Source organism: Cajanus cajan, chromosome 3, assembly GCF_000230855.2.
Source record: "Cajanus cajan strain Asha chromosome 3, NIPB_CcT2T_4, whole genome shotgun sequence".
In the NCBI taxonomy this organism is placed as follows: domain Eukaryota; kingdom Viridiplantae; phylum Streptophyta; class Magnoliopsida; order Fabales; family Fabaceae; genus Cajanus; species Cajanus cajan.
This window is the reverse complement of record NC_138519.1, coordinates 61765462-61837550: the sequence shown is the minus strand read 5'-3', so window position 1 is coordinate 61837550 and position 72089 is coordinate 61765462. Positions and strand designations below refer to the sequence as shown.

At 35.5% G+C, this 72089-nt stretch overlaps 2 protein-coding genes and 1 long non-coding RNA gene across 3 annotated transcripts; all 3 read right to left on the bottom strand.

Moving 5' to 3' along the window:
* Window positions 1-28870: 28870 nt before the first annotated feature.
* Window positions 28871-29587, bottom strand: LOC145956375 (uncharacterized). The gene has a single exon (XM_083071962.1). The coding sequence runs from the start codon at window positions 29585-29587 to the stop codon at window positions 28871-28873; it is 717 nt and encodes a 238-aa protein (XP_082928088.1).
* An 18242-nt stretch (window positions 29588-47829) lies between these two features.
* LOC145956374 (uncharacterized) lies at window positions 47830-49869 on the bottom strand. Its single transcript, XM_083071961.1, has one exon. The coding sequence runs from the start codon at window positions 49867-49869 to the stop codon at window positions 47830-47832; it is 2040 nt and encodes a 679-aa protein (XP_082928087.1).
* Window positions 49870-50693: 824 nt separating this feature from the next.
* On the bottom strand, window positions 50694-52640 carry LOC145955818 (uncharacterized). Its single transcript, XR_014432527.1, has 2 exons — window positions 51740-52640; window positions 50694-50924 (listed from the first exon to the last, which is right to left on the bottom strand). It is a non-coding gene; the product is annotated as an uncharacterized LOC145955818 (long non-coding RNA).
* Window positions 52641-72089: the final 19449 nt, after the last annotated feature.

Here is a 72089-nt window from a genome sequence, read left to right as displayed (position 1 = left end):
CACAATGCCATTCAATTTAGTTAAAGACCAAAACTTGTAAAGATTATTCACCATGAGATCTCTATTAACAACTTCTCCAAATTCCTTTTGGTCTCTCTCCCCCTTTTCACATGACTACAAACCATAAAATCTACCTCCTCGCTAGTGCATCTAGTGGCTCTTATTAGTGTCCTAACCACTTTAACCAATATTGTCATCTTTTCCTCAATCAATGTCAAGCTAATATCATCTCATATACAATAATTTTACATCCTATCATTTCTTGTGTAGTCATACATGCATCATAACATTCTCATTTCACTACTTTTTCCATTGTATGACAGCCCATTTAATGTATTTTTATGTAATTATATTTGAACAAGAAATATATAAAATACGTAAATATTATTATAATTATAGGTAGAATTTACTAAAATAAATGATCTTAGAATTCGATAAGTAAAATTGTTATTTAAGAGTTACTTGAATTAAATAAAAATATAATATAGTGAATAATATATTTAGTGATAATTTTAAACAATAATTTGATAAATACCTAAAATATATAGATTATTATTTCTCAATTTATAATATGAACGTATTTTGCAAATTTTTCAATCTATTTTTTAAAATAATAAAAATGCATCGAGAATGAAGTGCATTAGTAAACGGTTTAAAACTGTCAGAAAATGTGAGAAAAGTAAAAAAAAATGCAATTTTGTGGCAGTTTAAAACCACAGAAATGTTAAATTAGGAAAAAATTAGATGAATTTTGTAGTGGTTTTAAACCATCAGAAACGGTAAAACAAGTAACATTAAAATGCATTTTCTGGAGGTTTAAAACCACCACAAAGTGATTGAATTTTCTAGCGTCCAAAATCAACGTTTACAACATATGCGCCGCAAACTATTTTTGGCGATTGTGGATCTGACGGTTATTAATGACGCTGGTAGTACAATTTGTGGCGGTTTTTAACCGCTAGAAATTGCCAAAATAACTGCAACAAATCACACATTTTTTTTGTAGTGTCATGTCTTCATAGGATTTGTAGCTTATTCTCTTATCTTTCTTATGAAACAGGTTTGACCTTATTTGAATGAGTATAACTCTGTGTATCATTTTCTTTGATAGTTGCTGAAGGGAGATGTATGCTGTCATGATGTTTTGAGTTATTAGGAAATGCAAGGATAAAAACTAATTTGGTTATGATGTTCTGAGGCATTGTCATGTGGATTGAAAGGTTCTTTAAGGTTGTATGATGCTATGTGGTAAAGTTGGTTCATGTACATGCTATATGAAGTAAATGGTGATTGATTCGTACATGCTTAGGGATGGTATATATGAATGTTTAAAGTAGGTATTCTAATATGATTTGATATGCATGTATGTTGATATGAGGATAAATGACCTTATGGATCAATTAATGGGTGTTTGTGTGCTTAGCAAGATTGACCTTATGGTATCGTCATATTAGAATTGAGGGTGATGATATATTCAAAACAGTTTTATGTTAAGTTATCTAAGTATGACTTTTGATTGTATGAGGTGAGTTTCTAGGTCCTGTAATTTCTAGCAAAGGTTAAACGTAGATCTATCTAAGGTAGAAGTTGTACTTAAGTGGGAGATACCAAAGTCAGTTAGTGAGGTTAGGAGTTTCTTGGGATAGTTTATTATGATAGGAGATATATTGAGGAAATTTCTAAGATAGCATTACCTTTGATTGGATTGACCAGGAAGAGAGTTGTCTTTGTACGGGATAGTAAGTGTGAGAGTAGTTTCCAAACTCTTAAGGAAAGATTGACTAGTGATAATATTACCAGATTTTAGTAAGTCTTTTGTGGTACATAGTGATGCCTCTAAGATGGGTTTGTGTGGAGTGTTGATGCAAGAAGGAAAGGTCGTAGCTTATGTTTCTAGGCAATTGAAAATTCATGAGACGAATTACCTTACCCATGACCTTAAGTTAGCAGTTGTAATATTTATACTAGGATTTGGAGACACTACCTATATGATTCTAAGGTCGAGGTATCTAGTGATCATAAGAGCCTTAAATATTCGTTTGACCTGAAGGTGTAACATAGTAAGTTATTTCAGAAGGCCCAAAAGCTTAATATGGGTGATTTAGTAGCCCAAAACGGGCCGTTCCCAATCTGGAACGGGCCGTTCCCAATCTAGAACGGGCCGTTCCAAACTACTAAATTGACCTGTAAATCATAGTTGAGAATGGGCAGTTCTGGATGGAGTACGAGCCGTTCAGGATGGAGTACGGGTCGTTCTGGAGGGAGTACGGGCCGTTTTGGATGGAGAATGGTCCGTTCTGGATGAGTCCCAGAACGGGTGTTCTGGTTTCAGAGCGGGCCGTTCTGCATGTGATTTTTTTCACATGATGAAGGGGTGCAGAACGGGTCATTCCGGATTCGAAACGAGCCGTGGCCACTCTTGAACATCTATAAATAGGGGCTGTGTGGTTGAGGAGAAAGTGAAGTTTTTAAAGAGAAGTTTTAGAGAGAAGGACTCTGAGTCTGTGAGCTCCTTTCTCTCCCAAATTTCTCTGTATGATTCTTTTTCTCCTCTAGATCACTAATGTCTTCCGTCGTTTCTTGAAATTCATACTAGGAAACTTGCTTTGGGAGGATTGAATTTCTCGGTTAAGTTTCAGAAGGGAATTCTACTTCTTCTCAGTTATTGGGTATTTTGAGCCAATTTTCAGGTGAGGGAAGTTAGAATGTTTGTCATTTAGTTGCATGTGAGTTTAGTGACTCAATTGATGCATGAAAGTCGAGGATCCATGACTGGATCGGAGAATTTGCTAATTTTTCGGGGTTTTGGGAAAAATACGATTTTTGGTGAATTTGATGCATCGGATGGGTGCATGTAGATTTTGAGTTTGTTTTTGTGTTGTATGGAGCCTATGCATTGTGTTTTTGTGTTTGCATGTTGCTGGATTTGTTGGTTTGGATGAGAGTTTTTGAACTCTCTGACTGAGATTAGGTCGGGCGCAGGTTGAGCGCGCCAGGCGTAGAAGAACTTAGAGTTCTTGGGTTGGTGTTAGGTCAGGCGCGAGCTGACTGCGCCGAGCATGAACATGTTTATAAATAATTGATTTAAATCGATGCTTATGCATGTTTAAAGTTGAAGTTTTAGATCATGTATGTATGATATATGATGTATGGTGAGGGGTGATTCATATGTATGCTTTGTGATGATACGTATGAATGTTTGAATATGATATGACCTGTGTATATGTTCATATAAGTATGATTATTGATCATGATGGTGGGTAGACCATGTATGATGTATGATGCATTATTGCATGTGATGCTTTATGGCATGAGTATGTTTATTGATCATGATGGTGGGTAGACCATGTATGATGTATGATGCAATATTGCATGTGATGCTTTATGGCATGAGTATGTATGATTGTTGATCATGATGGTGGGCAGACCATGTATGATGTGTGATGCATAATTGCATGTGATGCCTTATGGCATGAGTCTAGCCTAGGACTTGAGGAGAGGAAAAATATTTTCGAACAGGAAGAGCTCACATAGAGTCTCTTGAGAGTGGTGCTTTGATAGGCCACTGATATATGAGAGTGGTGCTCAGGTAGGCTACTGGATTTGGGAGAGTGGTGCTCAGGTAGGCCACTGGGTTGGGTGAGTCTCCTCTAAGTCCTTAGCTAGTGTTGGAGCAGGGTATGAGGTCGAGGGTTATTCCCTTAACCAAGTACTCGGGAAGGTGCCTGGATCCTTGCGGATAGTCGGTGGGCAAACTCGACAATTGACTTGGTAATGCATGCTAAGGTCGTGGTAAGCTTGTAGCCAGCTGTGTTATACCTGACGGTGGATCTGGACTTCCAATTGTGTAAGTGACATCATCCGAGTAAACCCGAGTGAGGATTATATCCTATTTAGCTGTGACCGAGCGGGCGCATTGGGCGTGAAAACGGTTGGGGTAGTTTCGGTAGGATGGGATGTCACTTATACAACTCTGTTGTTAGGGAGATCTCCTAGGTGTATGTGTGACGACGCATTTGATGATTGATATGCATTGATATCTGTCATGAGATGCATTTATTGCATGATTGTTAATATGATGAAGTGTGTGGTGTTTAGCTTCATGATTGGTGGATTGTATTTTATGCATGAGTAGTATTGGATAGAGTGTATGGTGTGACTCTATGAATATGATTGATAGATGGATGATTGTGTAGTATAGATTATTGTTCTATACTTGTATGGTTGATTTTTGAACTCTAGCTTACCCCTCTATTTTCATGTGGATGGACTGCGATGATCATACCTTGTATGGGAGCAAGTCAGGGTTAGCTTGGAGTTGGGGTGATCGCTGCGAGACGAGGAGTTTGATCCTCGTGTTAGAGTTACCATTTTGCGGAACGGTTTTGTCTGTGCTTGACTGACACTAGGGATCCGGAATATTATTTTTGGGATGACTGTACATATGTGGTGTTCTATTTTATAACCAGAAACTTAGTTATTTTCATTCTTATTTATACCTGTATGTATGAGTTATCCAGCTTAATATTTCTCTTAGTTCACTAGTAGTAGTGCGATTCTACTAAGTGTAGAGACCATGGCGGGTCGTTACACTTTTATGGTATCAGAGCGGTCGTGTCTTTTGGATACTCTGTGGGGAGTGATCCTTCTAAGTTTCTGTTATGTCATATCTCTGATATGTTAGTTTTGGTGAGTTGTAGTGGTAAATTGTTAGTAAAAGAATGTTTGAATTCTTTTAGTATGGTGAGGCCTTGGTATGATCAGATCGTTAGGGTTATGGAGATGATGGCCATGGCGATGCAGCTGTAGAGTGCTTACTTTGCTCAGATGGAGGCAGGTAGAGCTGCAGCTGAGGCAACTAGACTGGTGGTCTCTCAGGATAAGAGATATTTAGTAGAGTTTAAGAGGTGTTAGCCTCCTCAATTCAAGGGGGATTCAAATCCCGATGTGACAGATTAGTGGTTGTGTGAGATGGAGAAGATCTTCAATGTTTTGGGATCTTCTGAGGAGAGAAAGTTGGCCTATGTAGTATATATGCTGGCGGGCAAGGCTGAGTACTGGTGGAGAGGCACTAGGCAGATGATAGAGAGTAGAGGTGTGGTGGTTGATTGGGATTGCTTCAGGAGAGTTTTTCTTGGAGAAGTATTTCTCGGACAATGTTAGACACGTTAAGGAGATTGAGTTCATGAGACTACAACAGGGGAACCTATTTGTTTCTGAGTATGCAATGAAGTTTGAGCAGCTGGCTCGTTTCTACTCTTAGGCCATATCTGAGGCTTGGAGATGTAGGAAGTTTCCAGAGGGTTTGAGGCATGAGTTGAAGAGGGTCATAGTCCCTATGTCCATAGTGGAGTTTCTTGCCTTGGTTGAGAAAGGAAAAAATTGTTGAAAGGCTAGAGTTTAGGAGGGATCATCCAGATCTAGGAGGGGAGGCCAGTAGAGGGGACCTTATGACAGACCTATACAGTCTCAGAGAGGTGTTGTTAGTGGGGGACCTTGTCCTGCTACTCGTCAGGGTGGAGCATAGTCGGTGCGATGCTACAGATGTGGAAGAGCACATGTGGTTAGAGATTGTTCCCATCCGGGGAATGTTTGCTTCAGATGTGGCAGGCCAAGCCACATCTCTAGAGATTGTTAGACGCCACTGACTCCATTTGGGAGTGCCCCGAGGCAAGTCAAGCCTACGGTTGTGGGGAAAGTGTTTGCTTTATCAAGTGTAGAGACTTCCACTTCATCAGATTTGGTGAAGAGGAAGTGGAAAGCAGCAGGTGAGGATGTTTTGTTCCTGTTTGATTTTGGTGCTACACATTCATTTATTTCTGTTGATTGTGTGGGAAGATTGGGTTTTTCGGTGTTTACATTGCACGTTGATTTGTATGTATCTACTCTGACTTCAATTTTTGTGGTGACATCATTGATGTGTGAGAGATGCCCGATAGAGGTGTTTGGTAGGAAGTTCCGAGTGAACTTGATTGTGTTACCCATGGTAGATATCGGCATAATCTTAGGGATGGATTGGTTATCTGCCTATCACATCCTTATAGATTGTGCTCGGAGAGAGTTGGTATTTCCTTAGTTGGAGGATGAGGTGTTATTATCAGCGGGGCAGGCTGAGCAGTTGATGAGAGATGGAGTTGAGTTATTCATGTTGTTTTTTGCCTTGAGTGTTGAGACGGAGAGGGCCATCATTGGGATTGAGATTGTCAGTGAGTTTCCTAAGGTGTTCCTAGATGATGTGCTGGGATTTCCACCTATGCGTGATGTTTTGTTTAGCATTGATCTGGTACCAGGTACAAGACTGATATCAGTGGCTCTTTATAGGATGGTTCTAGCTGAGTTGGTAGAGCTGAAGAAACAGATTGAGGATTTGTTGAAGAAATAGATGGTGAGGCCCAGTGTTTCTCCTTAGGGTGCCCCGGTATGGTGGGGCTCGTTTGTGTGTTGATTATTGGGAACTGAATAAGTTGACGACAAAGAATAAGTATCCACTTTCGAGGATTGATGGATCAGCTGAGGGGAGCTCCGATATTTTCGAAGATTGATTTGAGATCCGGATACCATCAGATCAGGGTAAAGGGAAGTGACATACCGAAGACTACTTTCAGGACTAGGTATGGTCACTATGAGTATGTAGTGATGCCTTTTGGTGTCACTAATGCTTCGACAGTATTCATGGGTTACATGAACAAGATTTTCAGGTCATTCTTGGACAAATTTGTGGTGGTCTTCATTGATGATATTTTGGTGTATTATAGATCTTTGGAGTACCATCGTGAGCATCTAAGGTTGGTTTTGGAGGTGTTGAGGGAGAGACAGTTGTATGCCAAGTTGTCCAAGTGTAGTTTTGGTTGTTTGAGGTGAGGTTTTTGGGGCATGTGATATCGACAGAGGGGATTGTAGTGGATCCAGCCAAGGTGGAGGCTGTGATTCAATGGGAGCTTCCGAGGACTGCTACGGAGATTAGGAGTTTTGTTGGGTTAGCGGGTTACTATCAGAGATTCATAGAGGGTTTCTATCGAATAGTAATGCCTTTGACTCAACTGACTCGAAAGGATCAGCCTTTTGTTTGGATGGACGCTTGTGAGTAGAGTTTTGAGGAATTGAAGGGGCAATTGACTACTTCTCCAATTTTGGTGTTACCTGACACTAGTGAGTATTTTGATGTGTTCTGTGATGCTTCTCACCAGGGGTTGGGCTGTGTTGATGCAGGAAGGGACCCATGAGAGGAACTATCCCACTCACGATTTGGAGCTTGCAGCTGTGGTGTTTACCTTGAAGTCGTGGAGACACTATTTGTATGGTGCGAGATTCAGTGATCACAAGAGTTTGAAGTACCTGTTTGATCAGAAGGAGTTGAATATGAGGCCGAGGAGGTGGATGGAATTCCTAAAGGACTTTGATTTCTAGTTGATATATCATCCTGGGAAGGCGAGTGTGGTAGTAGATGCATTAAGTAGGAAATCCATTCATATGTCAGCAGTGATGATTAGAGAGTTAGAGCTGATTGAGCAGTACAAAGATTTGAGACTAGAGGTGGAGGTTGTTCAAGATCACATTAGTTGTGGTATGATCACCATAACTAATGAGTTCTTGAGATAGGTGAGAACTAAGCAATTACAAGATCCAGAGTTGTTGAGGATTTTGGGATTGCTTGTACTGAGAGGGAAGCTGGTTTTGAGCTTGGTATTGATGGAGATTCCTGAGTGGAAGTGGGATAGTGTCATTATGAACTTTGTAGTGGGGCTTCCTAGGACAGCTAGGAATAATGACACTATCTGGGTGATTGTTGATAGGTTGACCAAGTGTGCCCACTTTCTTCCTGTCAACAAGAGGTGGTCCTTAGAGAGGCTTGCATAGTTGTATATCAAAGAGATAGTACGGTTGCATAGAGTGCCTTCCAGTATTATTTTTGACAGAGATCCAAGGTTTAATTCTAGGTTTTTGTAGACTTTGCATCAGGCGTTGGGGACAAGGTTGAGGTTGAGCTCCACTTATCATCCACAGACAGATGGTCAGTGGGAGAGAACAGTTCAGTCACTAGAGGATCTCTTGAGAGCTTGTCTATTGGATCATCTGGGTAGTTGAGATGAGGTGTTACCATTAGTGGAGTTTACCTACAACAACAGTTATCACTTGAGCATTGGCATGACGCCTTTTGAGGCTTTGTATGGCAGGAGGTGTAGGATTCCAGTATGTTGGTATCAAAAGGGTGAGTCAGTAGTGGTTGGTCCAGAGTTAGTTCTTCAGACTACTGAGATGGTGAGATAGATTCAGGAAATGTTGAGGGCTACCCAGAGTTGACAAAAGTTCTATGCTGATAGGAGGAGACCTCTAGAGTTTGAAGAGGGAGAGCACATGTTTCACGTTTCACAGTTGAGGAAATACATCGGAGACCCGAGTCAAGTGGTAGAGATGGCTGAGGTGCAAGTTAAAGAGAACTTGACCTATGAGAAGAGACTGGTAGCTGTGGTTGATCACAAGTTGAAAGAGCTTCGTGGCAAGTCCATCAGCTTGGTGAATATTCTTTAGGATGCAGCTACTGATGAGGCTACCTGGGAGGTGGAGAGTCAGTTCAAGGAACGATTTCCATTTCTCTTTTCAGGTAAGCTTATTTTCGGGAACGAAAATTCCTGTTTGTTGGGGGGTATTGTAACGTAGTAAGTTATTTCAGAAGGCCCAAAAGCCCAATATGGGTGATTTGGTAGCCTAGAACGGGCCATTCCAAACTACTAAATTGACCTGTAAATCTTAGTCGAGAACGGGCCATTCTGGATGGAGTACGGGGCGTTCTGGAGGGAGTACAAGCCATTCGGGATGGAGAGCGGACCGTTCTGGATGAGTCCCAGAACGGGGTGTTCTGGTTTTAGAACGGGTCGTTCTGCATGTGATTTTTTCACATGATGAAGGGGTGCAGAACGGGCCGTTCCGGATTCGAAACGGGCCGTTCTGGCCACTCCTGAACTTTTATAAATAGGGGTTGTGTGGTTGAGGAGAAAGTAAAATTTTTAGAGAGAAGTTTTAGAGAGAAGGACTCTGGGTCTGTGAGCTCCTTTCTCTCCCAAATTTCTCTATATGATTCTTTTTCTCCTTTAGATCACTAATGTCTTCTGTCATTTCTTGAAATTAAGACTAGGAAGCTTGCTTTAGGAGGATTGAAGTTCTCAGTTAAGCTTCGGAAGGGAATTCTACTTCTTCTCAGTTATTGGCTATTTTGAGCCAATCTTCAGGTGAGGGAAGCTAGAATTTTTGTTGTTTAGTTGCATGTGAGTTTAGTGACTCAATTGATGCATGAAAGTCGAGGATCCATGACTGGATCGGAGAATTCGCTCATTTTTCGGGGTTTTGGGAAAAATGGGGTTTTTGGTGAATTTGATGCATCGGATGGGTGCATGTAGATTTTGAGTTTGTTTTTGTGTTGTATGGAGCCTATGCATTGTGTTTTTGTGTTTGCAAGAAGTTGGATTTGTTGGTTTGGATGAGAGTTTTTGAACTCTCTGATTGGGATTAGGCCGGGCGCAGGTTGAGCGCGCCAGGCGTAGAAGAACTTAGAGCTCTTGGGTTGGTGTTAGGCCAGGCGCGAGCTGACTGCACCGAGCGTGGATATTTTAATAAAAAATTGATTTAAATTGATGCTTATGCATGTTTAAAGTTGAAGTTTAAGATCATGTATGTATGATATAAGATGTATGGTGAGGGGTGATTCATATGTATGCTTTGTGATGATACGTATGAATGTTTGAATATGATATGAAATGTGTATATGTTCATATGAGTATGATTATTGATCATGATGGTGGGTAGACCATGTATGATGTATGATGCATTATTGCATGTGATGCTTTATAGCATGAGTGTGTTTATTGATCATGATGGTGGGTAGACCATGTATGATGTATGATGCAATATTGCATGTGATGCTTTATGGCATGAGTATGTATGATTGTTGATCATGATGGTGGGCAGACCATGTATGATGTGTGATGCATAATTGCATGTGATGCCTTATGGCATGAGTTTAGCCTAGAAGTTGAAGAGAGGAAAAATATTTTTGAACTGAAAGAGCTCACATAGAGTCTCTTGAGAGTGGTGCTTGGATAGGCCACTGATATATGAGAGTGGTGCTCAGGTAGGCCACCGGGTTGGGTGAGTCTCCTCTAAGTCCTTAGCTAGTGTTGGAACGGGGTATGAGGTCGAGGGTTATTCCCTTAACCAAGTACTCGGGAAGGTGCGTGGATCCTTGCGGATAGTCGGTAGGCGAACTCCACAATTGACTTGGTAATGCATGCCAAGGTCGTGGTAAGCCTGTACCCAGCTGTGCTATACCTGATGGTGGATCTGGACTTCCAATTGTGTAAGTGACATCATCCGAGTAAACACGAGTGAGGATTATATCCTGTTTAGCTGTGACCGAGCGGGCGCATTGGGCGTGAAAACGGTTGGGCTGGTTTCAGTAGGATGGGATGTCACCTATACAACTCTGTTGTTAGGGAGATCTCCTAGGTGTATGCGTGACGACGCATTTGATGATTGATATGCATTGATATCTGTCATGAGATGCATATATTGCATGATTGTTAATATGATGAAGTGTGTGGTGTTTGGCTTCATGATTGGTGGATTGTATTTTATGCATGAGTTGTATTGGATAGAGTGTATGGTGTGACTCTATGAATATGATTGATAGTTGGATGATTGTGTAGTATAGATTATTGTTCTATACTTGTATGATTAATTTTTGAACTCTAGCTTACCCTTCTGTTTCCATGTGGATGGACTGGGATGATCATACCTTGTATGGGAGTAGGTTAGGGCTAGCTTGGAGTTGTGGTGATCGCTGTGAGACGGGGAGTTTGATCCTCGTGTTAGAGTTACCATTTTGGGTAACGGTTTTGTCTGTGCTTGACCGACACTAGGGAATATTATTTTTAGGATGACTGTACATATATGGTGTTCTATTTTATAACCAGAAACTTAGTTATTTTCATTCTTATTTATACCTGTATGTATGAGTTATCCAGCTTAATATTTCTCTTAGTTCACTAGTAGTAGTGCAATTCCACTAAGTGTAGAGACCATGGCGGGTCGTTACAGAAGGAGTTAAATATGAGACAAAAGAGATAGTTGGAATTTCTTATGGACTAGGATTTTAATCTTAGTTGTTATTTGGGTAAAGCCAATGTGGTGGTCGATGCTTTGAGTAGAAAACCTCTACATTTAATTTCCCTTAAGATTAGAGAGATGGACCTTTTGGCTTGGTCTAAGGATTTAAGTTTGACTTGTGAGATCACTCCAAGTAATGTGAAATTAGGTATGACTCGAGTAACGAATGGATTGTTGAAAGAAAATGGAGAAACATAATTAGTTGATTCATTTTGGTGAAAAGACTTGGAGACCGAGTACGAGTACGTACTGAACTTACACTTGGAGAACACTAGAAGTTTTTAGGATTTTTACAGCCTTTAAACGTTCCATTTTGGAAGTAAGATGGTGTTTAGATAGACCTTGGTTGTAGGTTTGCCTAAAGATGCTTAAGAAATTTGATTCTTTTTAGGTTATAGTGGATAGACTCTCCAAGTTTGCTTGTCTTACCCTTATTGATAATAGATATTCCTGATGGAATCATGCCTAGGAAGGCAAGGGGTGACACATTCAAGGAGCCAAGAGGAATGGGCTAGACATGAAGATTTGAGCCAGTCAAGGCCCAATGGGCTTGGAAGGCCCAAGTTGAGCTTCTCATTGAACATATCTTGTTTTAGCTATTTCTTTATATCTTGTATATATCATGTTAGTATAGGTTTCCTTTATTTTAGGTCTTGTATTTTGGACCTTTTAGGATAACATTTTAGGCCATAGGCTTATTGGGCCTAGTTTTGGGCTTCATGGGCTTTTGGGCTTTTGGTACCCAATATTGGGCTCATTTTCATTCTTGTAATTTTTCCTTTTATTTGTATATGTTTGGCCATTGTATTTAGGCCATTAGAATAGGACTTTAAAAGGAATAAGGATTAGGCATAAATCATAGAAATCTAATTACATTTAGGAGTAATTAGAGTTGCATTTGAGTCACATGTTTTGTGCCAAAGGGGGTTGCACATGTGATCACTCAAATGAACCCTAAATTACACTTAAATGTAATTAAGGTTTCTAAAAGGAGGGGCTGCACATGGGGAGCCAAAGTGGACGTTCAAAATTTGAATTCAAACTCAAATTTGAATTCAAATTTTGGCGCCACTTTTAGTGCACATGGGTTAGCTCCTTGATCCGTGGCTTTATATGCTTGAATCCTTCACCTTTGTAAACACTTTGAATGCTAATAGAGATTTCTGAATTTTCAGCCAATTCTCTCCCTCTCAAAGTCACCAAAAGATCATACTCTTAGTCTTAGGAAAATCACCTCTCCTAGGCTTAGTCCGTGGGTAATCTTTTGCTTCTCTTGCTAGGATGCTTCCATCTTAGCTTAGGGAAAACCAGAACATCTTCCATTTAACTTGAGTTTTAATCCTTGTTCATCCATCAAAGAAGAAGATCCGTGAGCTTGGAGGAGGCAAGGGAAGAACAAGCTTCACTTCACCTACCTACTTCCATCAATCCCTTAGAGAGGTTGATAGAGTTGCACATTAGTGAGGCAATAAGGTTATATGGGTTTTCCTCGCTTGGGGGTGTGGGAATAATTGTTGGGTAGCAGGATTAGCCCCCAATCCCTTGCTAGATGCATGCTTCTAGGAACAGGCAAAATATGAATGTTTGCATTTTGCTTTATGAATGTTCTGTTGCGTTCCTTGTGTGATGTTGAGTGTATATATGTGTTTGATTCCAAAATTAGATAAGTTTTGATATGAATTAGAGTGCTCTGTGGGTTCTTGTGCGAAACCCTATGAGGAACAATTATAAGTATGACTATGTGAAATGTGAAAAAATGACATGAGACATGATGTGAATGACGTGCTATTGTGAACACTATGACTATGAGAATGTGAAACGTGATGAAATGAGATAAGCTATGATTATGAGAAATGTGAAATGTGAAAAGTGAATATCAGTCATGAGACATGATATGTGACAATGAGACAAGTTATATGAGAAACTATGACAAGTGAAATGATGAGTCAATGAAGTATGATTGTGTGGCATGCATCATGTGCATCTATGTGACGGGTACGATGTGGAGTACACTGTTAGGGAAGGCCCTCCTTATGTAACAACTTGGGGGAATCCTAGGAGATAGTGCAGTTTGGATGTCTCGATTCTGCCCGTTTATGAGCACGAGACGTAACTTGCGCAGCTTCGCTATCCTGACCAGACCTTAGCAGTACTTCCTTATAGTTAAGAGTGTATAGGTAGCTCCCTACATGTACTCCTAGACTGCCTTAGGTGTGTTGTTTAGGCAGCACACCAGTGATATGTGATATGTGACTGGTGCGACATGCATGCATTTATGAGTCGAGTCCATGACATCATTGCATGATAAATGAGTGTGCATGTGATACTGATTGTGTAAGTGTATTTTTTACATGTGATTTGTGCTTGTGACTTGTATTATGTTTGTTGTGTGTGTGTGTGATGTCTAACCTTTATTTTTGCACCTGAACCTGATTGAAATGTTTCTCACTCCCTTGTTGTTCTATGGGTATTTTATTGTGTTGCAGGTGATCATCAACATGAGGATGTTGGTGATGAGACTTAGGTTTCAGTTGGACGTGCTCTGATAGGATATGTGACATTGGGGCGTAGCTAGGCTTAGTTTAGGATTTTATTATTGTTATTTTGTTTTGAAAAAAAAAACTCATGTTTAATTTTCTTATAAATTCCACATTTGACCATGATTTAAGTTTACGAATGTGAATTCTCTACTCGTATGTTAGTGGAACCATTGCTTTAATTCTAAAGATTTTATTTAACCCAAGAATTTTTATAATTATTATATATGTATGTTGGGTAGAAGGTGTCACATTAACAACTAGATACTAGATGACAATGATCTTTGCCTCTTCCTCTATTCCAAAGGTGGTACCTACCGTAGAAATCACCACCAAGTCGTCCTCATGAGGAGGCCTGCTGCCGAAAGCTTCATTTGTGAAAGATATAGTTGGTGTCAAGGGAGATTGGGAACATGCTTGTATTGTCGTGAAAACTCGAGCATATCTCTTCCTAACCAATGATGTAGACCCTCTCCTTGAGAATTCTTTAGCGATAATGTTGAAGTCTCCTCAAACGAGAACATTATGCAGGTGAACCAGTGCTTGCCTTTGAACTTAACTCTTCAAGTTGTGATGGAGGACCATCCTTGGAGCTTCATGTGGGACCTATCAATAGGTCCATGGCTAGGAGTTTGGAAGAGGATAGGGGAGCTAACACCCCTAGAGACATGCTTCTTGTGGTTAAATGCTATTGATCATTCTCCTAAGCCTTATTAGCATAGAATTTATCTTTTATGCCTATTTTTCCATTGTCTTTAATTTTCCCATTTTTACCCTTGTATTTTGGATATCTTAGACATAGGATTTATTTTACTTATATTTTTCATTTTACCCTTGTATTTTGGGGTATTTTAGTCATAGGATTTATTTTCACTTGTATTTTCCATTTTACCCTTGTATTATAGGGTGCCTTAGATTATATGATTTTATTTTTTTGGACTAGGGTATTTATTTAGGGCCTAGACGTATTTGTTTGGTGAGCATTGGATTTATTTTTGGACTTGACAAGGCTTAGGCTCAAGTGGAGGGCACCTAGGTTGCATGGTCTTATCATGCACCTAGTTGTAGCTTAGCCAAACCCATAGATTCCATCCTTGGCCACCAAATAACCTCTAGGGTTAATTTGGGTTTCATTTGAAGTGCATTTGGCCTTGCATTTTCGGCCATGCACTCCCCAAATACAACCCTAAATGCTCCCTCCCCTATAAATACCCTAAACCATGCACCATGTAAATACTTTGGATTATATTGATATTAAGTGAGCATTTTTGCCTCAACATCTGATCCTTAGTCAATTAGGTTAACTTAGGCTAGCCTTCTCCTATATCCACCCTTGGAGAGTGGGAAACCTAGAGTGACCTCTATCTTCATCTTGGAGTGAGCCAACTTGTGAGAGCACCATACCTTCACGCCCCAAAATTCCTTTCACCATAACATCCATCTCTCTCTCTTTCCCTTGAAGACTAATCTCCCTTGGTGTGCCTATATCTTTGGGTAAAGGTGACCCTCTTCAAAGACGTCTATTTCATCCATGGAAGGGAGGGTGCCATCAAGTTGTTTCAGAATACCTAAAAACCGCACATTACTTAGAAATTGAGGCTAATGATAATTTATAAGTACATGTATTCTTAACTCACCAAAATGTGTTTCTAAGGACAAAATCATGACATACTACGTAATTTTTCAAGTTTATAGAGAGTAAAATTAAACTTGACTCAAACTAATTTGTTTCACACATAAAATAAATCAAATTGGTTTGAACTTTTTCAAATTTATGAGTGTCTAGTTCAACTTAACCCATTGAACTGATTTTAACACTTCTACTTTTAAAAGTTAAGAAAATTGTAAAAGAAATTCTAGAATATATAATAAAATTTCAAGCAAATTAAATAATGTAAGCTATGTTTGAAAAAAAAAATGCAAAATTGCAATTGGTAAGTGTTGAATAACGCAATTGGTGAGAGTTGAATAACCGCTACAAGAAATGTTACATATAATGACATACAAAAAATGTCACTATATGTACAATATATGTAATTATATATTTATTTAATATATGATTACATACATTTTTAGTGCTAATTTTAAATGAAATTTAACATATTTTATGTGTCATTATAATTTATACTCACACTTTTTAATAATATATTAATATATACTATATTTATTATACATGTAAAAATATTTTTTAATAACAATTTTTATATCATTATAAAATATATATCACTATATAATAACTTTTTTATAATAAAATAATTGAAAGCTAAAAGTTGAAAATGCAAAGTTAGTTGGAAATCGAAATAGCTGAATAATTAGCGGTTAAAAATTGTTAAAGTTAATTTACTAAATGATAAGTGTTTGGCAAGACCGTTATTTCTTTAGAGGATAAAATTATATGTTGGAATAATTAATAAAAGTAAAATGACATAAATAATATGTTTATTTGATATTTTTATGCAAATTTTAATTTTATTTATAAATCAACTGTTTTAACTATATATATTTTTAGTTTCAATTACTATATTTTATATAATGCATTCTGAATTTTATATTATATCTTAAAATATTTCTAACAAAATTAAAAAAAAAATTAACATAATACTTTAATATAAATTTATATATCTTAAAGTGTTATGCATGTTAAAATAATATCTATAATAATAGATAAATAGAATATCTTTTCTGTTAATTTTCTTTTATATTTTTAATGGGACGATTTTATCTTTTAAATTTTTATAAAAAATAAATCCATTTATTTTTACCTATAGATATGGAAACTTTTATTTTCACATTTTAATCTTTTAACCCCTTTAAAGTAATTAAATGTTACATTTTATTGTAAAATAAAAACTTCTCACAGTTTACATAATTCTCTCTCATCTCTTACTTTCCATTTCACTAGAAAATCATCTTCTCTCACCATTGTTATATACAATTGTCCTCATAATTTTTATTTTTTTTAAAAAAGAAATAGAAGCATAAAGAGTCCATTAATAATAAATAATATAAATAAACTAATGATTAAAAAAACAAAAATAATAACATGCCACATTATATAAGAAACTAAAGGAAGGAAACTTAATAAATCCTCCTATATATTTTCAATAAAATAAAAATAAATTTTAGCTAACTTTACAATTTTTTTTTGTCAAAACACTTCCTTAATTAATAATTAAAATATATGAAATAGAATTATCAACAAGTCATTGCTATGAGTGATATTAAATGGAGTTGAAAAGGAGACCCTATTAAAAATGATCAGCCAAATTCTCTAATAGAGTTTAATTATTAAAGTTGGTGGATATTTCATACCAATAATATGATTATATATATATATATATATATATATATATATGGTTGTGTGTTTGAAATAGGGTTAGTATTTTTTTCATGTTGATATATGGCCCAAATAAGTATTGAATTTAAACCTTTTTTTTTTGGGTTCTACAAAATTAAGGTTTATGTCTCACTTATTATCTATCATAGATTTTTTTTGTAGGTTTGGTCTGACCTGTCCTATTAATCTATTTAAGAGCTTATTTATATTAATAATGTTAATTAGGTTAATAACTTAATTTTTAAAAAGTTAACATATTTATTTTTAAAATATAATTTACTCAATATTAATAAAATTTAAAATTTAAATGAAATATAAGGGAAAAAGAGAATCATTTTCTATTGGAGGGACAATTTATGTTTAGTCATGTATGTTGATATACACTCACGCACAGGTCGTAAGTTTATAAATCTATAATGAAAAAAGACAATTGTATAAAAAAAATATTTTAAATATTGATAATTTGTTTTTTTTATAAATTTATTTATTTATATTTTTAATAATATATATATATATACATTAACTTTTTTTTATTATATTATACAAATAAATTGACTGACTTATCATATCTAATATGCTTTTTTATAAATTAAGCCTAATCTTTTTATACTAATAAATTTTTTTAAAAGCTTAAATTTGGCCTTAATATTAAATAAGTTAAGTTAGACTAGACTTTAAAATATCATGTCACAAGTCTTTTTTTAAAATCTTGTTTCTTCTCATCTCTATTTTACACCATGTTTTTTTATTTTTCACGCTACCATTTTTTCTCTTTTAATTATTTTTATAAAAAATAAAGTGTAATTATTTATATATATAATATTTTATATTATGTAAATTAATTGGTTTCTTTAGTATATTTATTTCACATTACAGAAACAGTTTATGTAGTGTAAATATGAAGAGTATTTTTTATAATGTAAATTTCCATTAGTTTACATTAAGAAATTAGTTTCATTGATGTAAAAGTTTGAAGGATGAGAGATGAGGGTTATGCTAATTCGACAAAGACTAATTTTTGTGAAGGATTTACATAGAAACGTAAGCAGTGTAAAGAGTGTAACGTAGTTAGTAGACTGGAACGGGGTATTCCAGATTTGGAACGGGCCGTTCCAAACTACTAAAAAAAGGGTGATTTAGTAGCCTAGAACGGGTCGTTCCCAAACTGGAACGGGCCGTTCCAAGCTACTAAATAGGCCAATGAAGCTTGGACTGGAACGGGTCGTTCCAAAATGGTCATTGTGAGTTAAATTTCCCTCCAGAACGGGCCGTTCCGATTTTAGAACGGGCCATTCTAGACATGCCAGCACGGGCCGTTCTGGTTTCAGAACGGGCCGTTCTGCATGTGAATTTTACACATAATGAAGGAGCCCAGAATGGGGCGTTCCAGATTTGGAACGGACCGTTCTGGCCAGTGCAGACTTCTATAAATAGAGGTGGTGGACAGTTGAGGAAAATGGAGGGTTTTTAGAGAGAAGTTTTAGAGAGAAGGACTCTGGATTAGGAAGCTTGCTTTGGGTGGATTGAATTCCCCGGTTGAGCTTAAGAAAGGGGATTCCGCTTCTTCTCAGTTCTTGGCTATTTTGAGCCAATCTTCAGGTAGGGAAGCTAGATTGTAAAGTTGTTGGTTGTATGATAGTTGGGAACTCATTTGGGTACTTAGGTTGATTAGTATGAGTTGTGTTATGTGATGAAAATATTGTGTGTTGCTAATATATGATTAAATATTTATTAATGATGTTGTTGGTGATGCTTTCATGATGAAAATGGAATGTAAATGAGATGCATGTTGTAGTTAAGTTGTGAAGTTGTTTACAAGTTGTGTGTTGATCTATGATATTGTTGAAGCTAGTTGAAATTAAGTTGATAAAGTTGCTATATGTTATGTGTGGACATGTATATGTTGTGAAGTGCATGATGATAATATTGTTAAGTTGTTAGAGAGGAGTTGTATGTTGCTATAAAGTTGTATGTTGTGCCATGTGTTGAAAATATATTATTTTATGATGATTGAGTTGATTGTGCTGTTTAAAGTTGAAATGAGATGTTGTGTTGTTAAAATGTGTTGTTAAATAACGTTGATGAGTTGTTGTGCTGATATACCATGTTGTTTAAGTTGAAAGTTGATTAAGATGATGAGTTGAAAAGTTATACGTTGTTTAAGTTGTTGAGTCAAGTTGTAAGTTGATTATGCTGTGATGATAAGTTGTTGATCACTAGGACTAGAGGAGATGTTTTCGAAGTTGCTCATCTCATTGTGCGGATTGAGATAGTTGTGGTGCTCTGAGAGCCCAATTTGTTGAAAACTCTCCTTGGAAAGTTGTCTCTTGGAGTGGACGTTGTGTTGTTCTCCTCTAGGACTTACTTGATCCCGTGTGTGGGCAAAGTCAAGGCACACGTGTATAAAGCGACCACGGTATAGGGGCCAGGCCGAGCCGAGCTATACCGATTACAAGCGGCCAGATGTCTATTGTTGTAAAGTTGGAAAGTTGGGGACATATGGTGAAGATATATGTCCTATGTTGAGATACATAGTACTAAGGTGATAAGTTGAAAGTTGTTTTGAAGTTGAATCCCTTAGTACTGTGTGGGCGACATGGAAATAGTCGATCCATGTCATGGTTGAATAACCAATTTGAGTAAGGTATCTAGTTAGAGATGTAGTCTTTGACTAGGTACTGGAGGGTGCGTGGTACTTGGAGGACAGTGGGTGGGCTAACTCCATATGTGGATTGGTGATACTAGCCAAGGCCGTGGTAGGCTCATACCCAAACCCTTCTGTCCTGACAGTAGTACTAGACCTCCGAGTCTAAGTGGCACACCTGAGAAATCGCCTATTGTTGTCTATACCTGGTTCTCTTTGGAGTTCCTAACGTTGTTCTATACCTGACCTGGTTGAGATAGGTCAAACGTTGGATTCGGTAGGGTTTATGCCACCTAGATTGCTCAAGCCTCAGTTGTTGGAGATCTCCGAGTTGAAATGCGTGATGACGCATAAGTTGTTGATGAGTTGATTTGTTGTTGATATGAGTTGTATATTTGTTGTTGTGTTGTTAAGCTGTGATTGTGTTGTATGTTGACCTTGTTGAGGATGATGATAGTCTTGTTATGTTGTAAGTTGAAATGATGTTAAGATGTATAGTATATATGTTGTTTGTCTCATGTGTCTAATGCGAAGATGATTATATAGTTGCGATGTTGCAAATTAAATTATTATGAGTTGTTTATTATCTCTAGCTTACCCTTGCATGTTTCCATGTGGTTTAGACTGCGATGATCATACGTTGTATGGGAGCAGGGCAGGGATAGACTGGAGATAGCTGCTAGAGGCCACATGTAACATCCCGAATTTTTCTACTAATACTACGAATAATTATTATTTATTTTTGTATTTATGAAGATTATTTCCTTATAATTATTTTAATTAATTAAATGAGTTTGATTGAATTTTGAAAGGTTTTTAATAATAATCATTTATGAAAATTATTTTGTATAATATTATTAATTATGATATTTTTGTTATAATTATTATTTGAAGAAAATCATGTTTTAAATTGTATTGATATTTTATTTTGATATATATATATATATACGTTATTTATTTATTTATTTAATAATCATTAATTTGGATTTTCATAGTTCTGGAACCGTTCCACTTTGGGAACGGGCCGTTCCAAATCAAGCATTTGTGGGTAAAATTTTAACCCAGAACGGGCCGTTCCGGATGTGATTTTAAAAGAACAAAGTTTGACTCAGAACGGGTCGTTCCACATTGAAACGGGTCGTTCCGGAAACCCCAGAACGGGCCGTTCTGGTTTTGGAACGGGCCGTTCTGGGAGAGGCTTTTGTACCTATTCCGTGTGCCCAGAATGGGCCGTTCCGGATTCGGAACGGGCCGTTCTGGCCGCGACCTGATGCCTATAAATAAAGCGTTTTGCACTCTCTAAAACTCATTTTTTTCATTTTCTAATCTTCTTCCTCCTTTCTCTCTGAAGACGAAGGGGAACCTAGAGGGGGCGACCAACAAGATTTGGCTCCTGCTTATCGAGGTAAGGGGGGGAGTGAGAAACATCGCTCTGGGTGTGGGATTGTATGCTGGGTAGTGGGATTGGCCCCCAATCCTGTGTTTGTTGTATGTCATATTTGTGTTGTATGTTTCAATTACTTAATTAATATGCGTGTATGAATAAAAACTTTGTTTAGACTATGATTGTGGAATTTGGTACTTCTATGGGTTCCTACGGGAAACCCTAAGGGAGTGCATTTATGCTTGTATGAGTAAATTAATTGTGATAATAATTATATACGTGAATTGTCTTATTTTAAATGTTTATTGAATAAATTGGAACGCTCTATGGGTTCTTGAGAGAACCCTATGAGCAGCAGGCAAAATATGAATGTTTTCTGTTTTGCTATCTGATTGCTCTATTGTATTTCTTGTTGAATATAATGTATAAATATGTGTTTAATTTATTAAATAAACAAGTTTTGATATGAATTAGAGTGCTCTGTGGGTTCCTGTGGGAACCCTATGAGAAACAGACATATTTCTAATAGTTTCTGTTTTAGCTTCTGGATGTTCTGTTGTATTCATTGTTGTATGAGATGTATGAATATATGTTTACTTTTGAAAATAAATGAGTTCTGATATGAATAAAAGTGCTCTGTGAAAATTGTGAATATGATGTGATAATGCGAATGTGATGATGAAATGTAATGATGAGATGTGATGATGAAATATAATGAGGAGATGTGATGATGAGATATGTTGAGACATGATAATGTGATATGGGAATGAGACATGAAAATGTGATATGTGTTAATGCATAGAGTCTTGTTTGACATGCATCATTTGCATAAATATTTTAAGGGTACGATATGGAATACACCGCCAGAGAAGGCCCCCTAGTGTAAAAGCTTTGGGGATTAGTCCTTGGGGATAGCTCGGTTTGGAAGTCCCAGTCTCGCCCATTGTGTGCATGGGATGTATCTTGCGCGGCTTAGCTATCTCGACGAGACTCTGGTAGTATATCCTTCTAGTGAGAGTGCGCAGAGGGTGTGACCCGGCATGTACTCCTAGACTACTCTTCGTGTATTGCTAGCGGCAATATGCCATGTGATGTTTTACTAGCGCCACATGCATGATAATGTGAAGTCCGTGTCCATGCATGTGCATCTTTATTATTAAATGATGATAAATTACTATTTGTATGACTTGGATGATTGAATAAACTATTGTTGATTGATCTATGAGGTAACTGTATTGTTTGTGTTTGGCTATCCGGGGTGCGTTCCTACACCGTGAGCCAGAGTGAGATGTTTCTCACTCCCTTCTTTTGTGTTGTTTCTCTTGTTTGATATACAGGTGATCATCAGCGTGAGGCTGAGGATGTTGGTGATGAAGCTTAGGCTTCTATGTTGTGTTTTGCTCTGATAGGACATGTGACATCGGGACATAGATATGATTAGTGTTAAGATGTTTTTATTAAATTATTTTGGAAAATTCAGTTTTATTTCTTTGTAATTTTACCGACATGTTATTTGTATTAAGTTTATGAATGTGAACTCTTTACCCTTACGTGGTTGGAAATTTGATTTTTAATGATGAAATATTATTATTTTTTTATAATTACTGTATATGTATGTTGGGGTAGAGGGTGTCACATTAAGTGGTATCAGAGCATGTCGATCCAATCGACCGTGTGTGTTATGTTCTTATCACGACTCTGTTGTGTACTCTGACTGTGTCTTGTTTGTTGTGTACTTTGGTGATGTTTTGTTTTGATGATGATGATGTTCTTCTTGTGTTGATATAGTTATTTTGTAATTAGAGGAATGATAGTCATGATAGTGTTAGCTAATACCATTATGACCGCTCTTCTTCATTCTTATGATTGCTTATTTGTTTGATACTTCTTGCTTACGTAAGAAGTAGTGGTTGAGTGATATCGCTTGTGTTGCAAGCATATGTGCGAGTAGTGATAGACAAGATATTGTGCTAATATTGTAGGAACTATTGAGGTCTTAGATTTGGGTAAGAGATTGATTTTTTTTTAGTGTATTAAGAGTTTACGACTGGTGGAATTTTTTGAAAGCTATAGTTGTAGCGAGTGAATCTAAGGATGATGTATGTTGAGAATTGGAGTTTTGGTATTTTTAAGGAGAGATTGAAGTGTCGATGATTTCTAGAGTTTGATGGTTGCATGTTGACCTTTTATGGTTTAGGTAGCATGTGAATTTTATTTTCTAAGCCTTTTGTATTCAATATGTGAATTGTTTTGGTTTGGGAGTGTAGTGGAAAGCTTGAATATGAAGTTGAGGTGTGAGTTTGGAAGGGTTGATGTATTTTGTGGCCTTAGATATATTGATACACTAATGTTGCTTGGTGTAGAGGATATTTTCGTTGCAGTTTTGTTGTGCCAGTATGAGTACCTTATTGACAGATTTAGATTTTATGGTCTTCACAAAACTTGTAGCCTTAGACGTTATCTTTCCAATGGAACTGGAATCAGGTAAAACGGAGGTCTAGAGCCCTAGTTATAGCTACTTTAGTGATCAAAGGTCTAGCTGTAAGCGCTGAGTATATCTGCTGCGGTTTTTGAGATTTTTAGCTAAGAAGATGATCTTTTTAGAATCTTATGTCTTCATAGGAGTTGTAGCTTATTCTCTTAGCTTTCATTTGAGATAGGTTTGAGATCATTTGGATGAGTAGAACTCTCTGTGTGTTATTTTCTTTGATAGTTGTTGAAAGGAGAAGTAGGCTGTAATAATGTTTTTGGGTTAGTAGGCAATGCAAGGATAATAATTGATTTTGTTAAGATGTTTTGAGGTGTTTTCATGTGGATTGAGAGGTTGTTTAAGATTGTATGATGCTATGTGGTAAGGGTTGTTCATGTACATGCTTATGGATGGTATATTTGAAGGTTTAAAGTAGGTATTCTAATATGATTTAATATGCATGTATGTTGATATGTGGATAGATGACCTTAGGGATCAATTGGTGAATGTCGTGTGGTTAGTGAGATTGACCTTAGGGTGTGGTATGATCATATTGTAGTTGAGGGTGGAGATATATTCAAGACGGTTGTATGTTAAGTTATCTAAGTATTACTATTTTATTTTATCTTATTTTATTTTATTTTATTATTATTTTTTTATTGTATGAGATAAGTTTTCTAGTTCCTGTAAATTCCAGTTGAGGTAAACATGGATCTGTCTCAGGTAGAAGTTATGTTTAAGTGGGGAGATATCTAAGCCAATTAGTGAGGTTAAGAGTTTTCTTAGATAAGCTTATTATTATAGGAGAGTTATTGAGGAAATTTCTAAGATAACATTACTTTTGACTAGGTCAACTAGGGAGAGTGTTGTCTTTGTGTGGTATAGTAAGTGTGAGAGTAGTTTCCAAACTCTTAAGGAAAGATTGATTAATGTTAATACTACTAGATTTAGTAAGTTTTTTGTGGTATATAGTGGTGCTTCTAGGATGAGTTTGGGCAGAGTGCATGTTGATGCAAGAAGGAATGGTAGTAGCTTATGCTTCTAGGAAATTAAGAATTCATGAGAGGAATTACCTTACCCATGACCTTGAGTTAGTAGTTATGATATTTACACTAAGATTTGGAGACACTACCTATATGATTCTAAACTTGAGGTATTTAGTGATCGTTAGAGCCTTAAATATCTTTTGACCAAAGGATATAGTTGGAATTTCTTAAGGACTAGGATTTTAATCTCAGTTGCTATCTAGGTAAAGGCAATGTGGTGATAGATGTCTTGAGTAGGATGATCTTTCATCTATCATTTTGATGATTTAAAGGTTAAATTTGATTGAAGAGTTTAGAGATTTAAGCTTGATTTGTGAGCTTACCCTTAGAAGCATTGAATTGAGTATGTCGAAAGTGACTAGTAAATTAATGGATGAGATTAGAGGAGCCTAAGAGTTAGATCCTTTCTTAGTGAACCAAGTGGATAGAGGATTGGTAAGGCTATAGATAACCCTTTTCGAGTGGAAGTTGATGGTGTTTTGTGGTTTGAGGATAGAATCTATGTGCCTAATAATCCCGAATTAAGGAAGATGATCTTTGAAAAAGAAAATAAGAGTACTCTTAGTATTCACTTAGGAGCTATTAAGATGGATTAGGACCTTAGGAGGATGTATGAGAGTGACGTAGCGGAAGCGTGGTGGTCTAAGGTGAAGAGAGGAACAGGGAAAGTTGTGGACTCGTGTGTAGTATTCCAGAAGTCAAATGCAGGAGACATATCCATTTTTATTTGCTTCAAGTAATTTCGGGGACGAAATTTTTAAAAGGAGGAGAGAATTGTAACATCCCGAATTTTTCTACTAATACTACGAATAATTATTATTTATTTTTGTATTTATGAAGATTATTTCCTTATAATTATTTTGATTAATTAAATGAGTTTGATTGAATTTTTAAAAGTTTTTAATAATAATCATTTATGAAAATTATTTTGTATAATATTATTAATTATGATATTTTTGTTATAATTATTATTTGAAGAAAATCATGTTTTAAATTGTATTGATATTTTATTTTGATATATATATATATACGTTATTTATTTATTTATTTAATAATCAGTAATTTGGATTTTCATAGTTCTGGAACGGGCCGTTCCACTTTGGGAACGGGCCGTTCCAAATCAAGCATTCGTGGGTAAAATTTTAACCCAGAACGGGCCGTTCCACTTTAGGAACGGGCCGTTCCGGATGTGATTTTAAAAGAACAAAGTTTGACTCAGAACGGGCCGTTCCACATTGAAACGGGTCGTTCCGGAAACCCCAGAACGGGCCGTTCTGGTTTTGGAACGGGCCGTTCTGGGAGAGGCTTTTGTACCTATTCCGTGTGCCCAGAACGGGCCGTTCCGGATTCGGAACGGGCCGTTCTAGCCGCGACCTGATGCCTATAAATAAAGCGTTTTGCACTCTCTAAAACTCATTTTTTTCATTTTCTAATCTTCTTCCTCCTTTCTCTCTGAAGACGAAGGGGAACCTAGAGGGGGCGACCAACAAGATTCGGCTCCTGCTTATCGAGGTAAGGGGGGAGTGAGAAATATCGCTCTGGGTGTGGGATTGTATGCTGGGTAGTGGGATTGGCCCCCAATCCTGTGTTTGTTGTATGTCATATTTGTGTTGTATGTTTCAATTACTTAATTAATATGCGTGTATGAATAAAAACTTTGTTTAGACTATGATTGTGGAATTTGGTACTTCTATGGGTTCCTACGGGAAACTCTAAGGGAGTGCATTGATGCTTGTATGAGTAAATTAATTGTGATAATAATTATATACGTGAATTGTCTTATTTTAAATGTTTATTGCATAAATTGGAACGCTCTATGGGTTCTTGAGAGAACCCTATGAGCAGCAGGCAAAATATGAATGTTTTCTGTTTTGCTATCTGATTGCTCTATTGTATTTCTTGTTGAATATAATGTATAAATATGTGTTTAATTTATTAAATAAACAAGTTTTGATATGAATTAGAGTGCTCTGTGGGTTCCTGTGGGAACCCTATGAGAAACAGACATATTTCTAATAGTTTCTGTTTTAGCTTCTGGTTGTTCTGTTGTATTCATTGTTGTATGAGATGTATGAATATATGTTTACTTTTGCAAATAAATGAGTTCTGATATGAATAAAAGTGCTCTGTGAAAATTGTGAATATGATGTGATAATGCGAATGTGATGATGAAATGTAATGATGAGATGTGATGATGAAATATAATGAGGAGATGTGATGATGAGATATGTTGAGACACGATAATGTGATATGGGAATGAGACATGAAAATGTGATATGTGTTAATGCATAGAGTCTTGTTTGACATGCATCATTTGCATAAATATTTTAAGGGTACGATATGGAATACACCGCCAGAGAAGGCCCCCTAGTGTAAAAGCTTTGGGGATTAGTCCTTGGGGATAGCTCGGTTTGGAAGTCCCAGTCTCGCCCATTGTGTGCATGGGATGTATCTTGCGCGGCTTAGCTATCTCGACGAGACTCTGGTAGTATATCCTTCTAGTGAGAGTGCGCAGAGGGTGTGACCCGGCATGTACTCCTAGACTACTCTTCGTGTATTGCTAGCGGCAATATGCCATGTGATGTTTTACTAGCGCCACATGCATGATAATGTGAAGTCCGTGTCCATGCATGTGCATCTTTATTATTAAATGATGATAAATTACTATTTGTATGACTTGGATGATTGAATAAACTATTGTTGATTGATCTATGAGGTAACTGTATTGTTTGTGTTTGGCTATCCGGTGTGCGTTCCTACACCGTGAGCCAGAGTGAGATGTCTCTCACTCCCTTCTTTTGTGTTGTTTCTCTTGTTTGATATACAGGTGATCATCAGCGTGAGGCTGAGGATGTTGGTGATGAAGCTTAGGCTTCTATGTTGGGTTTTGCTCTGATAGGACATGTGACATCGGGACATAGATATGATTAGTGTTAAGATGTTTTTATTAAATTATTTTAGAAAATTCAGTTTTATTTCTTTGTAAATTTACCGACATGTTATTTGTATTAAGTTTATGAATGTGAACTCTTTACCCTTACGTGGTTGGAAATTTGATTTTTAATGATGAAATATTATTATTTTTTATAATTACTGTATATGTATGTTGGGGTAGAGGGGGTCACACCACAGGAGGTGCCTTGAGATGAATTTTTTTTTTGGTAGGCTACCTTATAGTAGTATATTTTTTGTTGTATATAATTGGTTGACGTTGGTTGCTTGATTAATAACTTGTGTTGTAAATATTTTATTATACTATTTTAGTATATATATTTCAGCAGTGTAGTGTTGTTCGTAGTGTGACGACCGGGATGGGTCGTTACAAAGAGAGAAAAAAAAAGTGGTGAGAAAAAGGAAAATAAACATATATTAGAATTAATGGTATTTTTTCGTAAAAAAAATTAACGGTATTCTATAAAATAACCTCTCAATATATATCAAGTATTCTAATTATTAATTATTATATTTTCATTTTTTATTTAATGTATTGTTTTATTTAATTTTATTTTTGTTTGATGTTTATTAAAAATAAAAAGTCAATACTTAGAATTAAAATTAATTTTTTCATAAATTATGATTTATTATTATAGAGAGGAAATTCAGCCCCTACTCAATATCTCATATTCCAAATCAAATTTCAATGGTTTAACTGTTGAATTAAATTTTCTTAATATATAAGTCAAATTTACAAATTTTTAAAGATTTAAAAATTATTTGATATTTCATTTCATTAATCCAACTCTACAACCTCATGTACGAAAGCCGATGCCTTATGCCAAACCACATACTCTACTAAGTTAGAGGCTCCCAAGCCTACCAAGGCATGAGCCTACCAAGGCATGAGCCATCTTATTTATCTATGGAGGAATCCACCTAAGAGAAATTTTCCAATGCTATGATAATAATTCTTTTGGGATTTGAATAATGTCTACATAATCCTTCCACCTCTCAATGCTACCCAAGGACGATTCGCAAGCTTCAATCACCTCAACACAATCCATTTCACAAATAATTTGTCTAAGCCCCACATTCCAACAGAGCGATAATCCTTCTACCATCGCTATTAATTTTGCTTTAAATGGGTTTCCCATACGGCAGAATTTGCAAAGCCAAAAAACCACCTACCCACGCAATCTCTAATTACACTCCCAATGCCCATCAACCTAGTATTAGGTCACCAACTGCCATCTGTGTTTAACACTAGGATGCTTAAGGGCCACCCAAGATGCATGTTCCACCCATAATTTGCATTGTTTTAAGAGCACCGTATTTGTAGCCACATTTGCATTGATCTAACGCACCACGTAAGGAACTGTCCAACGGGTAGTACTCAACACCATCGTGTTTTGGAGTCTCCATACCCACCAAGCCGTCAAAGAAAGTCTCACTGCTCGTGGGTGGAAAATAAGAGACTTGATCCAAGACATGATGCAATTCATAGAAGGGAAATCAGTAGGGGTATCTCCTTCCATCTCCCAAACATTAAACGATATCGAGCAGTCGTAGAGAGCATATAGCCCATCTTCACGAGAATGGTTACAACGAGGACATGATTCTGTCGTATAGATATGGCAGCGAAAACGTTTGCTATTGGTGGGGAGGGCATCATGGAACCCTTGCCACAAGAAGATTTTGATCTTCGTTGAAATTTCGAGACTCCAAAGCTTCTTATAAATGGAGAAGGATCCGAACTGTGAGGGAATAGAAAGTGGAAACCAAAATGCTGTAGAGTAACAACCTGACGCCGTGCCAGCCCATGAAAAAGAGTCTTGGTCGCCATTAAGAATTGAGGGAATCTGGATATGGCAGATTCGTTCCTTCCACATCGGAGGTAACGAAGTAACAAGGATGTCTAAGCACCAAGAACCTTGTGACCAACAATCAGATACCCTTATATGGGAGTCACTTATATGTACGTAAGGCACTACTTGACTCAAGATACCCGTCCCAAGCCAATTGTCAAACCAGAGTGAGGAGTTACCAGCACCAAGATTCACTTTATAACCCATATGAAGGGATTGAAAAGCTCAAATGATGCTTTTCCACACATAGGTGGAACCAGGTTTCTCTACAACTTGCCATAAAGTCTCATGTTGCAGATATTTTGAGCGAAATATCTGCACCCAAGACTTCTCAGGAGAATGCAATAAATCCCAAACTAACTTCTCGAGGAGCACTATATTTGCTTGTCTAGCATCCTAAATGCCTAATCTGCCTCTATCCCTTGGGAGAGTGATTAACCCCAATTGGTTAAAGACTAGTAATGATTCCCTACATTATTTGACCACAATAAAGATCTATTCATCTGGTCTAATGCTCCACAAATAGTTGTTGGTAACCAGAGTGTCTGCATAGTGTAACTTGGAATGGCTGATATGATCGAACGAGTCAGGCATAACCTCTTTGCTTTATTAAGCAACTTGCTCTTCCAAGAGTTTACACACTCCCTCACACGATCAATAATGAATTGGAAATCAGCTAACTTGGCCCGCCCTTTAATCATTGGAATGCTAAGGTACTTGTCGATTCTAGAAGTACTCAAAATTTGTAAAATGGTTTGAAGATCATCCACCCTGTTATTGTCAACCTTCTTGGAAGCCACAAAGAAAGACTTGATCAAACTTACTTTTAACCCAGATGCATCACAAAAGCTATTCAAAGTTGCATAAATCAAACGCGCTTGATCCAAAGAGGCCTGGCCAAAGAAAAGAATATCATCTGCAAAAAAATGATGTGTTATAGGTATACAATTTCTGGATATCAGAATAGGCCTCTAGACATGTTCCTCTTGCAGCACTTGAGTCCTCAAGGCTAGACACTCCATGCACAACACAAAGAGGTACAGCGACAATGGGTCACCTTGGCATAACCCCCTTGACGGTGCAAAGGGTTCAAGTTTGTTGCCATTCCATATGAGCAAAAAGGTAGCTTTGGAGACACTCCACATGATCAAGTGCATTATCCTAGGAGGAAAGCCAAACTTCACCAGAGTTAGCCTTAGAAAGTCCCAACTTATGTTGTCATAGGCCTTCTCAAGTATACTATTGTCAATGGTACCATGACCTAGTAAGAAACTACCCTAAAAAGGCCCAATTAGATCTAAGGGGAAGGGTCATAGACGAGATACCAAGACCTTCAAGATAACCTTGTAGGCCATATTACAAAGGCTAATTGGTTGAAACTCCTTCAAGTACACTGGATTGTCAACCTTTGGTATGAGAACCACTAATGTTTCAAGTAATGCAAGATTAGAAGCTCCATTCTAGAATGCACCTGCTATCAACTTCCATAGCTCTTCTCCCACAATTGGCAAGTATTGTTTATAGAAGAAGGGTTGGAAACCATCAGAGCCAGTAGTAGAGAAGGATTTCATAGACATTTCATAGACATGATAGACCTGCGAACCTTTTCTCGAGTGACTGGTGTAATATTATGAAACTTTTGATACAATATTATAAATTTTCTTATCATTATCTTATTCTTAAAATAATATTTTTTAAATTTTAGTTACCATATTTAAAATAAATAGATAAATACTGATGTTTTATTTTTGATACCTTATAAAATTTTATATTTCCAGTAGACTAAAAAAATGTATAATATTCAATTATATTATAAATAATTATAATATTTTAATTATTATAATTACATGTGAAATAAATTAGATATATTATAATTTATATAATAACATATACATATAAAATGGAATGGTTCAATGGCTTGTTCAGTGGTGCATAAGAACCACAAGTTACAGGTCAGGGAATGGGAAAATTTAAGAAACACGGAATGTGTGGTAGCATTGAACGAGAATGGAAAAATTGTGAGAGAAAGGAAAAATTGTGAGAAAGAGGAAGGAGTGAAATTTTACTTGGTTTTTTTTACACTAAGGTAAGGGGGATGAGACCTTTATCTATTTAAATTTTACATGATATTGTGTTTGTTTATTTTATGTTATATTTATATGTATATACTTAGTGAGGTGTCCCTAACCTCATTTACTTGCTAAATCTATGATACTTTTTACTCTAAATAATTAATAAGGTGTTGTTTGTTTATGTTGTTTAATTATTTTATGACATTTTTCACTGTCATTTAATAACTTAATATCCTTTAATACATTCCATTTTTGTAAACTATATTATATTAAATTTTAAATAATTAAAAATGTTTAAACTTATTTAGCTTAATTATTTTGTATTAATTGTAACTATAATATAGTTTTGTTAAAATATCGTAAGCTTATCTTCTTGCTATTTCTTCATGTATTATAAATTATAAAGATAAATATTATTCTATGACCATAAGAATGAAAGTTTGAATTAATTTGTAGTTAGAGGTCTATCTTGGGGATTTAAATGAGTAAAACTTAAGGTGAAATAACTTTTAGTTATTTGTTATTATAATGCTCATTTATCCTGACTAGTCACTACAAGTATAATTCAAATTTTTATATCAAGAAAAATTAATATATATTTATTAGTATTAGTTAAAAAAAATATTTCTATGCATATTGTTTAATTGTTGATATTTATTAGATAATTGTTCTCACTCCTTATTTTTCTTTGTTTAAAATATTTAATTAATTATAATAAAAAATATAGATGGATCTACCGACAATACCCGACCATTTTCCTTCTATCATATCAGCAATATTTTTTGGAACCACTTGGAGTGTGGATGTTGTCGCTAATTTGGTTACTTTCCAAGGAGTGGCACTGTTAACTTTCACATTTTCTCCGACTCAGGAAATCCCTACGATTATTAATGGACCAATAGTAGTTACCTTTTTCCTACCTCTGGCCAACCACGTTAATCCTATAGTAAACTTTTATCAACCTAATATATAAATATTGTAATAGAAGTGGAAAAATAAATAATGTGTAAACTAGTATGATATTGTAAATATTCTTATAATAGTTTGTAATGTAATTATAAGCTAACTATATGTAAACAAGTTCACAAAATATTCTTTGTTTTTGTGTAAAATATTATTAATGATATAATTGTGATATTAATATACAAAAAAAAATATTTAATATTTTATAATTAGGGGTTACAACTAGGGCAAGAAGCATTGACATAACTTCCCTTGCAAGCTGAGGAGGAGTCCCATACTGGAATTATGAAATAGGAGGTAGCATCTTAGAAGAAAAGAGTTGGGTAAAGAAGCAAAGAGCCTTAACCTGGAGTAAGGATGGGTCAGTCTGCCATGTTCCATCGAGAAAGAAAAGACCCCAAATCTTATTTCTTCTTATCCTTGATAACGTTTGGGCATGGAAAAATTTGGAGTTCCGATCACCAAATTTGACCCACTTCTCTCTGGAGTTTTGGAACCACAATAATTCTTCCTGAAGGGAAACTTCATTAAGTTCCACTTGTAGAGTCTTCTCCAATCTCACTAGACTCTCAGACCCAACACGCTCAAGCTCCAGTTGCACTCTATGTAGACATGCAAGAACTGTCCTTTTCTTTTTCATAATGTTCCCAAATACTTGTTTGTTAAAGATAAGAGCATCTTGTTTGACAACATTGAGGCCATTGATCAGATTGGGAGTTCCATGAGCCCAAGCATCACGCACAACTTTCTCAAAGCCATGATGGGTGGCCCAGGCAGCTTGAAAACGAAATGGCTCCTCCCTCTCTTCATTGGAAGACCCTCACAACGAATCAGTTGAGGGTAGTGATCGGAGTACACTTTACAGATATTCTCCAGAAATACCTCTAGAAATAACTTTTGCCAATTTGTAGTTGCGAGGGTACGATCCAACTACTTGGCCATGTTCGACCCTAGTTGGTTACGGAACCACGTAAAAATTTGTTCCTTTTGGCCCCAAAGTCCATCAAAGAGCATTCATCAAAAACCTGAAGTAATTCAGCTGCACGTGAATAAGAGAACTGACCACCCCTACACTTAGAGGGCGATAGAACCTCATTGAAATCTCCAAAAATGAGCCATGGTTCATCTACCAAATAATGCAATCCTCAGATGTGGTCCTACCTACATTTTTTGGCAGTGTGTTGAGGACTTGGCTAAACCACACCCATGGTCCACCAGCACCCAAATACCACTAGCATGGCTCGAAGCAGCCACTTGAAAATGCAAGTCAAAGTTTAATTTTGACCAAAACGAAGCCACTATTGAGAAGTGATAGTGAGTTTCTAGTAGCACACAAATGGATGGTTGATACACTAGTACAAAAGAGGTATTTCACGTCGGTTGTTTTGAGCTTTTTACGTCGGAATAACTTACCGACATTAAAACGAGAGACGTAAAATTTACGTCGGCATTGTAAAATCGACGTAAATTTACGTCGAACATATAGAGGTCCGACGTATAAAAGAGAACGGGCCGTTCTGCTTGTTCCAGATGCAGAAGAAATGAGACGGTCCAGAAAAGGAAGAAAAGGAAGAAAAGGAAGAAAAGGAAGAAAAGGAAATAGGGAAAAGGAAATGAAAAATACATAAAAAAAAGGGAAAAGGAAATGTAACGTTCTCACAAACGTTAGCCTGAATGTTTTAGCTCCAAAAGGCGCAAGAAAAAGGCGCAGATCTGCAAAATATTCGAAGGCTTTAAGCGGAGAGAACAACAAAGCTAGCTCTAAAAGGCGCAAGCAAAAGGCCAGATCTGCAAAATATTCGAAGGTTTTAGGCGGAGAGAACAACAAGGCTACCAACTTATAGCACGTTATTTAAAGAATGTGAAACCTTTTTTACGTCGGATATAATAAGGTCCGACGTAAAATGTAAAATTTACGTTGGACATTAATAGCTCCGACGTAAATTGTACATTTTACGTCGGACCTTAATAAGTCCGACGTAAAAAAGTCCATAAATATTACAAAAATACCACCGCGTCTTTTTTACGTAGCTTTTTTGTTAACCGACGAGAAAATAGTGACGTAAAAGGCTATTTTTCTACTAGTGATACATCTTAATCAACTCCTGTGTACGATAATGCCCTTTTGCATTGACCACACCCCTAATGTTCCAACAAAATATATTGATGTGATCCATAACAGGTCAACCTAGCTGGAACAAAAAATGGTGCCTGGTCAAACTGCTATAGCCACCTCTTCTCCAGAGGTGGTGAAAAATTCATCTATTGGTGATGCAGACTCCTCCTCTTCTTGCATGACTTGATCAGGTTTCTCATCTTCACAACTAAACATTCTGCCTTGCGTATGTGTAAAAGGGAGGATGGATTTGATAGGAGGAAGTGTTTTCTATGCACTAGTGGAAAATTAGTATATTACGTCACCTCTTTAATGTCGGAAATATGAAAATCTGACGTAAAAAAGACACGGTGGCATTTTTATAATTTTCGCAAACTTTTTTACGTCGGACCTAGTATGGTATGACGTAAAAAGTCAAATCTACGTCGGATGTATGTTGTGTCCGACGTAGATTTGACATTTTACGTTGGACCCTATCAGGTCCGACGTAAAAAAAGGACGCGAAATTGAATAAGAGAGTGCGAGACACACCGCGCGCATTCACTCTTCATCACTTTTCATTTTTTTTCTCTGTAAACCCTCTCCCTCTCCTTTGTTATTGAATCGTTTTTTTTGTCTTTTGCAGAAGGGTGAACTCTTTGTTACTCATTCGCACACTGTTGCAGCTCATCAGGTATGAATCAAGGTTTTGTTAACACTTTTTTGCTTCGCATTGCTATTGTGGCTATCTGTTCTATTCGATTTTTTGGTTGTTTTATTTGTATAGGTCGTTGGCCTTTTCTTTTGGGTTGTTCTACGAAGCAGAACGGTCTGTTCTACTTGCAGAACGACCTGTTCTCCTTGCAGAACGGGCCGTTTTGGATGGAGAACGGGTCGTTCTGTTTGCATTCTTATGTTTTTTTTACTACTTTTTTACGTCGGATTTTGGTAATGTCCGACGTAAATTTCCGTTGGTTTTACAAGGCCGACGTAAATTTACGTCTCCCGCATTTACGTCGGTATTTTTTCTGACGTAAAAAGCTCAAAATATCCGACGTGGAATACCTCTTTTGTACTAGTGATGACCTTTTGGGCCATATTGTACCATCCTTAACTGATCTTGCTGCGATGATGGGGGATCCATAGAGTGACCCATTTCTTCTCAACCCTAGGGCTACCATATGTTGGTTTGTATCCATGTGGTTTGGTGGGCCCATGGTTGTGTGTGGTTTACTATTATTCAACAGTAACCTAACTGTTGATTGGTAGGGAGGTGAACGAGACTTTAATGGGGGCCACGAGGAATATTTGCACGAGAAATATTCTCTACATGATTAGTATTTATGCATGGATGGGGCTTCCTTGAGTTACGTTTAACAATTAACATGCGAAGAGGAAGGAATATTCTCCATGTTATTAGGCTCAAATTCTGGCGCCATATCAATTTTTAGATTCCCATTCGAGCTCGTTCGATCTAGGTTATCCCCATTGGGCTCCGTCGCCGTTTCACTCACAGGTTAAGGAGGAACAACGTCTAGTTTAGGCTTCGATTAGTTTCGGGCCACGTGACCATAATAGCCTCAATGAGCACATAACAGGTGGAGTCCTCCGTATTCCACATTATACCAGACATTATTAAGACAGAACTTTCCAACAATTGCCTTGTCAAGATCAACCTCGACACAAACCCTTGCAAAATGTCTCCGTGTCATCTTCAAGGTGTTGAGGTCAACCTTTATAGGCCTCCCATGGTTTTAAATTGCGGACTGCAACACGTGTTGCGGCCGCAATATTGCTGTTGCGGCCTTGTCCGCAACGGCATCAGACTGCAATTGCGATGATACTGGAAATCACACATTTTTTCGCAACGTAAAGGTGTTGCGTCCGCAACACATCTGCAATGTACCGCAATACATCCGCAATACGATAAATTGATACTATAATTTTAAAATAAATTAAATTATTCATTAAAATAATAGAATATTTAAAAAAAAAGAATTAAAATGTATAAATCCTTAAAAATAAAATATATATTGATAATTTAAATTTTTTATATTTAGTGAAAATAATTAATAATCTCACACCGCAACAGCCGCAATCCGCATCGCAATACCCGCAATACCCGCAACCGCAGTAACTGCAACCGCGACCGCAACCGCAATTTAAAACCATGAGGCCTCCTAAGTTTCAAAGCTATTGTGAGCAACACACTCTCATCATAGAAAACCAAACCCAACCTTGGAAAGCTCACCCATACCAATGTGTTATCCACCCATACCTCTACCGCCACAAATTTTGGGGACCAAGGACGAAGTAGTGGTCAAAAATCATCCATGGGCCACCATTAACAACATGTTCTTTATGCACTTCAACATATCAAACTTTACCATGAAGTACTTGTTGTGATATATGTCCAAGAGGTCAAATCCTCCCTGAGGCTTCCGAATGTCGTGCCTCAGGGAGGATTTGACCTCTTGGACATATATGCAACTTTTCATGATATTCGACACAAACATAGCAAAATTTTCACCACAAAAAAATTAACATGGCCACCGAGATAAGTTGATACTAATTTAGGATCAGCTATGCAATAATGTCATGTAGTTGACCATAGAACTCCAACAACACGTAAGACCATAACCCCAATCTTAGTCTAGAAAACGTGTTTTGCTCTGAGAGTTGCTTTCGCTTTTCCTCTTCTGACTCTTTCACCGAGCCAGAGCTTCCTAAAACCGCTAAAAGTTTTTACTGGCCATTATAATAAATCTGAGTACTATCCTTTTTTGATTTTAAACTGTACATGGATTGAAGACTCATGCCCCCGACTTTGTTTGATATTTATTTATCTGATGTTTCAGGGACCTTTCATATAAGGCAGCAATTTTATTCTTCTTAGTTTCTGTTTGTTTTATTTTCCTACTCATAAGGTGCTTCATGCTTCTTTAAATATTTGAATGAATAATTAAATTTATCATTCATATCCTTAAATTTTCATCATAGCAACAAAGAGAAGAAAATACAAATATTAAGGGAAAGAAGAACTAAAAGAATTTCCCACTTAGGAATTGTTACATAGATCCAATGACATTTATATTATCACACAGCAAGCCATGTAAATCAACACCATTGGTTCCTCTGCATCCCTTTTGTACATGTCAAGGTTTTTCTCATGTCATAGCCTATATTAAATATAGGGTAGTGAATACATGCAAACACAACAAGAAAGCCATTAATTGTATTGTATAAACATTACTAGATCGTGCATCAGAACCGAAAAGGATAACATTCTTTAAAAGTTTTAGAAAATTTGGGACATTTACCAATGGAGATTCTCAAGTAAAAACAGGTGCATTCTCGCTAAGGTGTATTCTCAAGAATATAGTAGAAAGCACAACGAATCAAACATCTTGTGCTCAAACTTTTCATTTCAATGCCTCTCTATGCATTAACAATTAGTCAGGCAGAGCAAAACAATTCAAATTCAAAAAGCATTTTGAGAAAAGTACGCAATTCGCATTTTGAGAAACTAATCATTAATAAGCTCTCACATGAAGTGTTTGATTAAAAACTCTCTTGATCTCAATCTAAGATCAAAATATTCAAGAATCTTAGCTCTTCACAATAATGTCATCTAGGTTCTTGATCTAAGGCAGAATAGGTTGGAGTTGGGGTTTGTTGGGGGAAATTTTGTGATAAGTAAGGATTCCAATCCTTATGAAAAAAATGTGTTTGTTGAGAGGAAATTCTTCATTTTGTCTCTTATGTTTTCTTAAAAATGTTTAAATAAAGTATCAAATAGTTTTTAAAGTGTCAAAGTATCTTTATATGATTATTTGACAAATTGAATTAATGAAATAAAATATAAAATATTTTTTAAGTTTTTTTTAAAATTTAGTAGACTTGATATATACATTAAAAAAATTTAATTTAATAGTTAGATCATTAAAATTTGACGTAAAACATGAATTAAATAAAATAACATGAAGTAAGTTATAAAATTGTTCTTATGTTTTCTTGAAAGTGTTTAAACGTGTTACATGAAATGACTTCATCATTAAGCTAAAAAATTCAAGTATATATAACTTTATATGATGAGGTTGAAGTTTATGTAATACTGACTTACAAAAACAAAACAAAAAACAACTTAAACACAATATTTAATCAATCAACCAGTGAGAAGAAAATCTTTTACACTAAAATTGAAAACCAAACAAGAAACAACTCAAACACACAAAAGAAAAACTTAATAAAAATAAAAAAGGGAGATAGAGTGATAGAAGACTGAAAATCAAATATCATAATCAAAACTTAAAAAAAACAAACATACTTACATATACACATACACACAAATTCAACCATAATTGTTCACAATCATGACTAACAAAAAACCATTGATTATTAAAGGCGAGAGAGTTCAAGAGAGAGACGTATTGGCTGGAGAGAGAAATCACAAGCTTGAAGACAATGAGAGAGCTCTAGAGTGGTTGAAGTGCGGAAAGAGTAAAATTAATTTTTACTTTCTCCTCTTAAATATATGTAGTCGGATTATAACATTAAGATATTAGATTCACAAATAAATCAACGTGAAGATTATCGTTGTGTATTAACTTTTATTTTAATGGCTAATAAATAATAAGTTTTTATTTATTTATAATTTATTAGTCACAAAATCACTAGTTTAAAATAATTAAAGTATCGGCATTGTCATTGTAAAGTTTATTTTGCAATAGTGATACAAAAACTAAGCCTGTTTTGGTTGTTGTAAATCCTTTAAGAAAGTTTTTGTATATGGTAATGACTATATTGGAGTCTACAAGTATAAAACAATTGAAATCCCTCATGTATACGAAATTAATGATACAAAACCATCCAAGAAATGATACCAGATGAAGTGAATCAATCTATAATTATAGTTGTACCTACAAAGAGGATACACCAATGATCTTCTCGCAGTCTGAAGGTCGAACGAGTGCTCTGATCCGATGTGAGTAGAGGGGTTGGTACCTGCAGAAGGCACTCCAACGCTCAAGTCAGGACAAGCACAGATATCTAGGATAATTAATGAACAGTGACGTTACCTTTTGTCTTGAGCTATTTATACTGACATTTATGGGCCCTGGACCCCATGGGCCCTGTGACGTACTTACCGTATTAGGTAATACACCTTAATCGACTAATTAACCCCTAATCTTTGATTAAGAGTACCAAATGATGGTAGGCTGATCCTGGTGGCCGATTGGCATTCGGCTTCCTGGTTCCGCCATTCGGCGGCCGATGGGGTGGTGGCTGAACCCCCTACCTGTACACTGCCCCCCAGCCTTGAGGAAAGGTGAAGCTTTCTTCAAGGGTAAAATGGAGACAGTTGCTAGGGTAAGGTGAACGGTTGCATGCCTCTAACCGTTGGATTTCGGGGATCGAACGGTTACATTTTTTCAAAACTTGAATTTTTTCCCGCCCGTTTTTGAGCTTATAAATAGCTGGTTGGTAGGGCCATTTACACGTATTGCTCTGAACCGAATTGTGGTAGCAGAAGGTTTGAAGCCGATCCGACTAACGATTGTGGCTCTGAAGAAATTGGTAAGTTTTTATCGCCATGGTTAATACTTCTGGAAGTTCTTCGGCCAGTAGCTCTCGGTCATCATCGTCTGAGGGGGCCTCGTCCAGTAGTTCGAGCTTTTCTAGTGTGGTTCGGTCTTTAGATCATGCCGAAAGGCCGAATGAGAATACTTCGGAGGAAACTTCTACTAGCGGGGTTGCCGAGGTACAGGGGAAGTCGAAACGCGTGTCGAATCGGCAACAGTATGGTCCGTCCGAGGTGCCTAGCTACGAGTGGGTGAACGGGGAGGTGACCTCCTACTATTCACGGTACCAAGACACAAGCATGATCACCAACCTTCTAGATTATACAAATTGCCTAACTTTTAATGCCAAGGAGAATCCATACCCGATTGGTATTCGGTCGTGCCGAAACAATGCCTTTCTGAACCCTGATACCGTTTGTCTTGATCAAAGTGGGGCGAAAATGGAATCGTTCTACATATATGATTGTCTCCTTCGGGATCTCAAAGTAAAACTACCTTTTGATGAGTTTACTATGGGAGTGTTGAGGGTTCTCAATGTTGCCCCAACCCAATTACATCCGAACAGCTGGGCTCAACTGCAGGGTTTCAAGCACTTGTGCCGATGTATTCACATTAGGCCTTCCCCACTACTCTTTCTTTATTTCTACTCGTCCAGACCCTCCATATTGGCCAAGTGGTTGTCATTGAGCCGAGTAGGGGAACGACAATTGTTGGATAGCTTTACATCTTCCTATAAGAATTTCAAGGCGGGATTTTTTCGAGTGACCATTCGTCCGAATGGGAGACGTTTCTTTTTCGGTGAGGATAACAGAAGCTTGTTTCCTTTATACTGGACACGGGCCCCTCGGCCATACGATGTAGTACCGAAGAGTCTTCTTTCGGCCAAAGAATGAAAAGATTTAAAACTGTTACTCCGCCTTCCTCGGCGCTTGCCGACCCAATCTCTAATTAACTTGGTTGAGTCTCCCCTATGGGAGAACAACCTGATAGGTACGTTATCCCTCCTATTTCGGCTATTGGATAAATTCCTATTGATGTTTACTTTATCTTTTTTACAGGAATTATGGTGTCCAGTGGAGCTGACGAACTTAGCATCCGCAACTTGTTAGCCGCTCGAGTGAAGCAGGTTAAACAAGTCGGGGGTTTTGGTACTTCGACTGTTGCGCACACTCCCCAACGTGAGCAAGATAACCGAGAGCTTCCTTCGCCCGAACGGAAAAAGAAGAAGGGGAGGAAGGGGAAAGAGGTTGATCGGGAGCGAACGAAGAGGAAGGGTTCTGAGGAACAATCAGGGAATCCGAAGAAGGCTAAATCGGTGCCCGAGGCATCACCCAATCAGACTGTGATTGTGGTGCCGCCCCAAATAATGTCTCGGGCTTTTCTGAGTGATGACGTATCGACCGATACCCTGATTCGGTTCGATGCAGTTTCGCCGTTCGGGCAAGAGTTCTTGGCCGGCCTGGAGACGAGAACCAAGTGGAGACTTTTCTGCGAGATGCAAGCGCGTTCATTGGCCTTGGCTCATCACCTAGCCATGGAGCCTGTCGGCGAGGTGATGCATCTGAAACAAAGTCTAGAAGAGGCCGAGAAGGCCACGGCCGAAGCTATTTCGGTCACCGAACAAGCAGCAGCCAGAAATCGCGAGTTGGCTGCCGAGCTGGATTCTGTTAGGCGGGAGAATTAGACTCTTCGCCTAGATCTACAAAAGGCAATCAATGAAGAGCTCCGCCGAGCAGAGATCGCCCAAGCTGAATACAACCGCCTGAAAGAGCAGGCTAAGGAGAAGATCGTCGCTCAGCACGAGGCTGGATTTAAACATGTTGTTCGGCAGGCAAAGCACTTCGGCCAATTCCTGGAAGACTTTGACTTCGACATGACCCAGGATTTTTATCAAGGTTCATTTATGTCCTTTGCTGAGATGCCCGAGGGGGCGAACCCTGATGACTCAGAGCCGGGAGCTGTCCCCCAGCCAGAAGGAGATGCTAACGCTTCGTCTGGTGAAGAGGAAGATGAACATGCCAATCCCGAGCCAGAAGGGGAAACTGAGACTCATGCTCAGGATGACACGGTCAGAGATTCAGAGGAGTAGTGTTGATATTTTACAAGGTTTTTTGTAGCAAGGGGGCCGATAGAGCCTCTTTTTTGTAGCAAGGGGGCCGATAGAGCCTCCACTTTTGAATGAAATGGCACTTTCTATTGAATCATGTGGTGTATTTTTGAATCAATGCTAATTCAGATCGTCTCTCTTAACTTAAAAACTTAAAACAAATTTATTCCAAGAATGTTTTATATAAACTGTTCCGAAAGAGTTGTCGAAAACCGAGTGGAGGTTACTCGGAAATGCTTTGATTTCCTAACAAAATTGAGTGGGCGTCATTCGGGAATGCTTTGGCAGTCATAGCAAAACCGAATACAGGTCACTCGGAAATGCTTTGATTTCCTAGCAAAACCGAGTGGATGTCGTTCGGAAATATCTTGATTTCCTAGCAAAACCGAGTGGAGGTTACTCGGAAATGCTTGATTTCCTAGCAAAACCGAGAGGGGGTTACTCGGGAATGCATGGCATTCTTGAGCAAGACAGAGTGGATTCACTCGGACTTGTGTTGCTTCTTGGGCAAGACCGAGTGGATTCACTCGGAATTTGAGTGGATTCACTTGGAATTGCTTTGCTTTGAGCAAGACCGAAGGAGTCATTCGGAATTGCGCTACTTCTTGAACAAGACCGAGTAAGTCATTCGGAATTGCGCTACTTCTTGAGCAAGACCGAGTGGATTTACTCGGAGTTGCGTTATTTCTTGAGCAAGACCGAGTGGATTCACTCGGAATTGCGTGATTTTCCGAGGCACATCCTTGGCCGAGTTGATCAACTCGGGAGGGAAGCCTTTTGTGCAATTTTCTGAGGCACATCCTTGGCCGAGTTGATCAACTCGGGAGGGAAGCCTTTTGTGCGATTTGCCGAGGCACATCCTTGGCCGAGTTGATCAACTCGGGAGGGAAGCCTTTTGTGCGATTTTCCAAGGCACATCCTTGGCCGAGTTGATCAACTCGGGAGGGAAGCCTTTTTCGTGATTTTCCGAGGCACATCCTAGGCCGAGTTGATCAACTCGGGAGGGAAGCCTTTTGTGCGATTTTCCAAGGCACATCCTTGGCCGAGTTAATCAACTCGGGAGGGAAGCCTTTGCTTTATTTATTTCTTGTAGCCGATGAAGAAGAAAGAAAGAATAAGGAAACAGAATGGGATAATTGAACTGATTTCATTTATGGGTGTCTCGTTAAAAACCTTGTCGGCCAAAACCCCTTTTCACTTTTTTACAAGAGGAGAAAAGACCGACCGAGGAAAAGAGTGCACCATGACTGTACATTGATTTACACAAATCAACTATAATAATTCTTTAAATGAGTTGCGTTCCATGTTCTGGGGATGACCTTTCCTGAAAGCTCTTCTAATTTGTATGCTCCGTTGTGGAGGTTGTGGCAAATTCTGAAAGGGCCGTCCCAGTTGGCAGCCAACTTGCCTTCCTTAGTATTGCGTCGTGCTGGTCCTTGCACCCTCCAGACAAGATCTCCCTCGTGAAATTCTCTTTTGGAGAGTGTAGAATTAAATCGCCTGGCCATTTGCTGCTTACAAGCTTCGGCTATGATCTGGGCCTTGGTGCGGACTTCATCAATCATATCGACTTCGGTTCGGAGTGATGCTTCATTAGCAGTCTCATCAAAATGCTGTCGCCGAAAGGATGGTTCCCCAACTTCGACAGGAATCATGACGTCGGTGCCATATGTTAGCCGAAAAGGTGTCTCTTTAGTTGTGGACTGAGGCGTGCACCGATAAGCCCAAAGGACTTCTAACAACTCCTCGGCCCAAGCTCCCTTGGCATCTCCCAATCGCTTTTTTAATTCAGTGAGGATCACCTTGTTAGCTGCTTCGGCCTGCCCGTTGGATTGCGGATGTTCTACGGACGTAAATCTGTGTTTTATGCCAAGATCTTGAATAAACCGATTGAGTTTTTGATCAGTGAATTGCAAACCGTTATCAGTTATGAGTGCATATGGAATACCGAAACGAGTAACAATGTTCTTTCATAAAAACTTTTGAACATTAGCAGCTGTGATATTGGCAAGTGGTTCGGCCTCGACCCATTTTGTGAAGTAATCTACAGCAACTAGCAAAAATTTGCACTGACCCTTGGCGATCGGGAAAGGTCCAAGAATATCCATACCCCACATTGCAAATGGCCAGGGTGAACTAATACCATGAAGTTCTTCCGCTGAAGCATGAATAAGGTTACCATGTCGCTGACAAGATGTGCAATGCTTAACAAACTTTGCACAATCATCCCCAAGAGTAGGCCAATAGTATCCTGCCTGAAGCACCTTGGTGGCCAGGGTTCGTCCTCCCGAGTGAAAACCGCATATCCCCTCATGCATTTCTCTCAAAATATATTTAGCTTGCTCTGCATCAACACATTTCAACAATGGGATCGAGAATCCCCTTCTATATAGCTCTCCTCCAACCATGGTATATCTAGTAGCCTGCGTTCGGAGCTTTCTAGCAGCCGCTGGGTCAGACGGCACTTTACCATGTTCAAGATGATCTACCATATCAGTAATCCATGTTCGAGTGGACTCCTCAACTGCCAAACATTCAGTAGTTGCCACACTTGGAGCTTCAAGGTCTAAGTGAAGCGTGGTTCTCAACTGTCCAGGTTTTCGGGTACTGCTCGCTAACCGAGCCAACTGATCCGCCCTTTCATTGTGCGCTCTCGGTGTATGCTTCACTTGAACTTCGTCAAACGTATCACGAATTCTCTGAAACAAATGATAATATTTCAACAAGTTTGCATCTTTTACCTGGAAATTATCATTCACCTGTTCGGCTACAGCTTTTGAATCAGTCCAGCACTCCAATCGGCTAACTCCGATTTCTCGTGCAAGCCTTAACCCTGCCAACAACGCTTCGTATTCGGCTTGATTATTTGAAGCTTTGAACGCGAACCGTAATGATTGCTCAAGAATCAGTCCTGTTGGTCCTTCTAGGATTATACCAGCTCCACTACCTTGGTTGTTTGAGGAACCATCCACATGCATTGTCCACACATCATTCACAAAGTAACCCTTTGGCTGCAACTCATTAACAAAATCCACCAAGTATTGGGATTTGATCGGCCCTCGTGGTTCAAAACCAACCTCGAACTCCGATAACTCAATAGACCAGGCCATCATCCTTCCTGCTAATTCAGGTTTACGCAACACCTTAGCTATCGGGTAGTCAGTTCGAACGATGACACGATGACTCTGAAAATACTGCCTGAGGCGCCGAGCGGTGTGGACCAGTCCTAGTGCCACCTTTTCCAAAAGCTGGTATCTTGTCTCAGCCTCTTGTAATATGCGACTGATGAAGTAGATGGGTTGTTGTCTATCCCTTTCTTGAACTAGAACGGCACTGATTGCATCGTTTGATACACATAGGTAAACCAAAATTGGTAGCTCGAGATCGGGCTTGGAGAGTATAGGCGGTGAGCCGAGACGCTCCTTTAAAGTCCGAAAAGTTATAGACCATGGGCCAAGGGCCCAGTGACCAGAGCTATGGCTAGGAGGATACAGGAAGAGCTGGATCTAGAGAAGACTAATGGGCTTGTCAGGCCCAAGATAATCTTCACTTGGAATGCTCTATCATGAAGAGAAGGCCTTAGTTCTACTTGTTTATATTGTACAGTTTATACATAGTCTTGTGTATAGGTTATTTTTGCCTTTGTATTTGTGAGGCACTTTACTAGCTTTTTCTAGTGTTTGTATATTGATTTTGAGGTAGGTTACTTGGAGAGTTTAACTCCATTTAACCTCCCTAGTTGACACACTCATTCTTTATTTTTTCAGTAGGAAAAAGGGGGTGACATTTAGCAAAGTTAGGGAGTGTGCTTAGAAATTGGGTCAGAGTTGGGCCTAGGCAAAATTTTACATATTGGACTCATTTTGCTCCTAATTTTTCATAGATTTGATTTAGCTAGGTTTCATCATCATATGATGAACCTAACTAAACCAAATCAAAGAATTTCAAATTAAATCAAGGAGCAATTTGAACCATGGGCCGCCTAGCTTACTTCCTTCTCCTTGGCCGAATTTTTCAAGCATTCTTGCTTGAGTTTGAAGCTTGTCTTGCAAGCTTCTAAACTCAAGCAAGGTTAGCTTAACCTTACCTTGGTTCCTAAAAGAACCATGGTCAAGGTTTAGCTTCTCCTAGAAGCTAGCTAAACCGTAGGAGTTTAAGTTAATCTTATACCATGGTTCTTAATGAACCATGGTTAGGGATAACTTCTCCTACAAGCTACTATTCCCTATATATTTGATTTTCCTACACTTGTACTCACTTTTGACATATATGAGAAATCAACTTCTGAATTTTCTCTCCATCAAGAGTCACCAAAATCCGTGAGAACCTATTCCTCCTAGGTTTTCATCAAGGTTCCTTCAACCTTGCTTTGGTTCATTAACTTTCTCCATCCAAGAGAAGTAACCGAACCTCCTCCATAGACTTCACCTCCTTTGAAGCTTCTTCAATGGAGATTCAAGATTCATCCAAGGGATTAACCTCAAGTTTCATTCGGTCCTTGCATGGAATCAAGTGAAGGATCATCATTCTCCTCACCTAGTTCCATCAAAAAGCCTCTTCACACTCAATAGACCATTCAAATTTTTTCATTTTTCTCAGCAATCTCACAATAGGTTTCGTTATCTCGGCCAAACATGGAAGGAATCATGACAACGCTGTGAGTCGACCTGCCAACTGTTGAACTTGTTTGAGGCTCTGAGGGCTTACCATGTTGATGATTGCCATGCACTTATCAGGATTAGCTTCAATGCTCCGAACACGCACTTTTCCGGGTTAAGCCTCATGTCATACTTGCGCAACTGTTGGAATACCTCCGATAAGTCCACTACATGTCGATCAAGGTCTCTGGATTTAACGACCATATCATCCACATACACCTCCATATTCCTGCCTATTTGGTGTTGAAAAACTTTGTTCATCAATCTTTGATACGTTGCCCCTGCATTTTTCAACCCAAAAGGCATTACCTGATAACAGTAATTGGCCGAGTCAGTTATGAAAGCCGTCTTCTCCTCATCTCGGGAATGCATGGGGATTTGGTTATACCCCGAGTAAGTGTCAAGAAAAGTTAAAATTTCATGACCAGAGGCGCCATCGACTAACCGATCTATGTTCGGGAGCGGGTAGGCATCTTTAGGACATGCTTTGTTGAGGTTAGTATAATCAGTACACATTCTCCACTTTCCATTCGGCTTTTTCACCATCACTACATTTGCTAACCAAGTGGTATAATGAACCTCCCGAATGAACCCGGCATCAAGCAACTTGGCTATCTCCGTTTCAACTGCAAGCTTCCTTTCCGTCCCCATTTTTCTTTTACGTTGTGCGATTGGTCTTGCTTCAGTGCAAACTGACAACTTATGACACATAACCTTAGGGTCCACACCAAGCATGTCAGAAGGTGTCCACGCAAAAAGATCTTGATTTTTCAATATAACCTTGCACAGGGCAGAACGATCTTCTTCAGACATGTCGGCGCCGATGTATGTAACCTGAACAGGATGTACACCGATCTGAAATTGCACTTTTAATTCAACTGGCTCCACCCGCTCTTCGTTGTTCATTCTCAGATCAAGATCCCAAACCGGCTCCTCCACTAGTGCCGAGGCGTTAACAACATGAACCCTTTTTTATTTCGACCTTTTCTCTTCCAATGGCGCGAGTCGCAAACTAGCATAGTAACACTCCCTAGCAGCCTTCTGATCGGCGTGAATTGTGATGATTTTCCCTTTATTAGATGGAAACTTCATCGCTAAGTGTGGTGTTGAAACGATAGCCCCTAATGCATTCAAGGACGGCCTGCCGAGGAGGATATTATACGAAGTGCTAGCATCAACCACAATATACTTCACTTGAACTTCTCTGCTTTCCTGCTCATCAAAACCAAAGCGCGTGAAGAGTTTAATATAACCCCTGGTACTTACTCTTTCTCCTGCAAAACCGACCAATGGATCATCATAAGGGAGCAATTCTTTTTCAGAAATGCCCAACTGCTTGAATGTATTCCAATATAATATATCCGCCGAACTGCCTTGATCGATCAATGTTTTCTTGACAATGCAATTATGAATTTCCACACTAATAACCATCGGGTCGTCTTGCTCTGGATCAATGCCCTTGAAATCAGCATCAGTGAAGGTTATTGCTGGTAACTTCTGAGAAGACTGTCTATGAACAGTGTTGACCGACCGAATTGCTCTGAGATGCCTCTTTTGAGCCGAAGAAGTTGAGCCTCCACCAGCAAACCCTCCTGCAATGGTATTAATCACCCTCCTATGCGATGGTGCCGAAGTATCTTTTCTTTCACGCGACCTGCTTCTTTCATGTGACATGCTTCTTTCACGTGGGGCTCTATCGGAACGGTCCTGCCTGCGCCGATCCTGATATCTAGGTTGATATGAGTGAGTTTGAGACGACCCTGACCGATCCACACAGTTATGCAATTTTCCTTGCTTAATCAAATCTTCAATTTTGTCTTTAAGGGCTGCACATTCATCAGTAGAATGTCCACGATTGCGATGATACCGACAAGATTTACTAGTATCCGCTCGTGGTGGAGTGGATGCTCTTTTCGGAATTGTCAACACTTCTGAAACTAGAGCTTGTTCAAGCACCGCAGCACGGCTGGTATTGAGTGGAGTGTATTGAGTGTACTTCGGACCCCGACTAGGCCGATCTCGAAGAGATATCTCCTTGCCTCGCCCCCTGTATGGTTGTTCTACCTGCTTTTCTATCTTGCTCGACGATTCAGCTCGGGCCTGATTACGATACTCCGCCAACTCTTCCATTTGCATGTATTTATCAGCCCGTCTCCTTAGATCATTCATGTCCGAAGGTGGCTTTTTACAAATACTATTGACAAATGGCCCCGGTTTTAAGGCTGTTGTGAGATGATGCAGTGCGACGGCAGGATTAAGATCCCGAATTTCCAAAACAGCCTTGTTGAACCGATCCATAAATGTCCGAAGAGACTCCTTTTTGTCCTGCTTAAGACCAACCAGAGATAGAGACGTAAGACTATGAGGACGACTTGTTGCAAATTGGATAGTGAACTGGGATGACAATGTGTTGAACGAATCGATTGATTTGGGTGGTAGACGAGTGAACAAACTGAGAGCTCTGCCTTTGAGGGACGTAGGAAAAATCCGACACAAAGCAGCATCATCCGTCGTGCTTAGAGTCACCTGCGTCAGAAAAAAATCCAAATGTTCATCAGGATCCGTCGTACCATCGTATTTATCAATAGGCAAAGACTTCCAGTTATCCATTAAAGGGAGTTGCATAATGGAGGGGGTAAAAGGGTGTCGATGCAATCCGACGGTCGTCACGTCTGCGGGGCGGGCAACAGTGGGTAGAGCCGAAGGGAACTTCTCGGGTGTCGCTGCTGATGCATGAGGGGCCGAAGTATGTATCGTGTGAGATTGATACGATCCCTGGATTTGTGTGTTGGTGACATGAGTAGGTTTCCATGAAGTGTCTTGACTTTTCAACACCTCGTTTTCGGCTCTCAAGGCCGAAAGCTCTCTTGCTTCTCTCTCTCGTTGCTGTTTCATCAACTCCATTTCCTGCTTCAATAATCGAACCGTTTCGGAAAGATCTGTTTCATCAACAACCTCAACATGTTCTTCATTTTGATGGTCCTGAGTGTTTGTTCTCCTAGTTATCGCCATTACACTTCTTAGTTAAACTTCCAATTGCCTTCGTTCGGCCCCACGGTGGGCGCCAAATGTACCTACAAAGAGGATACACCAATGATCTTTTCGCAGTCTGAAGGCCGAACGAGTGCTCCGATCCGATGTGAGTAGAGGGGTTGGTACTTGCAGAAGGCACTCCAACGCTCAAGTCAGGACAAGCATAGATATCTAGGATAATTAATGAACAGTGACGTTACTTTTTGTCTTGAGCTATTTATACTGACATTTATGGGCCCTGGACCCCATGGGCCCTGTGACGTACTTACCGTATTAGGTAATACACCTTAATCGACTAATTAACCCCTAATCTTTGATTAAGAGTACCAAATGATGGTAAGCCGATCCTGGTGGCCGATTGGCATTCGGCTTCCTAGTTCCGCCATTCGGCGGCCGATGGGGTAGTGGCTGAACCCCCTACCTGTACAATAGCAATGGGAAAATAGCAATGCGGTACTTATTTACCCATATAGCTGTCATGGCCATCCACTAACATATTCCACATAATTTTAGTATATATATATATGGAAGCATAAAATAGAGAACATATAATTATAAAGTTGGTATTTTGGTTTTGTTATCCGATTACTTTGCTTAGATTAAGGTTTTGGGTGTATTCTTTAGAGGGTGAATACTAATTTGGAATGCTAGAACCAGAAGGTATGATGGTTCTTGAAACCCAATGCATTTCTCATTGTGTCTTCCAACCATATTTTAGGAAATGTTTCAACAAAGTAACTCTCCAATAATTACCACCGTTATTGCCACTTTAATTAAATTGTGTAACCTTGTGGTTTCACTAATTAGGATAGAAACAAGTTACTTTCAAAAGTTCTCAAATTTACAAATAATTGAGTGTATCTTTTTGTTGGCAAGGCATATCAAAGGTTTCTTGTTTGGATGGAAACCAAGTTACATTGAAAACATATAAGCAAACAACATGATGATTGATGAATATCATCACTACACATCAAATGATGATTGTTCTCGAGCAATTTCTCATGCGGCACGAGCACCTCGTCGTTCTCTTGCTACTGCAAAAAACAAAAACCAAACCTAAATATGCCATATCGATCATTCTGCTACTTCAAATGAAAATTAAATGTGATTTCATATTTTGAAATTATTCAATTTGACTCTTAATTAAATATGTAAATTAATCTATATAAAATTATCAAAATAAAAAGAATGTGTCATCATATCATTAACATTGTTAATATATATATATATATATATATATATATATATATATATATATATATATATATATATATATATATATATATATCAATCATAAATTCATTCATTAAATTTAAACTGTACTAATTTCACAGTTTTTTTTAGAAAAGAGAGAGATAGGCCCTATAATAGATGCAAATTCATTTTTTTTAACTTTATAAAATAAATAATAAAATTACACTTAAATGATTTATAATTACACTTACGATCATATCTTAAGATTATATAGCCTTTGTAAATAAAAATAATTGTATATGATACATCAATTCATAACTAAATTTATTATGTTATAATTTAAATTAATAAAAATTAATTTATTAAAAATATATAAAATTTGAAACATATATATTTGGGAGCACTATCACCTAACACAATATTTTAAAACTAAAAAACTTTCTATTTCACCCGTGTAGCACTTGACAAAGTGCTTCAGCTTAGAATTTCTTAATTGTTTGTTGCTAAAATGTTACTGTACACCACCAATGATGCAAATAGACAGGGGAATAAAGAGTACTTCTAGCATGAAGTACTTTATTATATGTCTCATCCATATACCATTAAACTAACCTATTATTGCCGACTAAAACTACAAGAAAAAAATAAAAATCACCTCCTTCGACCGCCACGCTGCCATGGTCCTCGCCACCTAACTAGGACAGCACCACCCCCCAGAAACTCCACTCGGTCATTGTCACCACTGGTTCACTTGTGCCGCTGACAAGGTCATCGCTGCCACCGACGTCGCGCATGGCCATGGGCGGTGAGGACATCGATGCACGCGAACTACGGCGGAGGACAATGGCGCGGTTCTTAGAGGATCTTGGATTTGCGAGCCTTGAGGCGAGAGAAGCGATCGATGCCGCCACCGGCACCGGCCCCATCCACCCCTCCTACATCGCCGCCACTAGCGTCGCGCAAGGCAACGGGCGGCAAGGACGTCGACAGGTGCAAGCTACGACGTAGGACGGTGGCGCGGTTCTTAGAGGATCTCGGATCTACGAGCCTTGAGGAGAGAGAAGCGATCATCGCCGCCACCGGCACCAGCCCCATCCACCCCTCCTACATCGTCGCCACCAGCGTCGCGCAAGGCCATGGGCAGCGAGAACGTCGACGCGTGCGACCTGCGGCGGACGATGGTGGCGCGATTCTTGGAGGATCTTGGATCTGCAAGCCTTGAGGATAGAGAAGCGATCATCGCCACCACCATCACCAGCCCCATCCACCCCTCCTACATCGTCGCCATCGGCGTCGCGCAAGGCCAGAGGCGGCGAGAACGTCGACGCAAGCGAGCTGTGGCGGAGGATGGTGGCACGATTCTCACCGTCAGGGTTTGGAAGAAAATCAAACCTTCCGGTTGCCAGTTACAAATTTTAGCCATTCAATTTTTAAATAATATATCCAATGGTAAAAATTAGTGTTTTATCCATGTACTACACATGTTAGAATTTTCCAGGGAATAAATCCTCCGTATACTAAGTAGAATAAAAAAGTTTTAGATTTTTAAGTATGAAGATTTCACTTTAAACTTTTATTTTATAATAAACTTTATTATATTAATAAAATTTATTATAAAGTTAGAGTCTCAATATGAGTTGGTGTATACCTTTTTTTTTTTTTTTAATATTTTATCCTATTTTAAATAATAAAAAATAATATTAAAATTAAGTGTGACCATTATTCTTATATCAAGTTAATGTTGGATACAACAGAAACAATGCTAAATACGCATATTTTCGTCTATTTGGAATGACTAATATAATTAGTTAATATTGATTTTGTTACACTTTTGTTAAATAATATTATTTGAAAAGTGTGAATACATGTTCTAAATCCTTATTTAAATTATTATCTTTGTTAAGTAAATTCATTATATAATTGCACCAGAGGTTGCGAGTATTTATTTTTCAAGAATTGGGATGATTATTTATGATATTTTGTAGCAGATTTAAGAGTTTAATTTTTGTTCTGTTGCTTTTATTACCAACAACAACATAACTTTGTTATATATTTAATGGTTGTGAAATGAAAAACAAATAAAAAATGATTACATATTTATTAATTTTTGAGCGAAAAAATAAGTGGACAATATTTTGTGCTTATATTATATGTTGTGTTGAGTTTGTTCTCTTTTATATATATATATATATATATATATATATTAATTCTTGTGAGTTTGAAAATGAAAGGGGTAGCATTAGTGGAGTGAATGATATATTATGACAAAATTTGAGCTAAAATACGAGTTAAGTATAATGTAGAGATGTTGTGTTGTGAAAGATAAATGTGTAGGTAAGAGATATCGTGTGTGTTTGTCACTTATAGAGGATTAAAAATCATTACTAAGATTGCTTGACTTATTACTTGCATAATCACAAATTAGATTCATTCATGGATGCTTGAAGGCAAAAATCATAAACATTGTTTTAGCATGGGAGGAGTTGTTGTCAATAAGTTTTGTGTTTTAACTAACAAAAGTATAGATGTATATGAAGGCTATGATGAAGGATAAAAAAAGTATCAGGTAGAAAGCCATTTCTAAACATCGGTATAATTATTTTTACTAAGTATTACACCGTTCAATAACTTTATATTAAATTAAAATTTTGTAAATCTAACCGTTAAATTGAAAATTCTTTACTCTTAAATCACATATACAAAATTTTATATTAATCCAAGATGATTTGATACTTCATTCTTATAAAACAAAATTAACCTAATATAGATATTTCAAAATATTTTAAAATATGAACATTTTGTTACCTTCACGATGTTGTTCAATTTTAACAAAATTTAATATAAACATATAAAGTGATATGAACTTTTAATCTAACGGTTAAATTTACAAAATTCACATTTAATATAAAGTTATTAAGCGATGTGTAATACTTAGTAAAAGTTACCACCGGTATTAGTATAACGATCCTTTCTCTCTCTCTAAATTATCCGTCACTAAATATTTTGTGACGTCAATTTTTGTGACGAAATCAATTCTATCACAAATTTCGTCACTAATTTATTTTGTGACGGATTTTATAAAATTTAGTGACGGATTCGTTCCCTCTCTAATTTTAATTTTTCTAATAGTGTAAGTTGGTTTATTATCTCTTGAAGACAAACAAAATATTGAGATTTTTTTTATCTATGAGACTATTTTAACTAACATTATTTCATTCCTTGAAGAAAGTGTTCTAATGTATTAATGTTTGTCTTCTCATATTCAATAATGCAAGAAATTAATGTTAGTACCATATTTGGTACTACAAATATAATTGAAGGTTTCGGAAGAGCTAATATATTGTTACTAGGAGGAACGAAGTTGCATATTTAAAATGCATTATATTCTTCTAAGTCTTATAGAAACTTATTAAGTTTCAAGGATATTCGTTTAAATAAGTTTCATATTGAAACAAACAATAAATGGAATGTAGAATATCTTTATATCATTAAACTCCATTTGAATAAAAGGGAAGTATTGAAAAAATTATCCATTTTTTCCTATGAACTGTATTGCATGTATATTAATACAGTCGAAACACATACTATTGCAAATTAGACATTTACAAATCAAAATAAATATGAGGTTTGGCATGATCGGTTGGATCACCTTGGGACTATCATGATGCGAAAAATAAATTCATGTGGACATTTATTGAAGATCCAGGAGATTCTTCAGTCAAATATTTTCTTATGTATTGCTTGATCCCAAGGAAAGTTAATAATTAGACCATCACTGACAAAAATTGGGAATGAATCTATCTTATTTTTAGAACAAAATCTTATTTTTAGAACGAATATAAGGTGATATTTGTGGACCAATATACCCCCCATGTCGACCATTTAGATATTTTATGGTTTTAATTGATGCATCAGCAAGATGGTCAAATTTTTGTTTATTATCAACTCGCAACCAGACGTTTGCGAGATTATTATCTCAACTAATTAGATTAAGAGCTCATTTTTCTGACTATCCAATTAAAAAAATTTGTTTGGATAATGCTGGTGAATTCACATCTCATGCTTTTAATGAGTATTGTATGTCCATTGGAATTGATATTGAACATCCAGTAGCACATATTCATACACAAAATGGACTTGTAAAATCATTTATCAAACGTTTAAAATTAATTGCAAGACCATTACTCATAAGATCAAAACTTTCAATGTCAACTTGGGGCCATGTAATCTTACATGCCGAAATATTAATTCGCATCAAGCCAACAAGTTATCACAAATTCTCTTCTTTACAATTGGTTTTTGGTGAGCATCCCAATATTTCTCATTTAAGAATCTTTGGGTGTGTTGTATATGTTCCAATTTCCCCCTTCAAAGAACTAAAATGAGTCCTCAATGAAGGTTGGGAATAGATGTTGGGTATGAATTTCCATCTATAATAAAATATCTTGAACCATTAACAGGAGATTTATTTACGGCTCGGTTTGTCGATTGTTATTTTAATGAGTTGATTTTCCCAATAGTAGGGGGAGAACACAAATAGCTAGAAAAAATATTAGTTGAAATGAATTATCACTATTTCATCTTGATCCTCGTACAAAAAAATGTGAATTGGAAGTTCAAAAAGATAATTCATTTGTAAAATCTAGCCAAACAATTGCCAAATGTATTCACAGATACAAAAAAGGGTGACTAAGTCATATGTACCAGCAGCTAATGCTCCAATAAGAGTCGAAGTCCTTGTTGGACAATCTAATACTACAAACAAGTCACAAATATGTCTGAAGCATGGTACACCAATTGGTTCCAAGGATAAGAATCGTTGAATAGAAAAGGGGGCTAAAGAGTAAAATGACCAAATTGAGTATGTAAAAACTCAAAAAGATTCCTCTAACATAATTAATATTCCAGTTCCAGAAGAAACTCACGTACCTAAAATTATTGAAAATGAAGAAATCTCAATAAATTATGTCATGAGTGAAATACGATGGAATCGAAATAATGTTAATATTGATGATGTGTTTGCATATAATATAGCACTAAATGTAATAAATGATATTGAGGATTAAGAACCAAAGTCCATCAACGATTGTCGAAAAATAAAATGATTAGTTAAAATGGAAAGATGCAATTAAGGCAGAATAAGACTCACTTGCTAAGCGAAAAGTTTTTAGACCAGTACTACGTGCACCAAAAGGTGTAAAACTAGTTGGATACAAATAGGTTTTTGTGCAAAAACGAAATGAAAATGGTGAAATTGTGACATACAAAGCAAGACTAGTTGTTGAAGGATTTTTACAAAGACTTGATATTGATTTTGAAGAGACATATTCACCTATAGTGGATGCAAGTACTTTTCGATATTTAATTAGTTTGGTTGAACATAAAAAACTTAATTTACACCTAATGAATGTAGTTACAACATATTTGTATGACTCTCTTGATGCTAACATTTATATGAAACTCCTAGAAGGATTTAATTTGCCTAACGATGTAATTTTTAGAAAAGATTATTCAATCAAGTTGAATAAGTCCCTATATGGGATAAAGCAATCATGTTGTATGTGGTTTAATCGACTAAGTGAATATTTGTTACAAGAAGGATATAAAAATGACCCAATTTATCCGTGTATATTTATAAAAGGATCTGAAAATGGATTTGCCATAATTGTAGTTTATGTAGATGACATAAACATTATTGGAACTCCTGAAGAGCTTTCAAAAGCAATAAATTGCCTAAAGAAAGAATTTGAAATGAAAGATCTAGGAAGGACAAAGTTTTGTCCAATATTGCAAATTGAATATTTAGAAAATGGAATTCTTGTGCATCAAGAAGCTTACGTAACAAAGGTGCTTAAAAGGTTTTATATGGACAAATCACATCCATTGAGTGCTCTCATGGTTGTAAGATCCTTAGATGTTAACAAAGATCCATTTAGACCTGTCGTAACTGGAATCACGATGGGATGACGCAAACATTTCTTTTCAATGGAGCTGTCGCAACCCGAAAATTTCTGATCTTTCGCGACCTATGGTTTAGACATCCTTTTAAAAGTGTCATTAATTAAAGAATGTCCGACACTAGACTAATTCTTAATTAATGGTTTTGAAAATAGGTTCATGGAGTCGCCACCAATATTTTACACAAAACATTGGAAAAAGAAAAGGTTTTTAAAGATCCAACAATGGCCTTGATAATCAGAATTCGGTTTAGGGGTCGGTTACGTGTAGGGAAGGTATTAAGCACCCCTACAGCACCCTCAATTGATACCCTATGATAAAGTTAACATGATAAGAATTAATAAATTAAATATTGAATCCCCTTTATTAATATTTATTTACATATTTAAAATTTAGGCTAAAACACTAATTTGGTCCCTTATATTAATTGTTTGTTTCAATTTAGTCCCATTTTAATTTTTGGTTTCAATTTGGTCCCAAACTAACTAATTGGTTTCAATTTGGTCCCTTAAAAATTAATTGGTTTCAATTTAGGACTTCCGTCCAAATTATTTAAACGGAGTTAACTTTTGCCCACGTGGATGCCACGTAGATACATACGTGGATACCACGTGGATGCCATGTGGATGCCACGTGGATAAATTTTTTTTTTAAAATACCTGGACCCAGAACGGCCCGTTCTGAAACTGGAACGGGCCGTTCTGGTTTCTTTTTTAGTGTATTAATTTTGCATTCAGAACGGCCCGTTCCGAATGCAAAATTAACACACAAAAAGTGAAACCAGAACGGCCCGTTCCGGTTTCAGAACGGGCCGTTCCGGTTTTAACTTTTTTTTTTTAAAATATAAATATTAATAATTTTACAATATATATATTATTAATTATATTTTAATTATGTTGTTATATCTAATAAAATAAATATTTTAATAAAAATAAGTAATTTTAAAATTTTTACCATAAAAAAATATTTTTCAAAATTATTATATTTTTTAATAAAATTAATAAAGAATATCATAACAATACGATTTTAGTTTCTCCCATTAAAAATTAATAATTTTAATATATATATATATATATATATATATATATATATATATATTGCGGAAAAATACAATGTATATTTCTCTGATTTGGGAAAAATACAAAAGTGGTATAAATAGAATACAAGAGAATAAATCTGCACACTAATCTATCCCTAAAAATCTGGGAAATAATTCTCCCTATAAATGTTGTATCTAAATAATTAAAGGAGGGGAAATAAAATTGATCTTATTAACATTAAATCTTTACAAATCAGAATTGAATATTCTAATTCATATATGCTGATTTCCAATAGATTCTGATTGATATGTGCTGATATCCAACATATATATATATATATAATGTTTTAAAATTAAACAATTATTTATCTATTCAAATTAACATATGTTATAATTTTTGATATTATATCAATAATATTATTAATATATTTATAGATAAACTAATATACTTTTACAAAAATATAAGTATATTAATTAGAAAAATATATCTGATCTTATATATTTATATTTTTGTAAAAATATATTAATATATATTTATCAAATTATTAGTTTATTTATAAATATAGGAAAAATATTATTGATATTAATTTATTAGTAATATTAAAATATTAATAATATATAAATTTTATTTATTTAGTAATAATAAATATATATCATTTGATACATTACAAAAAATTATAATATATGTTAATTTGAATAGATAAATAATTATTTAATTTTAAAATATTATATATATATTAAAATTATTAATTTTTAATGGGAGAAACAAAAATCATACTATTATGATATTCGAGGGACTAAAATTGTTCAATTAAAAATTGAAGGACCAAAATCGCGCAATTGTAATTCTTTAAGCACTAAAATTATGCAATTAAAATCTTGGAGATCACAAAACTGCACAATTGTTTGAGAGATATAAAATGCAATTAAACCAATATTCTTGATTAATTTTATTAAAAAATATAATAATTTTGAAAAATATTTTTTTATGGTAAAAATTTTAAAATTACTTATTTTTATAAAATATAATTATCTTATAAATAGAGTAATAATTTTTTCTTTCTCTTTCTGTTTGAAGAAATATTTAAATATCACTTTATAATTTTTTGCAACTTATTTAAGATTAAAAGAATAAAATAATAAAAATTAATAAATTAAACATAATAAAATAAAATATAAAAAAATATTAATATATTTATTTTATTAGATATAATAACATAATTAAAATATAATTAATAATATATATTTTATAAAATTATTAATATTTTATATATAAAAAAAATAAAATAAAACCGGAACAGCCCGTTCTGAAACTGGAACGGGCCGTTCTGGTTGCATTTTCGTTGTGTTAATTTTGCACCTGGAACGGGCCGTTCCGGATGCAAAATTAACACAGCAAAAGTGCACCCAGAACGGCCCGTTCCAGTTTCAGAACGGGCCGTTCTGGGTCCAGGTGTTTTAAAAAAAAAATTTGATCCACGTGGCATCCACGTATGCATCTACGTGGCGTCCACGTGGCCAAAAGTTAACACCGTTAAAGCAATTTGGACGGAAAGTCCCACATTGAAACCAATTAATTAATATGGGACTAAATTGAAACCAATTAATTAATTTAGGACCAAATTGAGACCAAAAATTAATGAGGGACTAAATTGAAACAAAAAAAGATTATAAGGGACCAAATTAGGTTTTTAGCCTAAAATTTAAATTGTACGACTAACCGTAAAATATCTACATGATTGCGTTTGTTATAAATAAAAGATAGAGATAAAGATGAGAAATAAAAGAAGATTAATTGAAATACCTCTTGAAAGAATATTGAATCTTCAAATACAGAGAAGGTGCTTTGTGGCAACCTTTCACACTACAGTATGCCTCACAAATCTCAAGAAATACAATAAAGGAGAGAGATACAGAGAATTTTCGTGCTCAAAAGAGTCTTATTCAAAATTTCTCTGGCAGCCTTGAGAACTGTGCCCGAGGCTTCTATTTATAGGAATCAGAAGGGGGCTAGAACGGCCCGTTCCATATTCGGAACGTCCCGTTCTGGGCTAGTCAGTTATGGGTAAAATAAGAAACTGGAACGGCCTGTTCTAAAAGTGGAACAGCCCGTTCTGGGTTTGAATTTTACTTACACAAAGCTATTCTGGAACGGCCCGTTCCAAACTAGGGTTTTAGGCCCATTTGATGATTTGGAACGGCCCGTTCTAGTTTTAGAACGGCCCGTTCTGGGCAAGTTTGTCATAGGTAAAAATAAGAATCTGGAACGGCCCGTTCCTAAAGTGGAACATCCCGTTCTGGGTTCAAATCTTGCTTACAACAACCTGTTTTGGAACGAGCCGTTCCATTTTGGGAACAGCCCGTTCTGGTCTTGGAACAGCCCATTCTAGGCTATCAGAACCAACTTATTTAGGCTTTAGGTCTTCTGATGTCATGTCTTGTTGTTTCCATGCTTTGGAAGCTCATTCGCTTCATAACAGAGGTCCATTTCCTTGTTTGTGTGCCCCCGGACGAAATTCAGTGTCTACAGGAGTCGCCACCAATATTTTATTATAAGGAAAAAGCATTGGAAAACCCTTTTAAAAATAATCTTTAATGTCAAAATTGGGTTCGGAAGTCAATTACGTGTAGGGAAGGTATTAGCACCTTACGACACCGGTAAAAAATAGTACCTTTAATTAATTCCACAAAATTACATAAATTTATAAATATTCAATTTACCCTAAAAATATATTTTTTCATGTTTTATATATAACCTTTATAGATGAAGAAAAAAAAAAAGAAACCTTTTTTGCATTTTTATTTGAAACTTGCATAATTATTTAACAAATAAATAAATGTTGAACCATCATAATAACGCTAAAGATAGAATTAATGTTACTAATTTTTTTTAAATAATCTTTACACAAGAATTTAAGCTAACATGTGGCTAGTCATTAAACTCCCGTAATCAAATAACATTAAAGATAAAATTGTTATTCAATTAACGTTATTATTTGTTGTATATTGAATACTTTCTAAACAATAATCTTGAAGACAACAAATCACATACACTCTGTACATACAATTATTTTCAACAAATAAAAAAAAGGAAAAAAAAAAGGTTAAGAAAAGAATATGATACCAAATGTGAGGTGAATAAATTGTTGAACTTGTTATCGTGTTGAATCTTCAGATATGAGGATCTATTAGGTGCTTTTTGGCTACCTTTCACACTACACATGTGCCTCACAGATCTTAAATGTTGAGATTCATGGAGTAGTGAATCAACTAAGCTCTGAAGTATGAGAGAGCATGAGAGTTTTGATGATAACAAAGGGTAGATTTTGAAAGTTAAAGCTGACAAAGGACACAAACTAGTCAAGAAGAAGATATGACTATCATGATGTGTAATAGGAGTAGTTTATAAGTTCTTATGAGATGTATTGTTTTGATTAGCTTATTTTTCATGTGTGTGCTTTGTGCATGAGTTAATCTTAATCTAAATTGACTGAGAGTGAGTATGATGATGATTTAAAATACTTGGAAAGATTTTTGAAGTATAAAATTTAGTTTTTGAGAGCTATCTCAAAATAATCGATTATCATTAAGTGTAATCGATTATTCCAGCAACAGGTGAAAAGCGCCTTGCTGTAATACTCGATTATCTGTGAAATAATCGATTATTCCAGGTAGCACTCTTTGGAATAACCGATTATCTTGTAAAATAATCGATTATTCTGTTCTTGAGTTTCCAAAAATCATGAAGAACAAAATAATCGAGTATCCTTTAAAATAATCGATTATATGGTTCTGAAATTTTGTATAAATAGCTTTCATACTTTGAAACTTCAGAACAGAGAATGAATTGAGAATCAACGAGAGAAAAACTATATTGTGAAGTCTTTGTGACCTTCTTAGAGTGTTTTCTTTGTGAAACCAAGAAGAAAAATATTTTGTGAAATGCTTTGAAAAAGATCATCATCATCACTACATTCTTGGGAGAGAAAGATTAAGATTTGCTTTTGGAATTCACAGTCTGATTTGTTCAGCTTCCAGGTGAATTCGTTCCTTTAATTCTTTTGTGTAAAGTGTAAGGGAAATCTTGAGTAGGTGTCTCAAGTGGTAAGGAATTCTTGTAGTGGGTTTCTACAAGAAGTGCTTTCTTGGGGGCAAGAAAGTGGTTATCTTGAATGTAGGAGTATATGCATGTGTGGTATTCTTGTAAAACTTCTTCATTGAGATAGTGGAATAAATCTTGATCAGGTTATGATTGAGGACTGGATGTAGGTCACATGTGGAATGGCTGAACCAGAATAAAATACTTGTGCATTCTTCTCTCTCACTCTTATCTTTTACATTGAGCAAAATCTTGGTTGAGTTTAAAGTGGATGATCTTGATTAATATGTTTGTATGCATAACATTGCTTTAAACTGAACCAAAGTGTTACATATTAAGTGTTCTTAACATTGAACTTAATCAAGATTAATCAAGAAAGCATATAGGAGTCATTCCCATTGGCAAGTCTTTCAAGGAACTTCTTTGAGAGTTCATATTAGAGAAGTTTAAGTTGAAATAAAGATCTTTAGAACTCTGAAAAATTTTAAGTGTCACAGAATCCAATTCACCTCCTTCTTATTTTCCTACAAATAAAAAAATTACATAAATCAAAATTTAACATATAAAATTAAGCATTAAAAAAAAGACCACTAAAATATGAACATATCATGTGAATGACATGTTCATTCATGCTGATGGAGCCACATGTGTGCATACTTCCACCCTTTTCAGAAGCCTGATTATTTTGTGTCTGTGTACACTTTGTACGATATGTAGGTGCATTCCAATATTCTAATAAAGATTTCCGCAAATGATCTCCAATCCAATCTGGTTTCTTATTTTTCTTTCGAGCATCCATAAACATCTTAGAAAGTCTATGAGAAGCTTTTGCATTAAATTTTTTTTTACATTACTTTCATGCTCAAGTCTCCATTTCATCATCCTCTATTAACAACCACACACACACACACACACACACACACACACACACACACACACACACACACACACACACACATATATATATATATATATATATATATATATTAATAACCAAATAAACATCTCAAAAAGTCTATGAGAACCAAGTAAGTATTTAATAATAATATATATTTAATGACCAAATCAATTTGTGTTTATATACTACTCAACAAACTCAATTTTATGTAATAGATGATTTTAGTTCACACTTGCACACTAATATGATAAATCCATTGTAACTATATTGTTAATTTACATGCACATAAACTCAGTTAAGTCTAACCTTTTTACTCAATGAAACATTTTACCAAAGTCTAAAATCAATCTAAGAACAAACAAACCCAGTAATGAAGCTTATTTATAAAGTTGATGTGTGGTGTGAACTCAAAGGGGTAAATGATCCAATTAATCTATGGATAAATCAACAAACAAACCCACATCCACATCAACAAAGTATTAGCCTAGATTGAAATAGACATGTAAGTCTACATTTCATAAACCTTTAATTTACCTTAAAACATTGAAAGAAAATATCTTTATCAGCCTGAGGAATTTCTCCCCATGTGACTCATGGTGCATGATATTGCTGCTTAATGGTTCGTGTGATAGCACTTATACAATCTTTGATGGGAGAAACCTAAACAAAAAAAAAATACATAATAATTTAAAACTTAATAAACTTAAAAATTTTCTTAGAATTAAAAAGTTATGTAAATGTTAATTTATTCTTACCCATTACGTGTAGGTTTAATTAAAGGAAAATCATCAAGTGGCAGGTCCTCCTCATTTAAGTCTTCATCAGCCATGTGGTGGATTAACATTAGGTGCCCTTGTAGCATTTGGGGATGGAGATGGTGTGGAACGAATAGCTATGGATGAGGATGGCATAGAAGCAATAAATGGGGATGGGGATGGTGTGGATGCTACAACTGGGGATAGGGTAGATGATGTCAAGTTGTCTCTACATGGCAATACTTTAATCTTGTATCGCTTATTCCCCTTCATTACCTGTTTCCCCTTATTCCCACTGGGTGACACAATGGACAAGGAAGGTCACAACCTCCTAATGACATATCCTTTTGATTGAAAATAAAGTTACAAAATAAACATCAGAATTTACCAAAACAAGAGGTTTGGAAACTTATGCTTGGTTGTTGAGAAATTGGACATAAAGCTCATCTATGACTTCAAATATATAAAGTTTATTAGTAAAAAATTAAAATCCCATCTATTACACACATTATAATTAAAATCCCATCAAAATTTGGAAACAAATATTGTACCTTTTAATAGATACTCTGGTATTGCATAACCATGGATTTCTATGACCCCTTGTAGAAACATGGCACTTATCATCAAGTGTGAAGAAACAATGCTTAAATAGGCTTGAAGGCTAGCTAAATTGGCACTATTCTTAAGTAACACTTCTGGCCCTAATAATTTGAATTCAAATTCTTCAGCCACCATGTGCTTACCCGAGAATCTAGGAACCTATAAGCATCTAAATTTCATTTAGAAGGTGTTTAAGATGAATTTGGACGTGCACATGTTTAGCCACACTTGGTTTAAAACATGTGACCCAAATTCAACTTAAATGACTTTTAAATGAAACAGATTTAGCCATACTTGCCTATTTTAGTATTCTTTCTAATTTTCTACTAATGGCCAAGCAAATACAAATAATAGGAAATAATAAAAGAAGCAAAATGAGCCCAATATTGAATACCAAAATACCCAAGGCCCATAAAGCCCAAAAATAGACCCACTAAGCCTATGGCCTAAAATCCTAATCTAAGTGGTCCAAAAATACAAGACCAAATTATGCAAATCCTACTCTACAACAATAAGTACAATAAAGGTAGTTTACTGTAAAGCCCATGTGAAGAATACCCTATGCCCACCAAGCTTTGAAGTAGTCAAATCTTCATGTAATCTCTTGGCAATGGCTCTAGTGGTTAGACCCTTGGTCTATGCTCTTCCATCATTCCCTCTTTTTTGAAGAGGATTCGTCCTCGAATCTAAAGGCTCGTCCTCACCATCACTAGCTCCTACAAAAGGTTTTAAATCATTAACATTAAAAGTAGGGCTAGTACCATAATCAGAGGGAAGATCAAGCCTATAAGTATTATCATTGATACACTAAAGGACGTGAAAAGGTCCATCTCCTCGATGACTGAGTTTAAACTTCCTTTTTTGGGAAAATCTTTCTTTGCGTAAATGAAGCCAAACCCAGTCTCCTTCCTCGAAGATTATATCCTTTTTGCCTTTGTTATTAGCTTTAACATGTCTCTCATTTTGTTGTTGTATTTGCATTTTAATCCTCTCATATAAAATTTTAACAAAATCATGCCTTGAAGCCCCTTCTTTGTGAATAAAATGATTTACATCAGGAAGGGGTATCAAGTCCATAGGTGTAAGAGGATTAAAACTATACATAACTTCAAAAAGAGAAATATTGGTAGTCTTATGGACTATCTTATTATAGGTAAATTTAATATGGGACTGTCGCATCCCAAAAATTTCTGATCTCGCGACCTATGGTTTAGACATCCTTTTGAAAATCTCATCAATTAAGAAATGTCCGAACACTAGACTAATCCTTAATTAATGATTTTGAAAATAGGTTCATGGTGTCGCCACCAATGTTTTACTCAAAACATTAGAAAAAGAAAAGGTTTCTAAAAGTCCAATAATGGCCTTGATAACCAGAATTGGGTTCGGGAGTCGGTTACGTGTAGGGAAGGTATTAAGCACCCCTACAACGCCCTTAATCGGTACCCTATGATGAAGTTAGCATTATAAATGAAAATAATAGAAATATTAAATCCCTTTTTATTAATAACTATTTACATGCTTGAAATTTAAATTATATAATTAACCCTAAAATGTCTACATGATTATTTTTATTATAACAATATTGATTATAGATAAGAAATAAAAAAAGAGAGAAAGAGATTAACTGAAATACCTCTTGAATGAACTCTATTGAATCTTCAAAATAGGAAGATTTTAGGTGCTTTGTGGCAACCTTTCACACTACAATGTGCCTCACAAAATCTCAAGAATTACAAAAGAGAGAGAGAAAAAGAGAGAAATTTCGAGCTCTATGGAGTTTGGACGAAATTTTTGGGCCCCTGAGAACTGTGCCCGAGATTTCTATTTATAGGCATCAGATGTGGGCCGGAACGGCCCGTTCTGGATTCAGAACAGCCTGTTCTGGATCCGAACGTTATGTGTTAATTTTGCACCCTAGAACGGCCCGTTCTGAAATGAGAACGGCCCGTTCCGGGGTACAAATTCACACTAAATTCCCTTTCCAGAATGGCCCATTCCAAACTAGGCTTGTTAGGCCTTTTTAACCTCTTGGAACGGCCCATTCCAAACCAAGTTTTTTAGGCCTTTTGATTGGTTTGGAACGGCCCGTTCTAATCTGGAACGTCCCGTTCCAACTTACAATTTTTAAGCCTTTTAGGAGCCTCGGAACGGCCCGTTCCAATTCAAGAACGGCCCGTTCTAGACTTGGGAACGGCCCGTTCCGATTTTGGAACGGCCCGTTCCGGGCCACTAAAAACAGTTGATTTGGGGCTTTTGGGCCCGCTTGATGTCCTATCTTGTTGTTTGTATGCCTCAGACAAAACTGGGTGTCTACAAGAACAAATATTCATCCCAAGATTTATGATTTCCTTTTAAGTTTCTCTCTTAAAGACTCTTAATTGAATTGAGCACTAATTTGTACTACGACTAAGACACTTTAATTTTGTTAATGTACAAAGTTCTCTCTGATTTTAACTATGGAGGTACAAACTAAGTAATCCATAGTAGGTTATTATTTAGGCTTGCTTTATGACTTTTTACATCTGTAATTGAGTACCTCTGGTACTTCCATATTATATATAATACTTATTGCTTGGCTGATAAAAAAAAAATTAAAAAAGTTATCTATTCTACACTAGTTGGTTTCATTATTTTATCCCTTCGCTTTAAATTTGTTTTATATTTCTTATAAACACCATCCAGAAAAGCATCTTGAAACAATAATAATAACTATTAACAAGTGAATATTAAGAAATTCAAATTAAAGTGGTGGCCAACTTGATGTAAAAATGTTGGCAAAATACATTTGTTGCGATATTCTATTATTTTCTACAACGGAACAATTCTCATATCAACAAATAAATGATATAATCTTTTTTCCCTTGAAAAAGTTATCAAATTAATTTACAAAATATTATTAAAAATGATATATTTCATTGTTTTTGTACAAAAAAAAAAGTTTTATTAATGAAAGAAGATAAAAGATAAAAAATATATATATATATATTCATCCTTACTAGTTAGTCTATGATTGAGATAATATGATATAAATTTATTCTCACCTCCAAAAGTTAACTTCTCTCTATATATATAACAAAATGCTACTAACTACCCTTCCATACCTGAAGATCAAATGCTAATGAGCAAAAAAAATTCTTATCTCAGATTTTTCAATCCCTTCAAAGAAGCCGTTGAATTGATTTAGTTATCCAGCATAATGATGTATAACGACTTAAATTTGATTTTTGTTGCTATCATTCTAAACCTTTAACCGATACTTCTTTCTTGCAAAAGTAGTTTATTCTCAATGACTTTTCAAACATGTGAAGGTTATTTACATGTAGAGGTCTCATGTTCCTATTTAATTAGTATTTACCATCATTTGATAAAGCGAAGACGAAGATATATATAAGGTGACAGATTTAGAATTGTAACGAAAACTTAGGAAAGGAGGGACAAAAGGGTGCAAGAGACAGAAGTGAATAATGACCTCACATGAGGTGGGTCCCTCAACAGCAACATGTGCATAAAATTTGTGGTCTCCTAACTCATGAAATATCTCTTGTTTCTTCTCTACTCTGATTTCAGGGACACTTGTAGAACACATGAACTTGACAAATGCCAATATCCTCAGGAACAAATACAAGATAAAAGTTGCTTTAACAAGCCACGAATACAATTGGCTAGGGCTGAATTTGCAACTAAAGAAAAAGCAAACAAAGAAGAATAAAGGAAAGGAGAAAAAGGTAAAGTTGGGTAGCTTTATCTTGTCTTTCTAATTTTTGGATTCTATTGAAAAATGTTTGGATTATTGTCACACTTGTTAGTGTTTATCCGCACAAGTGAAGGTCATCTACAAGCAAGAAAAGTTAAAGCCAAAAGCGATATAATAATAGTTGTAGCCAAATTCTTCACGACTAAAACTTTTTATAATTATTGTATATTAAGCTTTATTTTAATGATTAGTTAAGTTAATTAACAATTTAATTTTCTATTACTATATAATGAAACTCAGGCTTCTGAAAGCTACACGGTCTAGACTGGTTATTATTTTTTCATTAAGGACACTAGGTCGTTTAGCTAAATATTTATGTACATAAACTACTGTTAAAGTACGTAATTTTTAACTTCTTGCTCTGTTTTAAAATTAACTGTTTGTTGTTCTGTTTCTCTATTTACTATACAGAAAGTTTACAAAAAGATCATGTTTTCATTCTTGAAATAACGATATGTTTGAAGCTTTAACTTGTGTTTGATTGCTCAATTACTAGTTGAGGCGTAACAAATTAATCTCCAAACAAAATCTCCCAAACCTAAATAACAAACTAACTAATTTTTCTTATTTTTTTTAGTTTGATAAAGATAGAAAAGATTATAAAGATGGTCACAAGATTAGAGTTAATTTTCTTTTATTTGACATGTCACAAGTATATTTATTTATTTATTTAAAATATTTATTTTTATATATTAAATATGAATAATTATTTTTCACACAAAAATATAAATTCTTTTATTAAGATAATGTTTTTAGATATTTTTATTTAATAAAAATAATTTTAATAATTTTTATTTTATTAATCTATTTTAATTTATATTTATCATGTATATTTTAAAATTAATTTCATAATTCTAAAATAAATTATCAATAATTAAAAATAATCTTATATTATCAAATAAAGTATTTTTCATAAATATAAAATATAATTCATATATTAAATATATATATATATATATAATTTTTAAATTAACATAATTTATATATTAAAATATATAATATTTATTTATATGTATAATTTATTGTAAATTATATATACATAATAAATATTTAGATTGTAATTAACATACTAAAATATTAATTTTGTATTAATATACATAAAGAATCAAGGAATCGAAATAAAAGAAGAAAGTTTCACCGTGTACGAGAAATCTATCGTGTATAAGATTATACTAAAAACATATATAAATAATTATAAAATATTCATAACATTTAATATCTTCTTATAATACAAATAACTTCATATATTAAATATGCATAAATTTTCATATCTTCATATAATAGTATTTTAATATTCTATAATGTATAAGATCATTTTTATTTTATATAAAAATATATTTTAAATATATAAAATTATATTATAATTAAAATTTATGATGAATATATTTTTATCTTATAAATTATATTTTTTTATTTATAATAATTAATTTATATTTTAATATAATATTATTTTAACTATTAATAATTTTTAAAATATTAAAATTTAATTCAAAAATATAATAAAAATGCTAGCTTAAAATAGATAACTAGTTCATAAAAAAGTACCCTAAAATTGCTTTTCTACCAACGAGTTTGTAATGATTTTTTTAATTTGTTATCTAATTTGATTTTTATTTATCTTAATCATATATGAATTAAATATTAATATTATAAAATAAATTTTCAATAAATAAAAATAATTTTTTTATAATACAAATTATTTATCATAAATTTAAAATATTATTTATATATTTAAAAATATTTATATATATGAATTTGAAATATAATTTATATATTCAAATATAATATTTATATATATATAATTTATTATAAATTTTAATCAACTTTTATATATTAAATACAAATCTCGAAAATATATTTAAGTACTTTTCTTAGACTAGAGAGATTTTAAGTATTCTTTTAAATTTTTATCTAATTTGATTTATATTTTAGCTTAATTATTTATGAATTAAAAATTTTAATTTTTTAAAATAAATCATCAATAAATAAAAATAATATTGTGTTATAATATAAATTATTTATTATAAATTTTAAATATGATTTATATATTTAAATATAATATTATTATATATTTTATTGTATAATTTAGTACATATAATAAATATTTAATCTGTACATTATACATATTAAATTACTAGTAAAATAAAATGTAGAAGTTATTTTTATTATTTTATTTTGAAAATTATTTAATATGACCTCGTTGCTTAAAAAAATTATTGTTTTTCATCGGTGTGTAGAGCCTAGTTTCATTTATGCTAATTGAAATGGTCCTGTTCATTTAAGATTTGTCACTTTGTGTACGTTCTGTCAAAGAATTATAAAATATTCTTTCAGTATCATAATAAGTATCGTGTGACAAAAATTAAAAAAAGAAGGAAATTTTAAAATAAGTATACTTAATTTTTTTAGTATAATATTAATTATTATTTTATTTATATTCTTAATAATATTTTTTAAGAATATTTTTGTATTGCATTGTTTTAATAAGAAATATTAATAATGAAATTAATTTTGTAAAATTATTATTTTTCCCCTGTATATTAGATTTTATAGATGGAATGAAGTATTAGGTTTTTAAACATTTTGTTTCTAATAGTTTTAATAGTCAAAAACGACTTTTTTTAATAAGATCAAAAGCAACTTGATATTCTTTATTGAACTCCTTTGTGTTGGCATTGTATCAGGAGCTAAGGATGATAATAGCACAGAGTAGATAAGAGTTTCAATATTTTTGTTATTTTTCCTATTTTTGTACTTTGTATTCATACTCATTTTCATATTTATTGGGTATAAAATTTTCATTCTTATCTTTATTCTTGTTGGATATTAATTACACACGTACTTATTCTATATTTATTCAAAAATTAATTAAACATATTTTAAAAATTTAAAAAAATAATTTTTTAACATAAAATAATAATTAAAAAATTATATTAATTAAATTTTATTTAAAATAAATTTAAAATTGAATAAAAATTATGCAAATGTCAAATAAATTTAAAAAAACTAATTTTCTAGAAATTTAAAATGATTATAGTTAAGAGTAATAATATAAGTATAGGTACACGTATGAATACAAGATATATATATATATATATATATATATATATATATATATATATATATATATATATATACTCATTTCGTACCGAATTCAATAAATTAGATATTATTCATAATTATACATGATCGAATCAAGTATTTACCGCGAAATAAATTCAAATATTATCCATTGATATAAGTTACTTGTCTTCCCTACCCGTAATAAAGGTCACATTTTGTTACTAGCTCAAATATATTCACTCTAGCTCAAATCTGTTGTTTCAATTAAAATAGGAATGATATTGATCGAGCAAAAGTAACATTTTATAAAAGGAATATATCAACATGAGAATAGACTCTTTTCGGTAACATTTTCATTAGATATATCATAGCTATTTACAAAAAGAATAAATATAATTTATTTTTATTGTAAAGTGAAAGTTTGAAAGATTTAAGAATGAGATTTTTACATTTAAAATTCTAAAAAATAAAAATAAAAATCCACTTCCAATATCAATAAAATTCTGAAGAGAATTTTATTAAAAAATTCTCAAAAGAACTAAATAAAAAGAACGGTATTCGAATAAAATAGAATTAGCAAATGAATCATTAAATTAAAATATTTAAGACCTATTAAAATTTTGTCTCTCACAATTTTAATAACAAAAAAGAACTTGAAATCTTACATGAACCCATTTGCCTTGTCACGTTTCCTACACTCCAACCGATGTCCACCATGATTTTGATTGTCTATGAAATCGAATTCAAGAAAGCTTGAGTCCAATTTGTTTATTCGTGGATTATGTTTTCTTTTAACCATGATTGCTCTTTACTTGGAGGAAGTGAGTTATAGAAAT

Bases quoted from the DNA above. Each gene is read 5' to 3' on its own strand.
- LOC145956375 (XM_083071962.1), bottom strand. From the start codon at position 29,587: ATGGGTTATAAAGTGAATCTTGGTGCTGGTAACTCCTCACTCTGGTTT.
- LOC145956374 (XM_083071961.1), bottom strand. From the start codon at position 49,869: ATGGCGATAACTAGGAGAACAAACACTCAGGACCATCAAAATGAAGAA.